Source organism: Callorhinus ursinus, unplaced genomic scaffold (assembly GCF_003265705.2).
Source record: "Callorhinus ursinus isolate GAN/ISIS: 27379988/994484 unplaced genomic scaffold, GSC_fseal_2.0 scaffold29, whole genome shotgun sequence".
In the NCBI taxonomy this organism is placed as follows: domain Eukaryota; kingdom Metazoa; phylum Chordata; class Mammalia; order Carnivora; family Otariidae; genus Callorhinus; species Callorhinus ursinus.
In genome coordinates, this window is record NW_027397091.1 from 7,525,004 (window position 1) to 7,596,686 (window position 71,683).

At 38.9% G+C, this 71,683-nt stretch overlaps 4 protein-coding genes across 14 annotated transcripts in view; 1 reads left to right on the forward strand and 3 right to left on the reverse strand.

The window, feature by feature from the left end:
- Window positions 1-25,554: 25,554 nt before the first annotated feature.
- Window positions 25,555-33,225, reverse strand: MKKS (MKKS centrosomal shuttling protein). Its single transcript, XM_025876450.2, has 4 exons — window positions 32,241-33,225; window positions 29,360-29,535; window positions 28,326-28,436; window positions 25,555-26,327 (listed from the first exon to the last, which is right to left on the reverse strand). The coding sequence occupies exons 1-4, from the start codon at window positions 33,223-33,225 to the stop codon at window positions 25,887-25,889; spliced, it is 1,713 nt and encodes a 570-aa protein (XP_025732235.2). The 3' UTR covers window positions 25,555-25,886.
- An 18-nt stretch (window positions 33,226-33,243) lies between these two features.
- On the reverse strand, window positions 33,244-33,609 carry LOC141370234 (uncharacterized). The gene has a single exon (XM_073878402.1). The coding sequence runs from the start codon at window positions 33,607-33,609 to the stop codon at window positions 33,457-33,459; it is 153 nt and encodes a 50-aa protein (XP_073734503.1). The 3' UTR covers window positions 33,244-33,456.
- A 6,200-nt stretch (window positions 33,610-39,809) lies between these two features.
- LOC141370233 (uncharacterized) lies at window positions 39,810-52,882 on the reverse strand. Of its 4 annotated transcripts, none has more exons than XM_073878401.1 (2): window positions 52,693-52,882; window positions 39,810-40,040 (listed from the first exon to the last, which is right to left on the reverse strand). In XM_073878401.1, the coding sequence occupies exon 2, from the start codon at window positions 40,017-40,019 to the stop codon at window positions 39,828-39,830; it is 192 nt and encodes a 63-aa protein (XP_073734502.1). In that variant the 5' UTR covers window positions 40,020-40,040; window positions 52,693-52,882; the 3' UTR covers window positions 39,810-39,827. The 4 variants fall into 4 exon arrangements, with proteins under 4 accessions (XP_073734502.1, XP_073734499.1, XP_073734500.1 ...); XM_073878398.1 differs by lacking the exon at window positions 52,693-52,882 and adding an exon at window positions 52,197-52,349; XM_073878399.1 differs by lacking the exon at window positions 52,693-52,882 and adding an exon at window positions 50,582-50,706.
- Window positions 52,716-71,683, forward strand: part of SLX4IP (SLX4 interacting protein) — a 189,727-nt gene continuing 170,759 nt past the window's right edge. For 3 of the 8 annotated variants that reach the window (XM_025876003.2, XM_025876006.2, XM_073878395.1), the window contains exons 1-2: window positions 53,121-53,546; window positions 58,602-58,688. The gene's annotated coding sequence lies outside the window, so the exon portion shown is untranslated. Of the gene's footprint in view, window positions 52,834-53,120; window positions 53,547-58,601; window positions 58,689-71,683 lie in introns of those variants that run through there. The other 5 variants (XM_025876005.2, XM_073878397.1, XM_025876004.2 and 2 more) reach the window with 3 other exon arrangements.

Below are 71,683 nucleotides of genomic sequence, written 5' to 3' on the forward strand. Positions count from 1 at the left end.
CCAAACATAATGATTAGTGAAAGGAGACACAGAGAGTCCTTACTGACTATATGATTTCATTTATATAAAGCACAAAAAAACAGGCAAAATGAATCCATGTGATAGCAGTCAGAAGAGTGGTTTGTTTCTTTTGGGAGGAGGTAGTGACTGGAGGGGGACACAACAGAGAAATGTCCTGTTTTTTGATCTGGGTACTGGTTACATGTGTTTGTCCAACTTGTGAGTATTCACCAATTGTATACTGATGTGTGCTTTTCTCAGTGTATGTCATATAGTTAAATAAAGTGTACAACAAAACAAAAATACTGTCCAATCTTTTAGAAGATTGTGGCTCAGAATGTGAATACAGTTATTCTATCTAATGGGTGTGTTCTTAAAACTGGTAGAGTTAATCAAATTTGGGTTATTTATTTTACATGCTCAAGTGGAAGCAGCCGTCTAAAGTAAGGCTGAGGCCAATCTTTCAGTAAAATGAATCATGATTGTTCATAACATTTCAGAGTGCAAATGTTCTCAGAGTGAGCCTTTTCTCAAGTCCCTTTTCATATTTTGATTCTCCAATCAATAGGTGCAAAATCAAGTTAAATTCTCTTCACTTGGGAGCCTAATCGTTTTAAGACCTCTTGAAGATTTCTCAATCATGACTCCACTTTTCAATATTTATTTCTAACTGCATTGGTCCAAGGTGATCATAAATGTTCTTTTCAACTTCATAAATTATAAGAGCAGTTGGAAGCAGAAATTTAAATGTAGGCTGTGTAAATATTGTCATGTCAAAGATATCAGAAATGTGAGAGAATTAACATGACATTCAATAATTTGAGAGAAAAAAAGCATTTCTAATTCTGAATTGTTGGGACTTATATAAACTGTTACTGCTCTATTGTGATAGCAAAGTATTTTAATTTTCAAACATATACAGAAAGAAAGGTTATTGTATAATGGACCCTCATGTACTCATCACACAGTTTCAGCATTTATTAGCATAAGGTCCATATTGTTTCATTCATACTCCACCTGCTGCCTCTTTCCCCTCACTAGATGATTGTAAAGCAAATCCCAGACATCATATTTTAACTGTAAAGGCTTCAGTAGAGACATACACACACATCTTTTAAAGACTTAGATAAAGGCTGTGATATCATTATCATATCTAAAATAAATTGACAAAAATTCTTTAATATCATCAAATAGTGAGTACTATAATTTTTCTTATTGTTTGTGATTATTTATTTTCCAGTTAGTTGTTTTTGATTCAGGATCCAGTCAGGGCTCATATACTGCATTTGATTACTGTATCTCTTAAGTGTCATAATCAGTAGGCTCCCCATCCCCTTTATCTTTTCCCTCTGCCATTATTGGTTGAAGAAACAGGCTGTGACACCACAGTTTAACAGGTTGACTTTGGTATTATAATTCTGTGTGGATTCATATTTTCTGTTATTCAAATGTAGTTTATTTGTAGAAGAAACCAATATTTCTTTTTTTTAATTTTTTTTATTGTTATGTTACTCACCATACATTACATCATTAGTTTTTGATGTAGTGTTCCATGATTGTTTGTGCATAACACCCAGTGCTCCACGCAGAACGTGCCCTCTTTAATACCCATCACCAGGCTAACCCATCCCCCACCCCTCCCCTCTAGAACCCTCAGTTTGTTTTTCAGAGTCCATCATCTCTCATGGTTCATCTCCCCATCCGACTTACTACCCTTCATTCTTCCCCTCCTGCTATCTTCTTCTTTTTCTTTTTTCTTAACATATGTTGCATTATTTCTTTCAGAAGTACAGATCTGTGATTCGACAGTCTTGCACAATTCACAGCGCTCACCATAGCACATACCCTCCCCAATGTCCATCGCCCAGCCACCCAATCCCTCTCACCCCCCACCACTCCAGCAACCCTCAGTTTGTTTCCTGGGATTAAGAATTCCTCATATCAGTGAGGTCATATGATACATGTCTTTCTCTGATTGACTTATTTCACTCAGCATAACACCCTCCAGTTCCATCCACGTCGTTTCAAATGGCAAGATCTCATTTCTTTTGATGGCTGCATAATATTCCATTGTGTATATATACCACCTCTTCTTTATCCATTCATCTGTCCATGGACATCTTGGCTCTTTCCACAGTTTGGCTATTATGGATATTGCTGCTATAAACATTGGGGTGCACGTACCCCTTCGGATCCCTACATTTGTATCTTTGTGGTAAATACCCAGTAGTGCAATTGCTGGATCGTATGGTAGTTCTATTTCCAACTGTTTGAGGAACCTCCATACTGTTTTCCAGAGTGGTTGCACCAGTTTGCATTCCCACCAACAGTGTAGGAGGGTTCCTCTTTCTTTGCATTCCGCCAACATCTGTTGTTTCCTGACTTGTTAATTTTAGCCATTCTGACTGGTGTGAGGTGGTATCTCCTTGAGGTTTTGATTTGGATTTCCCTGATGCCGAGCGATGTTGAGCACTTTTTCATGTGTATGTTGGCCATTTGGATGTCTTTGGAAAAATGTCTGTTCATGTCTTCTGCTCATTTCTTGATTAGATTATTTGTTCCTTGGGTGTTGAGTTTGATAAGTTCTTTATAGATTTTGGATACTAGCCCTTTATGTGGTCTGTCATTTGCAAATATTTTCTCCCATTCTGTCGGTTGTCTTTTGGTTTTGTGGACTGTTTCCTTTGCTGTGCAAAAGCTTTTTATCTTGATGAAATCCCAATAGCTCATTTTTGCCCTTGCTTCCCTTGCCTTTGGTGATGTTTCTAGGAAGAAGTTGCTGCAGATGAGGTCGAAGAGGTTGCTACCTGTGTTCTCCTTTAGGATTTTGATGGACTCCTGTCTCACGTTTAGGTCTTTCAACCTTTTGGAGTCTATTTTTGTGTGTGGTGTAAGGAAATGGTCCAGTTTCATTCTTCTGCATGTGGCTGTCCAATTTTCCCAACACCATTTGTTGAAGAGACTGTCTTTTTTCCATTGGACATTCTTTCCTGCTTTGTCAAAGATTAGTTGACCATAGAGTTGAGGGTCCATTTCTGGGCTCTCTATTCTGTTCCATTGATCTGTGTGTCTGTTTGTGCCAGTACCATACTGTCTTGATGATGACAGCTTTGTAATAGAGCTGGAAGTCCGGAATTGTGATGCTGCCAGCTTTGCTTTTCTTTTTGAATATTCCTCTGGCTATTTGGGGTCTCTTCTGGTTCCATACAAATTTTAGGATTATTTGTTCCATTTCTTTGAAAAAAGTGGATGGTGTTTTGATGGGGATTGCATTGAATGTGTAGATTGCTCTAGGTAGCATTGACATCTTCACAATATTTGTTCTTCCAATCCATGAGCATGGAACGTTTTTCCATTTCTTTGTGTCTTCTTCAATTTCTTTCATGAGTATTTTATAGTTTCTGAGTACAGATCCTTTGCCTCTTTGGTTAGATTTAATCCTAGGTATCTTATGGTTTTGGGTGCAATTGTAAATGGGATCGACTCGTTGATTTGTCTCTCTTCTGTCTTGTTGTTGGTGTGTACGAATGCCACTGATTTCTGTGCATTGGTTTTATATCCTGCTACTTTACTGAATTACTGTATGAGTTCTAGCAGTTTTGGGGTGGAGTCTCTTGGGTTTTCCACATACAGTATCCTATCATCTGTAAAGAGTGAGAGTTTGACTTCCTCTTTGCCGATTTGGATGCCTTTGATGTCTTGTTGTTGTCTGATTGCTGTGGCTAGGACTTCTAATACTATGTTGAATAGCAGTGGTGAGAGTGGACATCCCTGCCGCGTTTCTGACCTTAGGGGGAAAGCTCTCAGCTTTTCCCCATTGACAATGATATTCGCTGTAGGTTTTTCATAGATGGCTTTTAGGATATTGAGGTATGTACCCTCTATCCCTATACTCTGAGAGTTTTGATCAAGAAAGGATGCTGTACTTTGTCAAATGCTTTTCTGCATCTATTGAGAGGATCCTATGATTCTTGTTCTTTCTTTTGTTAATGTATTGTATCACGTTGATTAATTTGCGGATGTTGAACCAACCTTGCAGCCCAGGGATAAATCCCACTTGGTCATGGTGAATAATCCTTTTAATGTACTGTTGGATCCTATTGGCTAGTATTTTGGTGAGAATTTTTGCATCCATGTTCATCAAGGATATTGGTCTGTAATTCTCCTTTTGGATGGGGTTTTTGTCTGGTTTTGGGGTCAAGGTAATGCTGGCCTCATAAAATGAGTTTGGAAGTTTTCCTTCCATTTCGATTTTTTTGAACAGTTTCAGGAGAATAGGTATTAATTCTTCTTTAAATGTCTGATAGAATTCCCCTGGGAAGCCATCTGACCCTGGGCATTTGTTTGTTGGGAGATTTTTGATGACTGCTTCAATTTCCTTAGTGGTTATAGGCCTGTTCAGGTTTTCTATTCCTGGTTCAATTTTGGTAGTTGATACATCTCTAGGAATGCACCCATTTCTTCCAGGTTATCTAATTTGCTGGCATAGAGTTGCTCATAATATGTTCTTATAATTGTTTGTATTTCTTTGGTGTTCGTTGTGATCTCTCCTCTTTCATTCATGATTTTGTTGATTTGGGTCATTTCTCTTTTCTTTTTGATAAGTCTGGCCAGGGGTTTATCAATCTTGTTAATTCTTTCAAAGAACCAGCTCCTAGTTTCGTTGATCTGTTCTACTGTTCTTTTGGTTTCTATTTCATTGATTTCTGCTCTGATCTTGATTATTTCTCTTTTCCTGCTGGGTTTAGACTTTATTTGCTGTTTTTTCTCTAGCTCCTTTTGGTGTAGGGTTAGGTTATATATTTGAGACCTTTCTTGTTTCTTGAGAAAGGCTTGTATTGCTCTATACTTTCCTCTCAGGACTGCCTTTGCTGTATCCCAAAGATTTTGAACAGTTGTGTTTTCATTTTCATTGGTTTCCATGAATTTTTTTAATTCTTCTTTAATTTCCTGGTTGACCCATTCATTCTCTATTAGGATGATCTTTAGCCTCCATGTATTTGAGTTCTTTCCAACTTTCCTCTTGTGATTGAGTTCTAGTTTCAAAGCATTGTGGTCCGAAAATATGCAGGGAATAATCCCAATCTTTTGGTACCGGTTGAGAGCTGATTTGGAACCTAGGATGTGATCAATTCTGGAGAATGTTCCATGGGCACTAGAGAAGAATGTGTATTCCGTTGCTTTGGGGTGGAATGTTCTGAATATGTCTGTAAAGTCCATTTGGTCCAGTGTTTCATTTAAAGTCTTTATTTCCTTTTTGATCTTTTGCTTAGATGATCTGTCCATTTCAGTCAGGGGGGTGTTAACGTCCCCCACTATTATTGTATTGTTGTCAAAGTGTTTCTTTGTTTTTGTTATTAATTGCCTTATATAATTGGCTGCTCCCGTGTTAGGGGCATATTTACAATTGTTAGATCTTCTTGGTGGATATACCCTTTAAGTAGGATATAGTGTCCTTCTTCATCTCTTATTACAGTCTTTGTTTTAAAATCTAATTTGTCTGATATAAGGATTGCCACCCCAGCTTTCTTTTGGTGTCCATTAGCATGGTAAATGGTTTTCCACCCCCTCACTTTCAATGTGGGGGTGTCTTTGGGTCTAAAATGAGTCTCTTGCAGACAGCATATGGATGGGTCTTGTTTTCTAATCCAATCTGATAGCCTGTGTCTTTTGATTGGGGCATTTCGCCCATTTACATTCAGGGTAACTATTGAAAGGTATGAATTTAGTGCCATTGTATTGCCTGTAAGGTGACTGTTACTGTATATTGTCTGTGTCCCTTTCTGATCTCTGCTGCTTTTAGGCTCTGTCTTTGCTTAGAGGACCCCTTTCAATATTTCTTGAAGGGCTGGTTTTGTGTTTGCAAATTCCTTTAGTTTTTGTTTGTCCTCGAAGCTTTTAATCTCTCCTTCTATTTTCAATGACAGCCTAGCTGGATATAGTATTCTTGGCTGCATATTTTTCTCGTTTAATGCTCTGAAGATATCATGCCAGTCCTTTCTGGTCTGCCAGGTCTCTGTGGATAGGTCTGTTGCCAATCTAATGTTTCTACCATTGTAGGTTACATATCTCTTGTCCCGAGCTGCTTTCAGGATTTTCTCTTTGTCTCTGAGACTTGTAAGTTTTACTATTAGATGTCGGGGTGTTGACCTATTTTTAATGATTTTGAGAGGAGTTCTCTGTGCCTCCTGGATTTTGATGCCTGTTTCCTTCCCCACATTAGGGAAGTTCTCTGCTATTATTTGCTCCAATATACCTTCTGCCCCTCTCTCTCTTTCTTCTTCTTCTGGGATCCCAATTATTCTAATGTTGTTTCATCTTATCGTACTGCTTATCTCTCAAATTCTGCCCTCGTGATCCTGTAGTTGTTTATCTCTCTTCTTCTCAGCATCTTTATGTTCCATCATTTGGTCTTCTATATCACTGATTCTCTCTTCTGCCTCATTTATCCTAGAAGTTTGTGCCCCCATTTTTGATTGCACCTCATCAATAGCCTTTTTGATTTCGACTTGGTTAGATTTTAGTTCTTTTATTTCTCTGGAAAGGGTTTCTCTAATAACTTTCATGCTTTTTTCAAGCCCAGCTAGTATCTTTAAAGTTATGATTCTGAACTGTAGGTCTGACATCGTACTAATGTCAGTATTGAGTAGGTCCCTGGCAGAGGATACTACCTCTTGTTCTTTTTGCTGAGGTGATTTTTTTCATCTTGTCATTTTGTCCAGAGGAGAATAGATGAATGAGAGAACAAAATGCTAACAGGTTAACAACGTCCCCAGCAAATATACTCTGTACAAAGCAGAAAAGACCTGAAACTAGGGGACAAGAAAGGGAAAGAAATAAAAAAGAAAGAGAAAAACAAAAAAGAAAAAGATAAAGATAAGAACAAACAAACAAACAAAAACAGAATATGATCAAATATGATCGGGCTAGTGCATAGATCAGTGCCACACAGTAGATTTTGGGCATATTTTGGTCTGTTAGAAGAAAGTGCCTCCTAAAATTTTAAAGGAAGAAAGACGTATATATGTACAAAATAAGGGTTAATACAATGAAGGGATGGTAGATGAGTGTAAAGATGAAAATTATAAAAGATTTTATAAAAGGAATTGATAAGATAAGAAGTTGTTTGAAAAAAGAAAGAAGAAGATTTAAAAAAAAAAGAAAAAAAATGGGAGAGAATGTGATCAGGCAGGAGACTAGAACAAAGCCAATCACTAGTGATTTAGGGTATATTTTGATCTGTTAAAAGAAACTGTATCTCAATATTTTAAAGAGAGAACAACTTATATATATATATATGCCAAAAATAAGGGTAACTACTATGAAGGGATAAAATATGACTCTAAAAATGAAAAATAAAAAATGTTTTTTTAAAAAAGGGATTTATAAGATGTTGGTTGAAAAAGGGAAAAAGAAAAATTAAAAAAAAACAGTTAAAAAAATTAACTTTTAAAGACTAATGAATCATGATAAAAAAGCCATGAATTCTCTGTGCAGTATTCCCCTAGCGCTGGAGTTCTCCCGTTCTCCTTGACCAGTAAACTTGGTCTTGGCTTGCTGGCTGTTCGTGCTGATCTTCTGGGGGAGGGGCCTGTTGCCGTGGCTCCCAAATGTCTTTGCCGGAGGCAGAATTGCCCCGCCCTTGTGAGTCCGGGCTAAGCCAGCTGCTCGGGTTTGCTCTCAGGAGCTTTTGTTCCCTGCAAGCTCTCGGTACAGCTTTGGAGGACCAGGGCGAAAATAGTGGCCTCGCAATCTCCACCTGGAGGAGCTGAGAACTTGGGGCCCCACTCCTCAGTGCGCCCCCAGAGAAAAGCAGTCACTCCCTTCTCCCCGGTCTCCGGCCACACTCCGTGCTCACCCGGCCTGTGACCGAGCGTTTCTATCTCTGGCACCTGACCCCGTGTGGAGTCTCCAAACCCAGCAGATCCCTGTGGTGCACTCCCTCGCCGCTCCTCCCAGGGGAGGAAGGGGAGTCTCCCTGGATCTGCCGCTTGTTGGGTCCCTGCTGGGGGAGCAGTGGCCCGACTGGGCCGCGGATCACAGTTTATGGCAACCCCGAGCTGAGAGCCCTGCCTCGGCTCCGTCTCTGCAACCGGCTTCCCCGCTCCAATACCTGGGAGCTCTGCCGCACTCAGGCACCCCTGGTCTTTCTGTGATCCCGAGGGTCCTGAGACCACACTGTCCCGCGAGGGTTCCACCCCCAGCTTAGCCACTGGAGTGACGTCCCTCCGCGGAGCCGACTTCTAAACGTTCCGATTTTGTGCTCCGGGGCTCTATCACTTGCCAGAAGCGGCCGACGGAGGCCCCCTTCCCTGCCATCTATCCTCCCGAATATCACCTCGGATTCACTTCTCCGCACGTCCTACCTTCCAGTAAGTGGTCGCTTCTCTGTTCAGAGAAGTTGTTGCTACTCTCCTCTTCGATCTCTTGTTGAGTTCGTAGGTGTTCAGAATGGTTTGATCCCTATTCAGCTGAATTCCTGAGACCAGACGAAATCTAGGTCTCCTAATCCTCTGCCATCTTGCTCCGCCCCCCGAAATCAATATTTCTATTAAATTCTATGTCCCACCAGAAGTCCAGTATAAAATGGGATTTTACTGCTGTCCCATTATTCAGTGGCTCTATCAGCAAATATTTATTAAGTGCTTACTATCCTTTATACATTGTGCTAAGCACATTACAAGCATTATTTCACTCAATCCTCCCAGCCCTTCATGAGGTAGCTATGATTATTCCCATTTTACAGGCAAGGAGACTGAGGCACAGAGAGTTAAGTCATTTGTCCAGTGTCTCTTACTATCAGAACTGGGAGAAATGGGATTGCATTCAATTCATTTAACATCAAATCCATGCTCTTAACAACAGCACCATTCTTAAGCTTTTAGAAAATATCCCTCATATTAGGAGGTGTTAGTCTCCAGACTTGACTTCCATATTTTTCCAGTTGTTTCTTTGTACCCTTATTCTCCATTGTGTGGCTCGCATGCCAGCAGGAGAAAGGCAGAATCTCAGACCTTCTGTTTCAGTATCATTGGGGGTGGGGCCCAGAGAACATTTACCAAGTTCTCCAGGTGATTCTTAGACCGGCCAAAGTTTGAGAGCCACTGCTATATGCTGTACCAGGTTGGTGGACAGGATGGCTACTTAATTCTTCTACCTACTCCTTTGGAGCAGTTTAGAGAGACATAAAGAGAGTTGCAACTCTGGATTATGTCTTTGGATTTTATGACCAGAGAAAGTAATAAAAATAAATGCTTCTTTCTCTTTCTGAGAGCTTTTCCCTATTTATCTTTGTTTCTGCTACCATTTCTCCACATATTGTTCCATTTTCTTCCCTTTTCCACCCCCCGCCCCCGAACTCTGTGAAGTTATTGTGTTAGTTTAGAACTCCAGAGTTCTTAGAAATACATACCCAGTGTGATGGATGTAGCATGAGAAACCCCTTCTTCTACATGTTTTGTCTGAAGTTGGCACAGCAATCATCTCCAAGGCTCAGCCCAAATGGCATTTCCTGGGTGACCCTGCCTTGACTGCTTCCTTTTCTCAGACAAAGTACAGTCTCGTTTCCTTTCTCCTGACAGCTGTCATACACGCATACCCCACACCTTCACCAACACTTTTATGACAGGGGACTGTACCAGATGTTTAAGTGCCTGACCCTACCCTGATGGGTGCCTTTTGAGGGATGGCACTATCTTTGTCCCTTTTTCCTCTGTACTTTTTTTCATCTGTCTAGCACACAGTAGGTATAATGATTTCTGCATGAAGGAAATGAATGCAGTGGGTCTGGGCTTCAGCATTCACGTAATGGGCTTACTCTCCATGATATAGGGGTAGGAATGTGTATGTGTGTGCAGAGGCACAGGCAGTGGTAAAGAGAGAGAGAGAAATAAGCCTAGGGAGGCAGCATGATTTGAACATCGCAGCAACCAACCAGTCCAAATGCAGGTGAAGAGGTGGGAGACAGGAGTGGGCATTTCCTGTTGGTCAAGGCACTGTTAACCCTAAAAATAAAACTATGAGTTATTTTACCAGCAGAAGATGGGTTTATTTGGGAGTCAGAGAGAATTGCAATCCACATAAGCAAGCTTCAACAAAACCATAGGCAAGTCCAGCAAACAAAACAGAGGGATGTTATTTTATGAAGAAGGAGGAAGTCGGGAGGGGTTGTTTTGAATAAAAGCCCGTTGGAGAGAAGCCAGTGGAGTTCAGGTTGATGAGTAGCAGGGTTGGTCCATTTCTTGTAGGAGAGGCAATGTACATCTTTCCCTGTTGGGACCTGTAACAGAAGACTCTTTCCTGTTGAGATTTTTCTGTTAGAGGTCTGTAATTGACAATTCCTGTAGTTGACATTGAGTGATAAGGCTCCCCCTACCAGCCTCCCCTTCTAGCACACTGATCCCACTGTAGTCGTTTCCCTCTATTACTTTTCACAGCATAAAGTGTTACAACCACTTTGGAAATACTTGATAAAAATTCTACCAGGAGAGGGGCACATGGGTGACTCAGTTAGATAAGGGTCTGCTTTTGGCTCAGGTCATGATCTCAGGGTCCTGGGATCAAGCCCCATGTCATGTCAGGCTCCAGCGCCTGCCCCTATGTGTGTGTGCATCCTCTTTCTCTCAAATAAATAAATAAATAAAATCTTAAAAAAAAACAATTCTACCAGCAGAGTTATTCTGCCCATTCCCTCCTGTCTCCTGTTTCTGTTTCTGAATGGTCAAGTTTCACCCTGTGGGGGGTTGGGAGCAGAGGGGAAAGGGACCTGAAGAGTTCAAGATTTGACTCACTTCAAGATTTGAGCACAAGATTTCTTCTTCTTTTTTTTAATTTGTGTTTATCCAACACAGAAAGGCTATGTGGGGTTTTTTTGTTTTTATTTTTTGAGAGAGAGAGAGCCGGTGAGGGGGGCACAGGAGGGGCAGAGGGAGAAAGAATCCCAAGCAGGCTCCACTCCCAGCATGGAGCTCAGTGCAGGGCTCGATTCCACGACCCAGAGAACATGACCTGAACCAAAATCAAGAGTTGGATGCTTAACAGACTGAACCACCCAGGCATCCCCAGCACAAGATTGTTTCTAACTCAGCAACTTATGCAAAACTATTAGACTTGGGAAGCTTTACTCTAGCAAACATATTTCCTATTGCCCCAAATCAACTTTTTTTTTTTTAAAGATTTTATTTATTTGTCAGAGAGAGAGAGAGCACAAGTAGGGGGAGTGACAGGCAGAGGGAGAAGCAAGCTCCCCACTGAGCAAGGAGCCCGATGTGGATCAACTTCTAAAAAATACTAGTTTTTTATTATTATTATTACTATTATTATTATTATTATGAAAGTAATATACACTCACGGAAATGATTTTTAAAAAGCAGAAAATTTGATAGGGCCATCCATAATTCCATTACCCAGAGAAAATCATATTTCTTATGTAATTTTTTCCTTTGCAATTAGAAAGAAAATATTACAGAATGATTTAATTGAAATATCATCTAAAATTTCCAATCTTTTATCTATGTTTAAAATGTACAAAGTGCAGGCACCTGGGTGGCTCAGTTGGTTAAACATCTGCTTTCTACTCAGGTCATGATCCCAGGGTCCTGAGATTGAGCCCCGCATTGGACTTCCTGCTCGGAGGGGAACCTGCTTCTCCCTCTCCCTCTGCTCCTCCCCCGGCTTGTACTCTGTCTGTCAAATAAATAAATAAAATCTTTAAAAAATAAAATGTATGAAGTGATATGGGAGTGTGCAGTGTTGCATAGGACTTCTAAATTCTTGATAACAGGAGAGTATGTATAATTCAACAAAATGAAAGCTGCTTGCTCTGTGGTTTAGTTGAAGTCGGAGAGTAGTCTCAGTCATTTCATAATTTGAAAGTCAGTATACATTTTAACTGAAAATATTGGTAAATGACCATTTGGTCTAAATGTTTTCCTCTTTACAAAGTGTATTTTTCTGGAGATGCCCGGGTGGCTCAGTCAGTTAAGCGTCTTACTCTTAATCAATCTTGGCTCAGGTCTTGGTCTTGAGGTTGTGAGTTCAGGCCCCATGATGGGCTCTGTGCTGGGCATGGAGCATACTTAAAAAAAAAAAGTATATTTTTCTAGAAGTAAATAATTTGTTCTTATCTATAGAGTGGCATGTCAAAATCATCATAGTTATATTCATTTTGACATTAAATGTCCCTAAACATTATGCAATTTGGCAGGCAGGTCCTGACAGTCCTAGGTCCATCAAATGTTTTGCAGATTAATAATGATAGCTATGCTCCTCATTGATCAGCCTAGTTGACTATATCCTGAATTCAGAGCTGTACAATGGCTATTTGACATACATTTAGGTAAATTTATTTTTGTAGCAATTGGAAATATATATAAAAAAAGACAAAGTCTGTAGTTTCCACTTCACTGAAAATAAGAGCAATATTTATCTTAAGAGTAGTACTCATTACACTTTACATTATTCTATTTAGATGGCAAGCTATTATTAATAGGAAGCAAAATGCTATTCATAGCACATGTTCCAGGGTCATCATTAACTGTGCAAGACTAGTGCTTTTCAGACATATGCTCCAATTTGGCTTGGTTATCCCTGCTATTTTCTAAAGCTTGCTTGATATATTTTAGGATGTAGATCTCAAACAGGAAAACCAAAAAGATCTTTCTTATTTGGAATTCCCAGGTCCATGTTATATCAGTAGTTTTTGGGAAAATCCATTTAAACAGTAAAACTTCATGTTTTGAAACTTTATAATAATGACAGTAGAGCCTACACATTAAATCATTTTATGTATGACTCATTTTCAATATAAATTCAAGCATTTGGGGACATTACCATAGGACATATATTTCTTGGTTCTATATGTCAAAAGGTATGTTTCTTTCTTTCTTTTTTTTTTTTAGATTATTTATTTATTTATTTGACAAAGAGACACAGCGAGAGGGAACACAAGCTGGGGGAGTGGGAGAGGGAGAAGCAGGCTTCCCGCAGAGCAGGGAACCCAATATGGGGCTTGATCCCAGGACCCTGACCTGAGCTGAAGGCACGTGCTTAACCATCTGAGCCACCCAGGCACCCCTTGAAGGGTATGTTTCATATTGACTAGGAAAGGTTACAGATCTGTAAAACAAAAGAAACTAAAAGAAGTTCTAACTATCCCTCTGACTATTCAAATTGTACTCGTAGTCCTAGCCAATGCAGTGAGGTCAGAAAAGGAAAGAAGGAACAAAACTATTTTTATTTGCTGATAATATAACTGTTTAGCTCCAAAGGCCAAGGGATTCTGACTTATTAACTCTAATAACTGACTTATTAGAACTAGTAAGGGAGTTTAGTAAGGAAATTGAATAAATATTCAACATACAAAAACCAATGCCCTTTCTATAGGTCAGTCATAATCAGTTGAGAAATGTGACATAAAGATTCTGTTCACAGCAACAAAAAAACTTACAAAATATCTAGGAATAGGGGCACCTAGGTGGCTCAGTCAGTTAAACATCTGCCTTCTGCTCATGATCCCCCTGTCCTGGTCCTGGGTTCTAGCCAGGGTAGGGCTCCCTGCTCAGCGGGGAGTCTTCTTCTCCCTCTCCCTCTGCCCCTCCCCCCACCCCATTTGTGCTCTCTCTCTCTCTTTCTCAAATAAATAAATAAAATCTTTAGAAGAAAATCTAGGGATAAATTCAACAAAAGAAACATGCAAGGCACACAATGAAACTAATTATAAAAGTATTAAAGAAGTAAATAAATTCTAAGTATATATATATATATATAATGTTTCAGGTTGAGCTGCCTAAATATTACATAGATGTCAATTATGTATAAATAATGAAATCCCAACTAAAGTCCCAAAGGATTTTCATGGAACTTATTAAGCTGATTTTAAAATTCTCCTGGACTCCAGAACCTAGAACAGTTCCTGACACATAGTAGGGGTGTAATAAATGTGTGGTGAAAGGGGCACCTGGGTAGCTCAGTTGGTTGAACATCCAACTCTTGATTTTGGCTCAGGATGGAATCAAGCCCCGGTCAGGCTCTGTGCTCAGTCACAAGTCTGCTTCTATCCCTCTCCCTCTGCCCCTCCCTGTGCTCGCTCTCTCTCTCTCAAATAAATAAATCTTTAAAAATAAATAATGTGTGGTGTTTGAACAATCAGTGAATGAACAGCTTCAATAACTACTTATATGCAAATGACTCATATATTTGTATTTCTACCCCAAAGTCATCCTCGGAGCTCCAGACCTGTATATCTTATTGTCTCCTTACTCTTTTCACTTGATTAGCAAGAAACCAATTTAAGACTCATTATGTTCAAAACATAATGTCCTATCCGTCTTGCAAATCCTGTCCTCTAACCAGTCATCAAGGTGGGTAAACTAAAAGCAGGGAGGTATCTCTAACCATCCAACTGTCCATTGTGATTATCTAAATCATCACAAATCCCGCTGAGTTTATCTGCTCATCTATAGTGCCACCACCATCTGCCATCATGTCTTCTCCATTCTGGTGAATAACTTCCGAACTAGTTTCTTCTCCTCAAACTCAGTACTTTTCCCTCTGCTGCCCTCCTACCTCAAAACGATGTCATGATTTTCATTGCTTTTAGGATTAATTCCAAGCTCTTCGTCATGACTTACAAAGTTTGGCCTCATCTGGCCTTCCATGATATTTCTCCTGACTCTAAGCTTTGGCCACAGTGACCTTTCAATTTTTGAAATATGTGATGTTCCCTCCTGCCACAGGGCCTTTGTATATGCTATTCTTTCTGCCTGGAATCATCTCATTTCTTCTTTATCCTAATTAACTCTACTTCTTAAGATCTCATCACAGTCATCTTTTTCTTAGATGATTCCTGATTCCCATTACACTCTTATATCACTCTGCTACATAGCTCAAATTAAATTTACCCTTATGTGGATGATTTTCAGACTTCAAGCTTAATCAGAACAGGGACAATGTCTTTTTGTACTTGATATGGTATCCCTAGCTATGGTGCTAGGTCATGAATAAATGAATGGAAGCATGAGGCTAGATAGGCAAATAGGTGCACTATGGCTTGACATGGTCAGCAATCGATAGCTCTTCACTGAATGAATGAGGAGAAACTTTATCTGGTTCTAAGTAAGTAAGAATCATGGGTCAGAAAACCAACTGCAAGTGCTTTATATTTAATTTCACATTTTGAAATTGTTTCCACAGAAGAGTCCCAATATTTACGTCAATGCATTACAATGAAAATAAACCAGAAAGGATTCAAATATGAGAAGAGAGATTCATCCATGCAGATAATCAAGATTTAATTTATAATAAAAAGTGATGAAGATATTTCTTACAATGCTCAATAAAAAGCAAAAAAGAATATTTAAACAAGAACTTGAATTCATCTATATTGTAAAGATTTTGGTTTCATGTGCCATAAATATAAAGATAAAATTTTCCATATACTTCATCATCATGTAAGAGTAGCCTAATTTAATAAGATGTTCATGCATAGTAAATTCCTAAGTAAAATAAATAAGAATGGCTGATAGTTTATCTTGAAAAACTGATAGAGAAACTTGTGTTTTAGTTTTTAAAAGTTCTTTAATTTTGATGAGTAACTTGAGAATTTTCAAGTTGCTTATATAATCATAAAATAGATTCATACTTATTTCACAACATTTATTAATTTCTTACAACCCCAAACAATTTTTAATAAGAGTAAAGAGATGCAAAATAGCAGTTTTGATAATACTTTAAGCACGACTGAGATCAAATATTAGTAATTTGTTGACACAAATTAAATGCTTTTTTCTTAATTTCAGGGAATTTTAATTCCTTTGCAATGAAACCACCCGCTCCATACTCAGATATATCTGATACACTGATACAAAGTAAAATGTAGTACATTTCTCTATGTTTCTAGTGAACCAGGACTGTCAGGGAGGTTTAATAAATATGCCCATTGTGTAGTCCCTGACATAACCTAAGAGAATCATTAAGATTATACCCAGTTAAGTTACTAAGCCTATATGAAGACTTCAAAATAAAGCAAAGGATTGAATATCCTTGTAACCACTCCACCCAACTTTTTAAATTTGTAATTTTGCCTTTTCTCAATTAAAATTTTAAAACATTCTTTTATTGATGGGTTTTGACAAATGTATAATGACATGTATCCACCAGTGCAGTATCGTACCAAGTAGATTCATTGCCCTAAAATCCACTGTGCTTTGCCTATTTAACCCTCCCTCCCCCCAATCTCTAGCAACTATTCATGTAAGTTTCCTCTGTATCTGTTCATGGCTTGAAAGCTCATTTCTTTTCAGCACTGAATAATACTCCATTGTCCTTCATCTACTGAAGGACATCTTGGACCCCTCCAAGATTTTCCCCCCTTAGTTGAGACAGGACAGTTGGAGAGGGCTGGAGGTGTGTATATCCCTTTCTCCACCTGGACGGATAGAGGGGGCTGGAGTTTTTCCCTTCACTCGGGTAGGTTTGGGTCTAATAAAATCCCAGCAGGTTTGATAAAATAGACTGAAAATTAATAGAAGGAAACCTTGCTGGGAATGGAGTTCGGAGGTCAGCAGGGGGAGCTCTCCCACCCTGCTCCAGTTTGTCAGTTGCAGCTCCAACGAGAAGAGATGTGCATTCCAAGTCAATTCTACTTTAGCTGCTTCTTTACTATCCCAGGAGGAGGAAGAAAGGTTCTTTTCCTCCCCTGGCAACAGCCCAGCCAATGAGAGTTGTCACAACTCAGCCAATGAAAAGCCACTGTAGGGGCCCCTGGGTGGCTCAGTTGTTAAGCATCTACCCTTGGCTCAAGTCACGATCCTAGGGTCCTGGGATGGAGCCCTGCTTCGGGCTCCCTGCTCAGCGGGGAGTCTGCTTCTCCCTCTCTCTCTGCCTGCCACTCCCCCTGCTTGTGCTCTCTCTCTCTTTCAAATAAATAGATAAAATCTTAAGAAAAGAAAAGCCACTATATTTCGAACTCCGAGTTTACTCCAATGGACTTTTTGCTCATAACCGCCTTTGCAATTTCCCCCTGCCTATATAAAAGACCATTCCTTTGCTTTGTTCTGCTGTCTTGCCTGTGTTGCCTGGTTTTGGTGTGTAGCTTGCGTGTCCCGGAAGAATGCAATTCTCCACTATTCCCAGATAAGCCCATTTGTTAGTAAAATAACTGGCAGTTTTATTTTTTTTAAAGATTCTATCCATCTGACAGAGAGAGAGACGCACAGCGAGAGAGGGAACACAATCAGGGGGAGTGGGAGAGGGAGAGGCAGGCCCCCCGCCGAGCAGGGAGGCTGATGTGGGGCTCGATCCCAAGACCCTGGGATCATGACCTGAGCCAAAGGCAGACGCTCAACGACTGAGCCACCCAGGTGCCCCGCTGGCAGTTTTATTTTTAAGGTTAACAGGCTTTGGTAAAATAATTTCTCCTGAGGGCAGGCCTTGTTAAGAAGAACCATTAACACATGGTTCCTTTTCCCCTCTCCCGGTTGAAAACACAAGGGGATTTTTCTTCAATGTTCCGTGTAAGTGCCCAGGAGAGCTCTGGAATGGGGTGAGGGTTAAAACTCACAGAAGTATGGCTTTCCCTGACTCGGGCCCCTTGGAGTTTTTAGTATTCAGACTTGTCCATACTGAGTGGACAGCAATTCATTAATTACACTTCTGGTTCTCCCACCTTGGCACTCATTCCCACAATGGTTTCTGATTGTGGGTTTCTCCTCTGATAAATTGTGATTCTCTGTATCTGTTTGTCTCCAGTTTTGGGGTTAGCTGTTTGCCCTGTGACCTCACTTCTCTGAAAGACCGTGATACTGGTGGTTTTTAATAAGTATATTTGTTTTTTGTCCCACGTCTGGCACAGAGCTCCTAGAACCCCTGGAATTTTCTAAGTGATGAGAGCTAAGGTGTCTTTTGTTATGTTAATGAGATGACTTTGGGACTCTACCTCAGATGGGGGGTGGTTGCCAGGGGAACCCACCTAGAATATAGGTGTGGAACTTACAGTCCCACCCTCTGACGTCCAGACTAGAGAAAGGAGCTGGAGGTTGAATCGTTCACCTCCAATCAATGATTTAATCAATCATGCCTATGTAATCCAAAAGGATGGGGTTTAGAGAACTTCTGGGTTAGAGAAGTTCTGGATTTGGGGATAGTAGAACACTCAGAGGGCATTGAAGCTCTGTGCCCTTTCCCCATATCTTGCCCGAAGCATCTCTCCATCTGGCTGTTCCTGAGTTATGTTTTTATAATAAGTTAGTGACCTAATAAATTCTTTGAGTTCTTTTAGCTGTTGTAGCAAATTAAGTCAACCCAAGGAGGGATCACTGGAATTTTTGATCTGTAGCTGTAGGTCAGAAGCAAGGTGCTATCCTGGTTTTACCAATGGCATCTTGAGTGGGTGGTGGTGGTGGGGGGTGTTAATCTAGAACTGAACCCTTTGCCTTTGGAATCTGATGCTATCCAAGTAAATAGTGTCAGAATTGAGTTGAATTGTAGGACATGCTGCTGGTGTCCAGGGAATTGCTTGTTGGTGTGGGAACCTCTCCCCCACCAAAAACACACACATTGGGATTTGGTGAGCAGGACCACCTTTTACAGATCTAAAAATAGTTGTTGATTTGTAGTTTGTTCAGTTTTCTACTTGTTATTAGGATGTAGTGGTGACTTTGAAGCTCCTCACATATGAGATGAAAAATGGAAGTTGTAATATATTTTTAAAATGTTTAAATTCACTAATAATTAGGAACTTTAAGATAAAATAACCACAAGACAACAATTGGGAAAAACAAGAAACATAATACATATTACAGGCAGAGACACTAGGGGGAGAAGAGGTTATGGGAAATCACTCTCATGCATTGCTGGTGGAAAATGTGAGTTGTTATAGCCTTCTGAAAAACAATTAGGCAGTATTTATTAAATGGTACACATTTTTTGTGACCTAATTCATTAGAATTGTTAGAATCTCACACTTATAAATGAAAACATAAGTAGGTTAGAATACGTGTACAAAGTCATTGGCTGAGGGTCCTCCATCCACATACATACACACAGGAAATGGTCAGGCATAATGATCTCCCAGGCGTAATCTCACTGGGAAGGTGGATTTTGTTTGGATTTTCTCCCTGGAGAAAGGGTTAGCTATAAGCCCTCGGTAGCCAATTCACTCACAGCATTTAAGGATGGGTGCAAAAGGGACAGCAACATCATCCACTACAACTTAGAAAATCATATTATGTGACCATGAAAATAATGAATTAGTTTCAGTTGACTTAGAGACATTTCTGAAAAAGCGAAGTTATATAAAATAATCTCTTTCTTTTGACAAAAGCAACCTATTTTTCTCTATATATTTGTATGTAAATTATGTGGGCATAGAGAACATCCAATGGGTACTTTATATGTGATTCTTGGGGAAAGAGAATCAATGCGAAAATGATGCAGATAGTGATGCGGAATAGACAAGAATGTCAGGTGTAGGGCAATTTAAGGGAAAAGAGAATGCACTTTGATTATAATTAACAAAAAATAAATGGAGAAATGGTTTGAAATATTTGGTGGTAAAACCTGGCCCTAGTACTTCTGTCCGTTAGGCATACTTTGCTCTCTGTGCAGCCATAATCTCGGGAAAGAAGATTTACATCTTGGCACATTTTTACCATCTCTAGTGAGTTGAATGGTGTTGCACCCAAAAGATAATGTCTAAGTTCTAGGCCACATACCTGTGAAGGTGATGTTATTTGAAAACAGGGTCTTTGCAGATGTAATTAACTTAGGGATCTTGGGATGAGATCATTCTGGATTGGGGGGTGGGCCCTAAATCCAATGACTGGTTTCCTCATAAGAGAAAGGAGAGGGAGATTTGTGATACTGAGACAGAGAGTGGAAGGCCCTGTTTAGATGAAAGAAGAGATTGCAGGGATGTGTCTACAAACCAGGGAATGCCAAGGATTGCCAACAGGCACCAGAAACTCGAAGAGACAAGGAAAGATTGCTTCATAGAGCCCCTGTGGGCAGTGTAGCCTTGACAACACCTTGATTTCAGACTTCTAAGCCTCCAGAACAGTGAGAAAATGAATTTGTGTTGTTGTAGGCCACTAAGTTTGTGGTAATTTGTTATAGCAGCCCCAGCCAAGTCATACAGAGTCCATGTCACGGATGCTTTGTCACAGTTAGATGGCATTAAAAGACAGAGGCAATAGTTTATCTACTATTTTATATTCTTCACAGTACATAGGTGTTTTGCTGCTGTTTGTGCATTATAAATCAATAGAAATGTGCAAAACTGTGCCATTGAGCTTGGGCCTGTGGAGCTGGTTAGAAAACTGAGACCATGAAGAAAGGCTATGCATTTGCTTTAAAAATGTACCTTTCTGATATGTACATATCTTTAATACTGTGTATGAGAAAATAAATATAAATATATATGTGAAAGATGAACTTACTGATAGAAAACATGGAAGGCCTATTAAGAAAAATTTGACTACAGAAGGAAGACATTGGCCAACAATGTATACAAAGGGTTTGCCTCATTAATAATTTTAAAAATACAAATTACTAAAAGGAGTCCATTTTCAGCTATTAAATTGGCAAAAAATAACTAGTGTTGGCCAAAGTTCAGGAAAATGAGCACTTCCACACACTGTGGTCAGAGTATATTGATGCAACATTTCTGGAAGACTTAAAAATTAAGACAATGTACATTAATGGTCTTTCCATTTCAAATAAATACTTGTGCCCAGAAATCTTAATTCTATTTATTTATCCTGAGGAAATAATCAAGATATGGGAAAAGGATATATATAAGATATTCACTGAGGTTTTGCTTATATTGGTACAAAAATTAAAAACAGCCTAAAAGTATACTAATAAAAGCTTATTGACTAAATTATAGTAGAATCTCTACAATGGAAATTTCCTTAGGAATTAAAAATGCTGCAGTAGAACATGTAGTGGTTGTACATGTTTATGATGTTCATAAAATATTAGGTAAAAGGAACAGATTATAAAACAACATACTATGTGATCACATTTTGGAAAAGTACATACAGAAAACAAACTGAAAAGATGCACATAAAATGTAAACAGTGGTTCTTTCTGGGTAGTAGGACTACACTGGACTTTATTTTCCTTGTGTGTGTGTCTTTCATACTTTCTTAATTTTCTATTACCACATAATGTTTATGAATGATTTGAATGATTATGAAATAATTTTATGCAATTGCTTTTTAAGAAAGAAAAATAATATTTAAAAAAAAGTCTCACTGGCTAGGTGATCAGCTCCTTGAGGTCAGGGACTGTGAACAAATCTTTTTTTTAACCTCTAATACCACTGACTATTGTGTCTGGCAAACAAAAAGATGTCAATTAATACTTCTCAAAATGAAATCGTAATACTTCAAACAAAGCCTGTAGGGCTAAAATAGGATGTTTATTATAAATATTTTCTCAGTGTGATTTCTTTCTTTCTAAGATTTTTATTTATTTATTTGACAGAGAGACAGAGACAGAGAGAGAGCACCAGCAAGGGGAGCAGGAGAGGGAGAAGCAGACTCCCCGCTGAGCAAGGAGCCTGATACGGGGCTCGATCCTAGGACCCTGAGATCACTACCTGAGCCAAAGGCAGATGCTTAACTGATTGAGCCACCCAGGCGCCCTCAGTGTAATTTTTTAAATAGGAAATTGTCAAGTTACTTCATTTCCCTCTAAAGTTACAATTTATTGCAGGTAATGGCATGGCACTGTTTTTAGTGCCACCTAGTCTACTAATTATCTCTCCAACAAAAGGCTTGATCTATATACAGGAGTCATTTTTAGGGGCTGCACCCTGTTTTATGAGTATTACTATATTCTTAATAACAAAGTATGTACATTTTCTTGTAATTTAAAGATACAAACTGACATTGGGTTTAGATACATTTGAATTCAAATTTTGTAGGTGAGGGGCAAAAATTTCCAAGGATTATGCCATAGGTACTAAGTGGAAACATTTAACTACATGATAAAAAAAAGTATAAAGATGTCAGATGTTCAAACTTGCCTTTTCCTTCAGATTAAGAGACAGATTTATTTAGACAGCTGAAATAGGACCCTGTAAGAGATGTTTTGTCTCCTTGACTATTCCCACAAGATTCTCAGAAAGGAATGAATAACCTAACTAATTGGATGTTTGACAGGGCCTGTATTAATTATATAAGTGATTTTTGTACATGAAGTTCTTACATAATAACCTGCATAGTTTATGTGACTGTAAACAATATTGTTTTATTTTAAAGTTATCCAAAGAACTGTTCACCAGTGATGAATACAAGATATGATGGATCTTACAGAGGTACTTAAGTTTACTATCATGTGAATGCCTAACTAGCTTTGATTATACAAACTAAATGAGCTCAAGGATACTATGATAATAAAAGATACTAATAATATGTAATTTAAATATCCTGGGGAAAATACTTCACTGTTATGGTTGATTTAAAATATCTAATATGTAAAGATTTTTAAATATAGTACAAATGGAAGAATTAAGGAGTGGGGTGTTTATAAGACCAAATAAGCATTTTGACTTGAAAGACTCTTCTCATTTGCTTTAGTTTTCCAATGTTTTCCTTGCTGCCAAAATCTTAACCTCTTTTGATTAATAAGATGCTAATCCCGTTGGGACACTTATGGCTCAATAAACTTGAATGCTGCCCATCCTGTAAGTCCCATAAAAGTGAACAGCTGTCACTGACTTCATGCTCTTGTGCATTGTACTCCCTTTCCTTTTCTGTAACTATCAGGGTTTCCTGTTCTGTCTCCTGAGGAACCTCGTAATGCAATATTTAGACCTCAATTTTATTTTAAGTCATGAAACAGTGCCTGAAGCTTAACTTAGTTGCTGTTTTTTCTTGTCATTTATTTCTGTCAAAATGAGTTCCTCTGAAATTATTTTCATCAAGAATTTTCATCTCAGGGTGCCTGGGTGGCCCAGTTGGTTAAGCGCCTGACTCTTGATTTTGGCTCGGTTCATGGTCTCAGGGTCGTGGGATTCAGCCCCGTGTCAGCTCCATGCTCAGTGGGGAGTCTGCTTAAGATTCTCTCCTTCTCCCCTCCCCCCGCTCACTCGTGCTCTCTCTAAATAAATCAAAAATCTTAAAATAATCTTAAAAAAATCTTAAAAAATCTTAAAAACATTTTTTTCATCTCATATTTTACCATCTGAGTTTGAATGATGATTTCCTTGAACTATTAAGGAAGTGGATTTTTTTAAAATTATTTACAGTATTTTCTACTAAGGATTGTACATAACTTCAGGAAATGACTTTATGAGAATATTTCAACAAATTTATGACATATTAAAAAATGAGAGCCCTGATGTTTCACTAAGGTATGTAACTGAATTTTATGGCAAAGCTAAAAATGACAGAACTAAGGCTATCATGGGAAGTAGAAGCTCTTAACCTCTAAGGTCAACTGGAGAGATTCACTGTGGCGTCTCTATGTAGAGTAACTTGGAAATGCAGTAGAAGGCCAAAGAGACCCAGGAGAATTCTCATATTTCCATCTGACTGACTGACTTCCTTCTTTCCTTCCTTCCCTCCCTCCTTCTCTTTTTTTCTTTTCTTTCTTTTCTTCCTTCCTTCGTGCCTTTCTTTTTTCTTTCCGATTTATTTATTGGGGAGGAGAGTGAGGGAGAGGGAGAATCTGAAGCTGACTCAGCACTGAGCACAGAGCCTCTCTCACAACTGTGAGATCATGACCTAGCTGAAACCAAGAGTCAGATACTTGACTGAGCCACCCACGTGACACGCTTCTGTAAATGAACATAAAAACCCCACTGGGAACATGTATGATAAAGAACACTGCCTTCATGTTTGGAGGGGTGGTGGAAATGCAGAGGCATGGCATCCAGAATGCTTTTTTCCATTGTGTGAACAAGTTTTCAGTATGTAATTATAAAGAAGCATTTGCTCCTGCCTTTATTACGTCTATTGCTGTGTAAAAAAATTACACCGAAAACTTGATTTAAGATTTATCATCTCACAGATTCTGTGGGTCAGGAATCAATCTGGGTTCTCTGCTTCAGGGCCTCTTGAGTGGCTGCAATGGCAGGGGCTACTGTTGAGGCTTTCACTGGGGAGGATATGCTTCTACAATCACTCTTGTGGTTATCAGTAGGATTCAGTTCCTTGTGGGCTGTTGGCTGGAAGCCTTTCGCAGTCTCTTGCTATGTGGGCCTCTCAAGAGGTGGTTCCATCAGGGTGAGCAAGTGAGAGATCGAGAGAAGCCCATCTTTTTACAATGTGACGTCCTGTCACTTCTGCTATATACTCACTAAAAGCTAGTCATTATGTCCCATGCACACCGTAAGGGTGTACTACCAGGAAGTGAGATCAGGGAGCCCATCACATGCAAAATACATTCACATATTTCCCAGACTCCCAGAAGTCTCACTGCATTACAATATCAGCTTCAAGTCCAGAATCTTATCACTGATAAGGCCAGGGTGGGTGAGACTCCTCAGGTGTAATTCTTTAAGTACAGCTTCTGGAACTCCTCTCCATCTGTAGACCCAAGAAGCTAATGGACAAGTCCACTCCCAACATACCATAATAAAGCAGGCATAGGAGACCTGCAATAAGACATTCCTGTTCATGAAGGGAAAATGGAGACTCAGAGGAGTCCCTACGTCCAGCCCACATGCAAGGGGAGGGGATTGTGCAAGGGCGTGAAAACCAGGAGTGGGAGGGGTAACTGGTGGTCATCTTAAAGGCTGCTTACCACACTGCCCTTCTATTTGACTCTAATAATAAAAGAAGTAAAATTTAAGAGCAGTATTTTATGAAGCATGAGGTGCAGCTGAGTTTTCAATATATATTGCATTCCTGTGAGTTTATATTGCATTTTTTTCTTTGGCTCAGGGTAAAAATTGTTTTGCATTACAAGAATATTGGAGGAAATTGCTTAAAAATTCTGTCTCCTATCATAGCTATAGATCTGATCACTGACTCTTACATTGTTTAGTTTTCCAAAAATTCTCAAAATGTTTTCCTAAGGTTTAATATAGCATCTGCTATAGCTCCATACTTATTCCTCAAGTTGCATTCTGTATTTCTTCTTCAATTTATCAATACATTGATTGCATTTGCATAACATTCAAATTACATCCCTTGGTGAAACATCAGTCTCTACTTTGAATATGAGAGCTGTTCTGGCTTCTTCTTTACACTACTGAGTGAACTAGAGAAATAACTTTTCCACTTCTTTTCTCTATACTGCTTAGTTACTATATAATTTTTTTTCCCTAATCACATATTTCTTTGAAATAACACAAATGAAGAAATGTGATGCAAACTAGAAATTATAGGTAAGTCAGGTTCCACATCAGTTACTTAAACCCTGAATGATAGTGCCTCAGGTTAAAGAACATCAAAATTTTATTAAATGTGCAGTTTGAGTACTTCTCTTAATTGAGCAATATATGTTGGGTGCTTTGTGATACTTTGGAATCTAATTGTACACTTTAAACATGTATAAATACTACTAAAAAGTATCTATAATAAGCATATCCAAACCAGAGCATAGGTTAGGAAATTTTTTTTATTTCTGTATATTCTTTAATGATGTCAAAATAATAAAAATTTAGAGCAGTATACAGTGGCATCTGTGGAAACCCTAAGATAACTATAATATCTTTAATAATAATGCTTCATATTTTTAGTATTCTATGGTATTTCTATTTAAAAATCAGACTGTTCCCCATTATATAAGTATCTCTATAATTTTATGAATAATCTATCCAAATATGCAGAACAGGCCTTTGGGAGAGAAAAAAAATACACTCAATATTTTTCTTAACTGACACCTGACTAGGTTTTTTGTTTGTTTGTTTGTAATATAAATATGCTATGCTATCAGTTTTTATCTTCAATGATATATGAAAGATCCAAAATCAAATTGGCTGTCTCCACAGCCACCTGCAGGCCACTGAGCTTAGCAGTAAAACAGTCCAAGGTCAGGTTGTTGGCTGAGCCCGTAGCTTCATGTGGAAGGCAAGTTTGTGGTGCAAAGGGATGCCGAGTAGTCTTCAAGAAAGACCAGTGGAGTTCTTCCTGGCTATTGTATAGTCCACAGCCACATCTTGAAAGCAAATCTGGCCAGTTAACAACAGAGGGAGACTCTGCCTGAGTGGACCAAAAGTGTCCATACTTCATGTCAGTAAGAACTTCACCTCCATCATGTTCCAAAGAGCCAGCGACAGATTCTAATGCACTGCAGAATGCTTCAGTGATTAGTTGAAGTTCTGTTTGAGTACATCCATCATCTTTTAGAATGCTTTCTGGCTCATTACAAATCTAAAGAGTAATAAAACCATTGAAAACACATACAGAGCAATATTATAAAAATGTTTCTTAAAGATAAAATACTTGATCAGACCCTTATCATAATGTTACTATTTATGTTCAATTTCCTTAGGGGTTCAGCACGATGCTAATGGGCAAATATGGGTCAGCTGGCCAGGCTATTATCCCTTAGTTGGGTTGGTTATAGTATAAATATATGCTAGTCATGTTATCAGAATGAATGAATCAGAATAAACCCCATCATCAGCTTACTCTGAATGACTGCCCAGTTGTGCCTCCTCAATATTTGATGGACAAGGCATAATGCATATATCACAGGTTTTTATACACACAGGAGGAGGTTCCTGAAGGCTAATGTCCAAATACTGTACTTATTTATAGTTGGCAAAGTGTTTGAGATTTGTTTAAAATGAGAACACACATAATTATTAAGACAAAAGCCATTTTGGGACATGTGTAATTTTCACAGCAATGTTTTAAAAATAAGTAATCTCTTTAAATTAATGAAAAAGTAATATAATTTTAAACTTTTTTTTTTGGTTTCACCGTTCTAAAAAAGTTTCTCCTAGGGGCGCCTGGGTGGCTCAGTTGGTTAAGCGTCTGCTTTCGGCTCAGGTCATGATCTCAGGGTCCTGGGATCGAGCCCCACGTAGGGCTCTTTGCTCAGCAGGAAGTCTCCTTCTCCCTCTGTGTTCTCTCTCTCTCTCTCAAATAAATAAATGGAATATTTATAAATAAAAATAAAAAAGTTTCTCCTAGCAATTTCACTATAGAAAAATAATATATTAGCAAGTTAATAACTGAATGATAGTTAAAACCCATATCCAAACTATTCCAAAGCAGTGGCTGCTTTTTTTTTCTGTCCAGGAGGTGTGAACCAGATGAGACCATCTATGCTGCCTGTTCTTTCCCCATATTTTCAATGCTATATTGTTTCTTCAAAATCCTCTCATAAAACCTTCCTCCTCCAAAAAACTTTTCCAGTTTACTTAATTCCATTTGCAGACTATATTATTGTGTATTCAGCATCAATACATGGGCACTGATTTTGTTTTTCATAATGTATATTCTGATAACTTTTCATGAATGAGCTTTATCATCCAATAGATTTTAAATCATTTTGGGAAAAAGGGGGGGGCATATCTATAAAAAAAAGTTCACTCTTTCTCTAAATCTAGTCAGCCACTGGAAGCTCTGCAGTCTCTCTCTCTTTTTCATTTTTAAAGTTCAATGCAGGGCTTGAACTCACAACTCTGAGATCAAGACCTGCGCTGAGGTCAAGAGTCAGATGCCCAACTGACTGAGCCACTCAGGCGCTCTCGGCAGTCTTGATAACACTCCTGACTAACCAAAGAGTCAGTTGCAAATATCTGGAAAACACATACCTTTTTGTACCCATTTTCAAAGAAAATAGGTCAGTATTTATGAAATAATCAGAACTAAAATGCACTAAATTTATCTATTATCAGGAATATAGTTTCCTAAATGAATAAAAAACCATTCTATTTGATAGAACTCATAACATAAATAGATACCAATTTAAAAATTATAATAGAATCTAATACTTGGAATGCATTATTAAATGAAACTAAGTCTTTTCTTGATAGACCAGAAGGTACTGAAGTATTCTGTAGAATCTTAACACTTTCATTATGACTATCAATTATGATCATACCACAGCAGTTGAAATCTCTAATACAACTTCCATTAACAGAATGCTCATTTCAATATGCAATATTTCAACAATACTCAAAGAATGTGATCATTTGGTGAAAGGATGGATTAATAATAATCATGGTGATAAAGCTATTACCTTATATTTGCAACTGTTATTTTCCTCAAGTGTTTTCAAATACAAAATTTGAGTTAGACTACTGAGAAATTAAGCATTAAAGGCTCCAAGGTCATGTTACCCTGGTTTGGTTTATTATCTCATAAAACAAATGTCGCTGAGAATTCAGATAATCTGAGCAGGTCCATCTAACTTACCTTGTGTCTGATATATGCTGCCAAATGAGTTTCAGTACAGCCACCTCCCAACAAAACACTGGGTTCCTTGATTGTCAACTGCAAAGCATGCAGTGCGGTTTGACATGTGAGCTAAAAAAGAGGCGAATCATCAGAATTAGACACTGACATCAGATTACAAAGAAATATAACCATGTTTTCAAGGGAACTTAGATAGCAGACTCAAAGAGCTGGATTTTAATTGCAAAAGAACAAAGCTTGTGTTGCCAAGGTTGTAATGTAATGAATACATTTTGGAATAATAAAGATTAGAGATTAAAGAAAAGTATTTTAGCCAGATGTTTGTTTCCATGGACCAGATTAATATCAACTTTCATATGCACTTAGCTCTTCAAACTGAGATTCACAAATGGATGGCCTCAAAATAACTGGGTCACCAAGGTTTGCTAGTATTTCTACTAAAAAAAATTATTTGTCTAAATAAATTAGCTGTATACATGCTATAGAATTTCTTGCAAGTTGCTATGGAAGTAATAACAGCTACAACCCAGTAGCAATAAAAAGAAAAACATAGAGACCTTTCATATTTATCAAGGATATATCCTTGAGTATATATAATCTTTAAGTTCGTGACCAATACCATAGGTTATCACTTCCCTTATATAAGTTGCATGTGTTATTGCTGGTAGAAGACAACAAACTCTATCAAGAGGTGGATGATGGGTATGGCTGGGGAATTCATTTTTCTCAGTGAATTATTCATACACATTAGCATCAAAGAGTACACAGTTCAAGTGAATTGCTAAGAAAAGTTCACATGTCAAGGACCTTTAGATTGTGTGTAAATACCAGAAATAACTGGTAGTGCTCGCCAAGTCTACTGTAATATCACAGGCAAGTAAATCTGCTTACTTGTGACTTTAATTCTGTCATTTTTGTTTTTGCTTTCTAAATCATCTGGGAAAGTTATGAAAAACAAAATACATAGCTCACCTGTATGAAAAATTCTATTGTGTCTGACTATCTAATCCCGGCATTCGGAGTCTGTAACCTACCTTCAGCTCGTCCCAAGCAGTGTCGTTTCTGCTGCAGAGCAGCAAGCTGCAGATAGTTGCTTCATTAGGAATAAGATGAAGAAAATGTTTGAAGCCAAATTTTGCAGGGCACAAATCTTTCACACTTCCATAACTACTAGGAGAGATTGAGCCTAGGGAACCAATAGGCGGTGTTCCTGTTTTTTTAGTTTAGAAAACACAAAACATATGAGTAAAGATGGAACATTCAGTCATTAAAACTGATTCCTAGCCAATATAAAAGTCCCACACGCATACACTTTAAAACATGAAATATAGAATAAGAAAGATGCTTCTAAAACCTATAAAATAAGTAGTATTCTGCTATTAAGATGATATAGAAATAAAGCAAAGCAGAGGTTCTTTTGGTTTACAGACTTCTTTGAACATCTGTTAGGAGCTATTTTATACTCTCTAGAAAAAGGCTCACAAAAAATGTGCATACATTTTCTGGGAGCTTAAAAAATTTGCAAGAACCCAGAAAATAATCACTGAACAATTAGACTGCTTTGAATATTCTTTCTTCTGAAGCCTCAGAGTAAGGAATACTTGAGTAATCTGAAATATAAGGATTAAAAAAACAAAACAAAACACCTACAGGATGTGTTACTTCACTTGGTGAACTCAACAGAGAGGGTCTGTCTCTACTGCTTATGAGCCACTGGACATGAAGCAAGTCACTCATATCATTTAACTTTTCTGGGTGGGCCTCCCCATAGGAGAGTAAAATGGGGATAATAATGTCTGCTTCACAAATAAAGCAAATCAAATGTTCAATGCTCTGTATGCCATGACGAACTTCAAACACACCAGTGGCCCATGCACAATAACCCCACTACTTAATCCAGACCAATAAAGAGGAATTTTGTCTGAAAGGAGGAGAAAGAAGGTAACATTAACCTAGATACACTAGGGAGGGTGGAGAACATAGTTTACCTAAGCCTACCTAATGGCTTAGGTAATTGGTATAATTATTTTTTTCCCTTCCTTTTTATCTCAAAAGGTCACTGCTCCCAAGATCCAGGACTAAAGTTCTGGCTATTTATACCATGTTCTAGTTATATGCAGGATAAGGAAGAATTGTGGGGGTATAGAAACCCAGTGCCCACTTACACTATTGTTTCTATGGCAAAATGTTTCACACTTTAATTTTTTTAGAGAGGGAGAGAGTGAATCTTAAGCAGGCTCCATGCCCAGCACGGAGCCTGATGTGGGGCTTGATCCCACAACCTTGAGATCATGACCTGAGCTGAAACCAAGAATTGGATGTGGATGCTTAACCAACTGAGCCACCCAGGCACCTGTTTCACATTTTTTTTAAAATTTTTATTTACTTATTTAATTATGTTATGTTAATCACTATACATGGTGGCATCACAATTCCGAACTTCAAGCTCTATTACAAAGCTGTCATCATCAAGACAGTATGGTACTGGCACAAAAACAGACACATAGATCAATGGAACAGAATAGAGAGCCCAGAAATGGACTCTCAACTCTATGGTCAACTAATCTTCGACAAAGCAGGAAAGAAGGTCCAGTGGAAAAAAGACAGTCTCTTCAACAAATGGTGTTGAGAAAATTGGACAGCCACATGCAGAAGAATGAAACTGGACCATTTCCTTACACCACACACAAAAATAGACTCAAAATGGTTGAAAGACGTAAATGTGAGACAGGAGTCCATCAAAATCCTAAAGGAGAACACAGGCAGCAGCCTCCTGTTTTGTCACATTTTAAAAACTAAATAATCTGTAATACCCAAATATTCACAACTGGAGAAGTCATGAAAAACCAGTAAATATTTAAAACTATGGGTCTGATCCAGAACATCAACAGGAGTTCCATGGAACTATTTCATTATTTCATAATAATTTCCACTTTGACAATCATGGGACAGCCTTAGAGAGACAGGGCAATAACCCAGATATTAGGTATTCAATACTGGCATATGTACTACTACTTTTTGATGATTTATAACAACACTAAAAATAGTGAACTTTAACAATGGCTTAAGTCTGATAAATGTTGCAATCAATCAGAATAGAATGACCGGTATGTTGTCAATGCAATTAAAAGGATATTGAAAGTGGCTCAAATCATGAACTCTTTACATTGTCATGTTTCTTTGGCTGTAATAGGTGAATATCAGCCTTATGTCTGATTTTAGTTTGTAAAATACAGTGAATTTCTTGCCTGTTACAATTCTGTATCTTACCAAATATTAGTCAGTTCAACAAACATTTTAGAACACATACTGTGGACCAGGCCTGTTGTCAGTGCTAAATATAAAAGATAATCCTGATTCTTAAGGAGCTCAGCTGGAAATATCTGGGATATTTAAAGGTAGCGCGCATGTGTGCATGCACACATTCACCCACCTACCCACCCCTAATTAGGAATTACTATTTAGGCAGTACGGTAGTGAAGAAGTAGAGAAGTGAAGAAAAGAATATTTTAGCTGCAAAACTACCTTCTGAATATAATGTGATTTCTACTTGTAAAATTGAAGTAGAAGAATTTTGTGTAAAGCATGAAAGACCTTAGGATTATGAGGCTGTTAAACTTCTCAGTACTCTAAGATGTTTGGGGGGTTAATGGTTTTAGATTATAATAGACGCTAGTCTTTTCTGGGGCTGGAAAATACATAGAAATTGCCATAATCACTCAAGTTTTAGTAAATGAACAGTACAGGGTGTTTCTGAGAAGCCACCTTGTCTGGCAGAAATGATACACATGCTGCAAGGTTGGCAGCTTCTAAAATTTTTCAAGATGTTAACAGTGACACACACCAAGAATGTCTCCGCTCAAAAAGAGTGTGATTTATTAACTGTAAGGGGCAAAAGCTGAAGGCGCTTTTTACCTGTTACTTTACTCAGGGGTTCCATCACAGCCACTCCAATTCTGTCTACAGCAATTACACGGTGCATATGGAGAAACTGTTTTAAGGATGGGTGTATAACTTTTTGGCACATGACAAGATCTACGTGATCACTAACTAGCTGCCTTCCTAGGTTAAGCAACTGCTCCAGGGCTGCATTTTCAAGAGAGACCCTGGAACTGACCACCACAGTTCCTTCTCCAGTATCAGAGAGATCTCCAGATAAAGAAGCACAAAAGAGTGCCACCTTGAAGGCATCTGATTTTTTGATAGGTAAGATCTTCATCAATTGAACTTCTGACATTTCAAGAAGTATTCCAGGGAATACAGAAGAATCTAGAACTCTTTGCCCTTTTAAAGGCACAATTATACTCTTTCCTAAAATGAGGCGGTCTTTGGAGTTGTCTGGAATTGTAAGCAAAAAGGCTCTCAGAACCAAAGCACTGATATGGTCTGTTTCCTCTCTGGTGAGCATGCTGGCGGGTTTACTTGTTACTATACTGCGCACCAAACAAAGGAGGGTCTGAGGCCTGCTAAAGTCAACTAGAATTCGACAACCACAGGACTCGGACTTGAGGTAACTGGTGCAGAGGCATAAAAGTTGCTGGTTTAATTTAATAACAGTGGTGGGTGTCAAGCCTGTTCTCTGAAGGTTTTCAATCAGATTGCAACAAAGAATGGCTGTGAATAAGCCACAGTCACTGAAACACGACACATGATTCTGCATGGATGTTGTCAGGATCTTTAAAATGGGATGGGTGACAGGAAGGTTGGAGAGCAGGGCCGACGAATGTGAGGTGGTGCACACACAGCCTCCAAGGCCATTGTGCACCTGCTTCAGCCTCCCCGAAGGGCCATAGCTGGATGTCAGGATTCCTTTCAAGACACAAAGTGTGGCCCTGACTCTCTCACTTGTCAGTGGTTCACTTTTACACGACGATGGCTTTTTAGCTTCTAAACGAGACATCTTACTTCCAGTCGCAAGTGGTGAAGACAGTTTTTATTTTGTTAGACATATTTTTCTATTTATTTCATTGTCATGGGTCTTGACATTTAGAAAAAAAAATTATCCTTCAAGAATGAAAGTATTGAATATGCAGCACTGTGACTTTAAAATTAAATAGCTCCAGGCTTATGAAGATAACTAGCATGTAATGACTTAGTGACATATTAGTAATTCCAAATATTTATTTTTATTTCATTCTTCAGTACTCTGTTGTTTGCCTCTAGGTTGAGATTTTATAGATTGTTTTGCAGCCCTCTGTATAAAGTATGTTCCAAGATGGACACCTATGAAAGACACCCCAGCTACAAGAAGCCAGTTCTTTCCAATCCAGCTGGTGTTTTTCATCTCTTTCAGTATCAAGCTCAGATTCAAAGATGCTTCTTTCTATAAGAAATAAAGGAAAAACATTTTAGAGAAATAAGCCCAAAACATTTAAAAGAATGCAGCTTAATATTTTGATGCTCTGCTCCCTCTTTAGGAAAAGGAATTACCAACTGGCACAAGCCTCCACAAAATGAGAAATGTAAATCCACTCAGACTAAACAGTCATTCCTTTATTCTTCAATGAATCCCTCCAAGAAAAAGTACTGATATTTGAATGATTTTGGAATGCAGAACAATATAGCTAGAAAGCTTACAGTACAGTTATTTGAATATGATATGCTTCTAGAAAAGAAATGCTACATTATAAAACTCATTATAAAATGCTAAGTCTTAAAAAAAAAATTCCCAAATGTTTTTATTCTCTTACATCAAGATTTAATGTTATGTTTTCTTCTGTAACTTTGGTTTACTTGGAAAGCGTAGGTCTGAAAAAGATACATGTACATCAAATCCTGCTTAAAAATAATTATGAAATAAGAGAACTGTTAGTCTCCCTACTATAGACACACTCTGTATTGTATAGGCCATCTCTAGCTGTATAAATCTGCGTAGCACATTGTCCCAAAGAATAAACCATGTTTTCAATGTCTGGCTAACTTCAATGTAATTTTCTATAGTTTTATTCTATCAATCAACGATTGTCAGTTTTAATGTCCTACAACTGAATCCTCTCCAAGACTTTGGTTAATGACAGTAAATATAAAAACCAGGGGATATGCTATTTGACAAAGAGAAAAATAGGATCTGATTTGCAATTCGATCTTAAAAGGTCTAAATACCATAAAATGTAACAAGTGCGCTCATACTAGCTTTCTTAACAAGGTTGTAAATAAATAGTGTGCCTTGGGGCATAAAATCCTGACACTTTAATAATGTGTAGAAAAAATAAAAAATCTCAGGTCATGGACCTTATCTGTTAAGGTTAGGTGCTTTGAAGGTGAAGGTTCAGCCAATTATTATTTTTAGGAATATGGTAATTATACTAATTACTTGGACAGTATTCAGCATAAATAAAACTAAGTGGACTACCAGACCATAGTACTACCTGAAGTAGACTACGGCATAGTGTGATACAGACCAAAAAGGTGATGGAAGAAGTGCAAAGAAGAGGTGAAGAGAGGGAGGGAATGTTATTCGAAGTGTTATTTTGGTTACCACTCCTCCCCATTTAAAGGACTGTAACCATGGCAACTTGGCCCAAATAAAGGGAAGGCAATGATGGCTAGTTTTCTCTCTGCAATAAAGCTATAGTCATCTTTGTTTTATAATATGAGGAAAAAAATCTTTCATCTTATGCTAGGAAGAGCCAAGGTACTTAAATATTATTTCAATGGTTATTTTAGATTCAGGAAAATCTGTGACATACATTCAAATGAAATCTTAGTGAAGTGACTTCCGTACATTATTTTACATGTTACAGCGCACAACCACACAAACCACAAATCATAACAGAAACTGTGATCAAGAAGATGATTTCTCCAGTTAAAAAAAAAAAAAAAGCATTTTCTTTTTTTTTTTTATTTTTTTTAAAGATTTTTATTTATTTATTTGACAGAGAGAGAGATAGCAAGAGCAGGAACACAAGCAGCGGGTGTGGGAGAGGGAGAAGCAGGCTTCCTGCCGAGCAGGGAGCCCGATGTGGGACTCGATCCCAGGACCCTGGGATCATGACCTGAGCCGAAGGCAGACGCTTAACGACTGAGCCACCCAGGCGCCCAAAAAACATTTTCAATACCTAACGGTGACATGCAACTTTTCAAAAGTGGAATGTTAAGTCGGCACCTCTAACAGTCTTGTGGTAGTGAGACCAGTAACCACATCTTTTGGCTAGTATCTCTATAAAATGAGAAAGGAGGAAATCCTTGAAAGTGTTGGTGACTCCCAAATCATTTTTAGGATGTCAAAACTTGCCGACTTGTGGGTCTAGATCGAGACAAAACAAGGTACAGTTGAAAGAAAAGAAATGAACCAAACACTGGGCTGGCTTACAGAATATGTTTGGAAGTGTCAGATCTGTTAAGACTCTTTTTTCCTAACACTGTGACCCACAGTTCCAAAGGCTACCATCACACGAACGACTCTGACTTCCTGGATGCATAGGCCTGGCAGACGGGCTTTTGCAGTAATGGATAACCTAATTAAAATAATAGTAACACTTACATGACTGTATTCTAAATTTAGACACACACTATAAATTATGATTTACAAAACTATAAATCATAATTTTCTCCTAAAAGGAACCAGGTTTCTTTGGAGAAATGGCTGATTCTAGGTCTGAGGCAAGAAATACACAAGATGAGCTGAGGACTTTTTTCACCAAAAAATGTACTTGGGTCATATCAAAGAGCACAGGAAAAAAACAGACACAGGAGTCAACTTCGAGGGCATCCAAGATGGTACAATTTGAGTCTTAAAAAGAATACGGGATAGTAATACCTTGAGATAACTCAAATAATTTGCAAACTCATGAATTCATATTGTCATCAAACCCAAAAACCCTCATTGCTATTAGGGCACTAACTCACTTTTATAAAAACTGATAGAAGAAATAAAGCAGTTTTCTTGCTTTTCCTGATAAATGCATTTTGAGGGGTAACTGAATAGCTGATGCGGGGAAGTTGTTCTAGCTCATAAATGGAGAAGGAATGACAGAATTTGAACAGCATCATTTTGCAACCCCTAAGGAAATAATGGATTAGACCTTCATGGTGGTTGGCAAATTACAGCCCATGGGCCACATCTTGCCCACTGCCTATTTTTGTTAATAAAGTCTTATTGACTCATGCTCATGTATCATGTATGAATGCTTCTGTGCTACAACAGAAAGTTGAGTAGTTGAAATAAGAGACTGCATGGTCTGCAAAGGCTAAAATATTTACTATCTGGTCATTTATAGAAAAAAAGTTTGCCAATGCCTAGATTAGAACAATGATCATAAATAATTTTTTTAGGGAGTGTGTAGGGGTGAAGGGAGAGGGAGAGAGGGAGAGAGAGAGAATCCCAAGCAGGCTCCATGCCCATCACGGAACCTGTCACAAGGCTCAATCCCACAACCCTGAGATCATGACCTGAGCAGAAATCAAGAGTCAGACGCTTAACTGACTGAACCACCCAGGTGCCCAATCATAAATAAATTTCATAACAGATTTTATAATGGAGAGATCAGACTGATAATGCACTTAAATCTTAGCAACACTGAAAGTGAATCAGACATTAAATGTGAAACAATGTGGATTCACTAGGATGTATACCATAGCACATACATGAAGTATTCTTTTTCAAGAAGAAAAAAAACAAAGTAAATCAAAGCAGGCCTTCTGATCTAACTACCAGATTATAGGAGATACGGGAGAGCAAGAAACTTGTTAAATGACAAAATAAGGACTCAATCAACCAAATTCAGAATGTGGGATATTCAAAAAGAAGCAGACTGGGAGGGGAAACGTAGTGGTTGAAAAGATCTATCTTTAAAATGCAACGTGTGGACCTTGTTTGGATTCCAATTCCAACAAACCACCTCTAAAGGAGATTTTTTTAAAGATAAATTTGGAAATATGAACATGGCCCTGGGTATCCAATGATAGGAGTTAGCATTAGTTTTTTCAGTGTGATAATGCACTTGTGGTTGTGTGTGTATTTATCCTTAATGTTAAAAATACACACTGAAGCCTGGGATTTGCTTTAAAATATTGTAGTAATCAAAAAGGGGTGGAGACAGAAGGATAGATAATAGAAGATGGGCAAAATGTTGTTAAGTGTTAAAGCTGGGTGATGGATACTAGAGAGTTGAATATACTATCCTCTCTTTATTTTGGGGTATGTTTGCAATTTTCCATAATAAAAAGTAAAAATTATGGGGTGGCTCAGTTGGTTAAGCATCTGACTTGATTTCAGCTCAGGTCATGATCTCAGGGTCCTGGGATTGAGCCCCGTGTTGGGCTCCATGGTCAGCAGGGAGTCTGCTTGTCTCCCTCTCCCCCTGCTTGCACCCTCTCTCTCTCTCTCTCTCTAAAATAAATAAATAAAGCTTTAAAAAAAGTAAAACTTAAAAAAATAGTAAGGGACAAATAACAGTACATTCTTTTGATAGAATCAGTGTTTAACTCACTCTAAATCTGGTTTTAACATTTGCTCACCCCAGAGTTGTTCTAATATCTGTTTCTGCTTGATTGGCAGCGTTGGTCACTTAAGACTTCTTAATACTGCAGCACTGACATCCAAAATCTCTATTTTTACCTTAGTGTTTTAGAAAGATGCTTTCTTTTCTCAATTTTACTTTTTCTCTAGGAATACCTCAATAATATTCCTTGTATTTCTTTTCACAGGAGGAGAAACTACTTCCCTTTTTTTTCAAAGTTTGGCTATAGCAGAGCCCCAAACTCTTACGAGAAGAATTAAAGGAAAAAAATGATGTCATAAGTAATATACCCACACACTATATATATATATATATATATATATATATTGCACTATATATGTATTCTCTCTCCCTCTCTCTACAGAGACACACACACACACACACACACACGCATTCTAACGATCTCATTAGTCTAGAAAAGCTAAAATCAAGCATCTAATAAACTCCTTAACTCTCTGCTCATGTGCACTAAAACTCCCTTTATAAACACAAATCTTACACAGAATGTCTTAAGGTTACTCTTTTATGTTATTAAGCTTCTGATATTTTACTGTCTGGCTTTTTATTATTAAATAATTGTCTAATACTTTAAGCCATGCTCTTCCCTTTCTCTTTAAGAGCTTTTAAAAATAAAATCTTGATTTTAAATAATGTAATCAGAAATTATAATTTTATCATAAATCAAAATCATAGACCTCTTAAGAATGAGGAAAATCTTACTGAGGTCTTCCTTCTGTAAGAAGCAGGCCCTAAACTGACCGCCTTATGCCAAAATTTAAAGCATATTATTACTCACCACAAGGTCAAAATGGTATATTAAGGTAGAAAATGCTCCACAATTATAGGGTCACAGTTTTCTGTCTGGGGGCAGATGAGTTTCATAATTCAGAATTTCTGGGATTTTAGAAAAATAATATAGTGTCTAGCACCCATTAGCCAAACACAACAGTATTTGTGCAGTGAAACTAAATATTCATATTGAGTGGAATAGGCTGCAAACTGCCTCATGTATTAAGGTCAAGTTCTGCTACCAAAGGAGTTATGACAAAATCTTTTGGATTTTAGAACTTTTGGATTTTGGAATTATAGTTAAGGGATTATAATCCTGAAGGATGTAACTATATTCTCTTATTTCAGTGACTCTCAAAAGTAAGATTATTTTGAAGGTAAAATATTAAATACTAGGGGCGCCTGGGTGGCTCAGTTGGTTGCGTCTGCCTTCGGCTCAAGTCATGATCCCGGGGTCCTGGGACTGCACTCAGCACTGGGCTCCTCGCTCAGTGGGGAGTCTGCTGGAATATTCTCTGCCCCTCCCCCTGCTTATGCTCGCTCGCTCTCTCGCAAATAAATAAAATTTAAAAAAATTAGATACTTAAAAAAAGATACTAAAGATGGAATACAATTAGTTTTATTTGCCTTGGAAAGAAACAGAACAATAATAACAAAGGAGAGAACTTTTGCAAGTTATAGATTTGTATGCTCTGAGACGGATTTATGGCAGGTAGACAACTGCTCTTTTGGACACACTCATGATCCTGGTGACATTGTTAATGAAAAGGACAGGACAAGTAATGGACTGTCCTCCTTTCATCCAAATGACTCTGCGAGGCAGCTGTCAAAGGTCTCTAAGGAACAAACTTTTTTAGAAGCAACTGCAGAATAATATTATGTCAGTGGGTCAGAATAAAAACAACAGGTAACTTACCAACTTCAGCTTTTTCTTGCCAGGGTTCTAATTTTTAATTTTTTTAAAAAAGAGATTTATTTATTTATTTGTCAGAGGGAGAGAGAGCCTGCAAGCACAAGCAGGGGGAGCAACAGGCTGAGTAAGAAGCAGGCTCCCTGCTGAGCAAGGAGCCTGATGCGGGACTCAGTCCCAGGATGCTGGGATCATGACCTGAGCTGAAGGCAGATGCTTAATCGACTTGAGCCACCCAGGTGCCCCTATACTTTTTTAAAGATTATATTTCCCATTGTTGTAACATACAATACCATTTGGTTAACCAGATTAAACTGAACTTACCTGAAGATTCCAAGCCTGCTATTTCCCTTCGATGTGATTCTTCTCAGGACATTCAAGTGCTGGACTATCTGGTGCAGAAACATTGTCCTTATTAGGCATTTGGAAAACAGGGCTGCTCTTGATTCTGTGCCATCCCAAATGTATGAACCCAACTAAAGGTACCATAACAATCAGAACTTTGTAGTTTCTCCAGAAGTTCTGAAAGCTCATAGTACTTCAGCATCAGTGCACCTAGGAAAAGGCCAACAGGTAAAGATGATAAGAACAAAACAACTCCCTCAAGTTACATCTATGAACTGCCACAAGTAAAATATTGCACTCTAATAAAAGTGGACTATTAAACATTTTTGGGTGCAATATAGTGTGATATTCATTATCAAAAAGGGATATGTTGTAGGCTCAAAGGGAGAGCAAAAAGTCAGGCTTCAGAAACTTATAAAACAATACAAACCTTTAAAGATTGTTAAAGGGGCCACATCACCCGCTAGAAAGCTATATAAATCTTTGGAAATGCTCATGCATAGATATTATTTTCTTTATATAATTAATTATATATTCTCTGAGCCACAGTAAAATTAGATTTAAAAAATATATTTAGTCAGAATTTTAACAGAAGAATCAAATGGTAATCCTTAAATATGCAATAAGAATTGAGATTCTGCATTCTGACATGTTAAGTGATGGTGTTTCAACTGAGATTGGGACAGGCATGCATGGATTCCAATTTTAACAGGTGAATACTGGCATGGACTCTGAGTTAGGATGAATTAATGCCATTTCTATTTATGTCCTGATGCACAGGATTTTAGTGTTTACACTTACTTTTTTTTTCCCTAAAAATTTTATTTATTTATTTGACAGAGAGAGACACAGCGAGAGAGGGAACACAAGCAGGGGGAGTGGAAGAGGGAGAAGCAGGCTTCCCGCAGACTCTACCCTACAGGGTTTACTCTCTACCCAGTTTACATAGAGAAATTGGGGCTAGTAACCTGCCTGTAGTTACAAAGCTAGGTTGTATTAAAAAAGATTCCTTTCCTCTGTCTTTGGTCTGGAATGCATGGGATGTGGTCCAAGAAGTCTGTTTTTGATGATCTGTTGGGTTTGGGAACTCAAGTCTGGACAACCTCTAAAGACTAATTATATACTTTTTAATTTAAGGGACGCTTATTAGGCTTTAGTGATTAGCTTATAGACTTGTGATGGTATGAATGGGCCCACTTTCAAAGTTCCTTTCTGAGCACAGAAAGACAATAAATACTGCTCCATCATCTATGGAATATACTAAGAATTAGGTTCAATAGCATATATATGAGTTTCAGTATCATGCAATCCATTATGTTACAATAATTTTGTATGAATGCCACTAGCAAAATGTCTGAACAGAACTTTTACTTATTCTTTCCCTTTTTTTTAAAGATTTTATTTATTTATTTGAGAGAATAAGAGAGAGAGAGAGAGCACATGAGAGGGGGGAGGGTCAGAGGGAGAAGCAGACTCCCCGCTGAGCGGGGAGCCCGATGTGGGACTCGATCCCGGGACTCCAGGATCATGACCCGAGCCAAAGGCAGTCGCCCAACCAACTGAGCCACCCAGGCGCCATTCTTTCCCTTTTAAGTCAAGATTAAAATCCACTGCTAATGAGTTAAACTTAACACCTTAACCATCTCAGTGTTCCATGTGTATGAGAAACTGAGGGTTCTAGAGGGGACGGGGGTGGGGGGATGGGTTAGCCTGGTGATGGGTATTAAAGAGGGCACGTATTTAATGGAGCACTGAGTGTTGTAGGCAAACAATGAATCATGGAACACTATGTCAAAATCAATCAATCAATCAAAATATCATATGGCTTTGTGTATGTACATGATTAAAATTTACCCAAATGTTAAAAAAAAATAAAAGGGGGCACATGGGTGGTTCAGTCAGCTGAGCACCTGTCTCTTGATTTCCGCTCAGGTCATGATCTCAGGGTTGTGAGATCAGCCCTGTATAGGGCTCCCTGCTCAGTGGGGAGTCTGCTTGGGATTCTCTCTCTCCCTCCTTCTAACCACCCCCGCTCTCACGTGTTCTTTTTAAAATAAGTAAATCTTTAAAAAAAAAATAAACAGGAAGCTTAGAGTTACGCCTATGTACATATATCATTTCCAACATTAGAAACCATTTCTCCCACTGTCCAAATTCACGTTTTGTAAGGACTTTGTTGTAAAACTTGAACTACTAGATGGAAAAAAACAATGGCCTACTTTGTAACTGAAAGTATTTTTGCCTTTTTCCTGTTCTATTTTTTTTTTTTTTTTTAAGATTTTATTTGTCAGAGCTCACATAAGCAGAAGGAGTGGGAGAGGGAGAAGCGGACTCCCCGCTGAGCAGGGAGCCCGAGGCAGGACTCAATCCCGGTGAATGCAGACACCTAACTGAGTGAGACACTCAGGTGTCCCGCCTTTTTCCTATTCTAAAGTGCTCTTGTATCCTATGACTTTTTGCAACCTTTAGGGACTGTACCTTTTATGGACATACTTATGTTTTATCTTTGGAGAAAGTCGATCACAATTAACTGTATCATTAACTTTCATTGTGAAGCCCACCGTACAAAATGCCTTTGAGATTTGAGTATACGATAAAACCCTGGGTGATTTGGGAGTAATGAAGGAAGAATTATAGTAAGGATTACTTCATAGAGAGAAAGGACAGAGGCTATACCAGTTAACTGGCTTGTGTTGACTGATGTGACATTTTTGTCCACAAATACCTTCAATTAAAGGTTTTGAAGATACTGTCGTTCATATCTAGTCTCATCAATACCTAAGGTGACTCCAACACCTTTGACACTCTCAACATGAGGTTATCAAGTCACATTACTTTTAATGGATGGCATCTCTCTCTTTTTTTTTTAAAGATTTTATTTATTTGATAGAGAGAGACACAGCGAGAGAGGGAACACAAGCAGGGGGAGAGGGAGAGGGAGAGGGAGAAGCAGGCTTCCTGCAGAGCAGAGAGCCCGACGTGGGGCTCGATCCCAGGACCCTGGGCTCATGACCTGAGCCGAAGGCAGATGCCCAACGACTGAACCACCCAGGCGCCCCCTGGATGGCATCTCTTCTATTCACAGTTTACTTCTCCATGATCACTAACACAATTCAGTATTTGTCAGCTTTTTCCTGAATTATAAACTTCCGGGAAACAGCTTATAGAAAAGAGAATTGTTTGTATAAAAGAATAAAATAATAAAGCTGGGATGAAGAACTCAATAACTAAAACGCAGAACAAATTAAACTATATAACAGCAATGTTTGGGAAAGTGTTGTACAGAATATTCTCTCCATGTAGAACATAGTATGTGATGTGATGTACCGTGAACCTACTTTGGGAAGAGTTATGGATTAGCATCAAGTTAGCTTACACTTAATGACTCTTTGGGTCATCCAAGGGTTAAGGACAAAGGAGGCATTCCATTTTATTTACATTGTGTTTAACAGTCTGTTATTCATTTCCATTAGGATTACTTAAGGAACTATGCATCTTTTTCTACATTTAGGCTTAGACAAATCTGGGAATTATTATCTGTTTTGGTTGAAAACTCATTTTTGGCCATTATCACTGAGGTCCAGTAACAGACTTCCTGGTTAGTAAATGATGTAGACTGATCTAATGATTAATTGCTTTAATATTTATGCGACACCTACATGTCCCCATTTCCTCAAATTCTCCATACCTCATATACTGATTTGGCTAATGGGAGTGAGAGGCAGGTAACTATTTTCCAACGATTATTCTGTTGTACTCTGAGATGCTTGGAAAATGATCAGGATCAGGATGATTAGGGCTTTTTACTATATAAGATACTTTCAGAGTTCTCACATTTAATCCAAATAAAAACATTACCACACTGTATATATAACAGTCCATCACCACCAAGCCGGATGGAACTAGCAATCTTTTAAAATGGTACAGTAACTTTAACCTCCTTCATTTCTTTCATTTAATAGCTTTCCAGCACATCACATGTATCCAATTGCCTGAACAACCAACTTCCCAAGACAAGACACATTAAACTTTACTAAATAAGTCTCATTAGTTTTAAGAAAAAGACAACATAGTTTTGAAATTTGACATTCCATGTGGTAGTGAGGTAATGTGTTCCTTATTTTGTTCATATCTTCTTGTGGAGCTTTAAAATACAATCAAACATGTTTTGGGGATACAATTTTAACACCTTTTCCCTTCTCAATTCTTTTGAGGGATTTTTTTTTTTCAAAATGAAAATTATCATCCTGCCATTTCTAATATAATATAGACTTGTTTTTCAAAGTTAGAAAATATAGAAATAAGGAAAAGAAAGCTAAAAACGTCTGTCATCTTTTTGGTTTTAACAAAAATGTGATGACAATTTATATGCTGTTTTATAATCTTTTCTTCCCCCAAGAATATAAATCTTATCATTTCTGATAGCTGCATAGTTTTTGATTATATGGAGATAAGCTAATTTGATAGATCTCTGATAGACATTTGAGATTTATTCAATGTTAAATTTATTGCTAAATATGTTATGGCAACAAATATTCTTGTAAATATTCCAGAGTCCTTGTTTACAGTCCCTATATGCTGCTTCTCAGGATAATATAAAGAATTACCAGATTTCTTAATTTATTTTCCAAATGAACTTATGAGGTTTTTAAAACCTTGACTTTTACAAAGGTTCATGGTGCTGAGCAGAAGGGATACGGAGATTCAATTTGGGAAATGGGAAATTAGGCTAAATACAACTTATCTTGAGATGGTCCTTCCCTTAAAACACTTAGCAAATCAGTCCAAGTGCGATGGAACTATTTTACTGACACCAGAAATTTCTGAGTCTGAAACAAAACAAGAAGGCACTCAAAATGATCAGATTTGATGAGCAGTAACAGGTTGATCGCTAAAAAGAAGTTAGTCCTTGCTGTTTATTTATTGAGCTTTTCAATTTTGCTTGGAGTAAAGCCGCAACAGAAACAAGAGCAGAATGATTTTTCCTTCTCCTTACCCATACCCTTTGGTACCTGCAACTGCCTTTTTCTTATCTTTTCTGAATCTTCTTTAAACGCACTCCTAAACAAACAAAGAAGGTATGGGACTCTTGGAAAGATGAGAGAAAGGAAGAGAAATAAAATTACTAAGTTTAGGTCAAGTAAAACAGCATTTATAGTTTTATTCATTGAAATGCCTTCTTATGTTAAGTTTAAAATATGTTTAGAGGCAATCTTTTTTTTTTTTTTTAAAGATTTTATTTATTTGTCAGAGAGAGAGTGTGCACAAGAAGGGGGAGTGACAGGCAGAGGGAGAAGCAGGCTCCCTGCTAAGCAAGGAGCCTGATATGGGACTTGATCCCAGGACCCTGGGATTATGACCCCAGCTGAAGGCAGATGCTCAACCAACTGAGCCACCCAGGCATCCCTGTTTAGAGGCAATCTTAACACAGATTATGCTTTCATATACTCTCCTTTCAAAAATAGGTATCTTGAATTATTCCAAAGGTTCCATATTTTTTATCTCATTTTGTTTTCATAGCAGTTTTATGAGGCCACTTTATAAATGAGGAAACACTAATAGATTGATTCCAAGATTATCGTCAGTTAATTGTGGTACTCAGCTTGGATTTTTGGAGTCCTACAAGTCTTGGCTGGTACTCTTTTAGGCTATTTTCGAAAGTCAAGAATTAGTGACCCAGTTTTGGCAGCAGAGTTAATCAGAATTTCCAGTGCATGATGATGGATGAGAAGAACATTCTGAGTGCATCATGCACACCTGTAAGAGTCACTGAGGTCAACTATCCTAATGCATTAAGCCTGGCATGTTCTTCTGATTCTCATGTCAGGTATGTAAGAGGTTAACAGTGGTCTTGTGTCAACTTGTCCAAAATTAGAGTCTGTATCCTCCAAATACACATCTGTGACCTACTAATAGTTGAGATTAGCTGCACTAATTTTAGTTTAGTTTTCTTCAGCTCAGTTCTTAGTACAGAATGAAGAGCAAGAGTTAATGAACAGAATGGGGAGAAACTTGCTATATCTCCACCTTAATAAAATACTGTAATCTTCTGAGTACCTATAAAGGCCAAGAAAGGAAAACACTGAGATATATTACTTCAGACCACAAATATTGTTTAAAGTCAAGGCATTACTGTATCTAAAGTAGCAACTTTCCCTCCCCCTTATTTGTATTACAGAAATTATTATCTCTTCAATTTCTACCACTAAAGCCTCTCACAGGCTTGTTGTAGCTTGTTACATTCCAAGCTAAATGAAGGTTTCTAGGTGACAGAACTGGACAGTAAGGCAAAGGACAGAAGGCAATTAAGCTTCCTACAAAATCCTAAACAGCCTAGCTCTAGCTATCAGTTTACTCTTTCTGTGTAGCATCATGTCAATTAAAATCATCAAGTTTTGTTACTGGCCATTACTAAATTAGGCCTACAACAACCTGGATACAGGAAATATTCTGTAAAAGGTTATCATTTTGCCTACTGGGCTTGCTGGGCGCCATCTGCTGGTCTTTTGGACACAGTGTAAGGTAGATTCTTCTCTCAGGTTTTCAGTACTGCTCTGCTAAAAGTATTTGAAAAATAGTAATTTTTATAGACTTCCACTGAATGTAATTTAAATGTGAAGAGGACAGGGCGCCTGGGTGGCTCAGATGGTTAAGCGTCTGCCTTCGGCTCAGGTCACGATCCCAGGGTCCTGGGATCGAGTCCCACATCGGGTTCCCTGCTCCTTGGGAGCCTGCTTCTCCCTCTGCTTCTCCTTCTCTCTCTCCCTCTGTCTCTCATGAATAAATAAATAAAATCTTAAAAAAATAAATAAATAAATAAATGTGAAGAGGACATTAGACAGAATATTACACAATTAGCCCAGATCTTGTGACTGTGATTACGTGATGAAGTTTACTGAAGCTGTATAATGCCTTTTCTTTTATGACAATGTTGGCTTAGATATTCGAGAATTCTTCATTTCTGAACTCCAATCTCTGACGCTAAAAATATCCTCAGTTTTTAATACGGCAGTTCAAATGTTGGCATTTTTTGTGTACACATTAGAAGGACTGTGTACTGTCTTCATGCTTATTCAACTGACTGGTAAAGACTAGAAAGACCATCAGTTTCCTTTTTTCCCCTTTTCTATCTGTATCACCTAAAATAACAGTTTTGCTGAACTTACATCTTGTAAAAACACACACATCAAATACAGTACTGTCGGCTCTTGATTAACTGCATGGATCATACCTGAGTTCTAAAGTTTCCATCTGCAAAATCCTACCACAGTTCCCTCCCCTCCCTCAAGGTCGCCTTGACCTACACCCAGTAGCTATAGTGCTGACAGCACAGCTGGTCAGGAGTAGTCAAGAACACAGTGAAGGTCAACATAGTTATGTATAAGTATTTTATGGTCTCTGCTACCTCTCCCATTACCGTGAATTCAACGTCTTTATGAATAAATAATATACTGAAAGCATCACAAGTTTTGTATGGGAACTTTACTAATTGTCGACAGTCCAAAATGTGAACAGTGCATGAGTGATTAGGGGCTAATGAGGAAGAGAAAATCAGCTTACTGCAGGCTGTGCTTATCAGAAAGGTTGTAGTGTTGTTTTACAGAGTTTATACTTAAATGCATTCATGCATTCTCTTTTAAGTATACTTAATTTAAGTATAAACTCTGTAAAACAACACTACAACCTTTCCATTCCCTTTCTGTTTTTACACCTGGCTGCCATTTGATGCTCAGGTTTATGGGGGAAGGGGAGTGGGTATCATGCTGAAAGCCAGCTTGTTCCAGATTAAATGTACAGTTAATTGGCCTCTTAGTGCTATAGCAGTGACTATGTAGCCCTAGTTAGCTCTGAATCCCTAAAAAGGTGATTTCTATCTTCATCATTTTCAAGAGCTCTATTTTACTCTTCACCTCTGTTTCTGTAGCTAACCAAATGTCCAGAAGAAATTGTGGCTATTGGGTAGTAGCACCCGTAACTTCCTGTCTCACATGTGAAAACTGCTCCATCTCAGCTCTCATCTTAACCTCCTTCCCTGCTGTCTCTGCAGGGTTCTAACTCCACTCTCCTTCTCTTACATCTCCCACCTCCCACTTATAATGGGTCTTCTTCCTCCACAAAACCTGACCATTTTTCCCCATTGAAAAGAACCAAAACAAGTTTCCTAAAGCAACTGCCCTTTCCCAGTCTCCCTTCCAGCTACTATACAATCAGATTCCTTTCAAATAATGAATCTTTTCCTAGAGTCACTTCCCACTTCCATTTTCAAACTCAACTAATCTGCTTTTGTTCTACTCTCCATGGAAACTGCTCTGACTGTGAAGATCACCAATCTCTCCCCTTACTTGCTCTCTCAAGCATTTTGATGTGTTCCTGAAACTCCCTTAAGTATTTGGGACTCTCTGGTCTGTTCCTTGTCAGTCTCCTTTAATGGCCCCTCAGTTTCCATCCACCTACTCACCCTTATCAAAGATCTGTCCTTGGTCGTCTCTTCCTGTGTTCGTTCCCTGGGTGGTCTCATTCACATCCAAAGCTTCTGCTACAGCACATCCATTAATGACGGCTGCACCTTCAACCCACATATCCAACTGCCACTGTTCACCTCTACCTGTACCCACAAACAGTCTAAACTCATTTCATATACATATGAATCCTCTTTTATTCCCAAACTGCTGTTCTACCTCCATTAACTGTTTCAGTTAAAAAAAAAAAAAAAAAAAAAGCATTACCTACCAAGCCTTTCAAGTCTGGATATAGTGGTCTCTGCCCTTTTCCTTGTATTCCTCATCAAATCAGTACCCCAGCCCTGCCATTTGACATGACAATCTCAAATAACCTCTCCCCACAGTCACAGTCCAGACCCTCATCACTTCACATGACATCCTTGCTTATAATCCAGTGGCTCTCAAAGTGTGGTCCCCTTACCAGTAGCATTAGCATCATCAACTTATGAGAAATACAAATTCTTGGGCTGCCTCTGACCTACCAAGTCAGAAACTCTAAGGTGGGGTCCAGTAATCTGTGTTTTTCAAGTTAGAGAACCACTGCTCTAGTTTGCTCTTCACTAAATATACTCTACCCACTTAACAGCCATCTTGCAAAAAACCAAATCTGATTGTTTACGCTCTGCTTAGAAGCTGTTCGTGATATTTTTGATTAGAAGGTGAAATCTAAATTTCTTAGTACAGCACAAGAGGCCCACCAGGATCTAGTTCCCGGTTACCAGTTTTCAGAAGGTAAAGCAGAGCAAATCATCTTAGTAAGAATGCACTGTTGTGTAGTGTGATTAAGGGGATGAACTGTGGAATCCTACTGCCTGAGCTTTCAATCTCCACCTCAGCACTTCACAACTAGCTGTGACTTTGGATGAGTCCCTTAACCTCATGCACTATACCTCAGTTTCATCATCTGTAAAATGAGCGTAATAATGACTTCCATATCACAAGGTTGTTGTGAAGTTAGCACAGTACCTGGTTGTCTGGACTCAGTGATTATTAGCTATTACTCTTGTTTTGGTTATTTCAAAAGGAATAGAGCCAATCTAAAGTATAGCAAGAAGAGGAGAGGACTGGAATACCTGCCCAGACTAAGGGAAGTGGTCCCCATAAAGGAGGCCCGTTTCTCTGGGCAGTTTCAGTTAGTCTAGAAGTGAACAAAAATAACCCGATTCTCATGTAAGAGCTTGAGATCTCTAGGGTTATTTTGATTGTGGGGAGGGGGTGGATCTGTAATGATTCCAGGATGTTATAGGAGAGGTAAACTCCTACCAGTGAGAGCCAGGAAAGCTAATTGTGAAGGAAACAGGAAAACTCAGAGCAAAGCAGCAAAAACAGGGTGAGTGATTTATTTCTTTGATAACAGTTAATAGAGTCCTAGTGGGCTCTATTTTCAGAAATGTTGGTTACTTTTTTTTTAAAGATTTATTTATTTTGAGAGAGGGAGAGAGAGATAGCGAGCGTGGGGGGAGGGGTAGAGGGAGACAGAGTCTTAAGCAGACTCTGTGCTGGGCGCAGAGCCCGATGGGAAGCTCGATTTCATGACCCTGAGATCACAACCTGAGCCGAAACCACGAGCCAGGCACTTAACCCACTGAGCCACCCAGGAGCCCCAGATACGTTTGTTACTTAACAGCAGAGGCATTAAGTAATGATGGGAATCCAATTCTAACCACCAAAAATTAATTATAATTTTGGGCAAATCTCTTCTCTTCTGTCTCCAATTTAATAATTTGTAATATCAGCTATGTTATGAAGCTCACCACATATATACTTATGTATTTATTGCTTAGGACAGTGTCTAGTATGGGGGAAGCACTCAATATATGGCAACTATTACTATTGGAAGTATATTATCTTTAATACAAATTAACAGAAATAGGCACCTCTGGAGATTCCTGTCTGACCAAAGCAATTGTGTATTATCATCTAATATTGGGTTATATAAAACTGAGGGATATCGTAAAGACAGATCCCAAAACAGTGTTTCTATCACTTACGGTTTATCAATTTTCACTTCAAATATGTTCGTTCTATCCAAATGTTTACACTTAGTGTCTATTAGCTGCTAGCGGGACATTAGGCTGGGTGGGGGCTGGGGTGGGTGTGGTGGGACAACTAAGATGAATAAGGCATGGTTCCTGTCCTCAAAGAGAATATAAGCTTAGAAGAAAAAGGCAAAATCCAAATAAAACATGATTAAATGCTGTATGCGACCAAAAAAACCCAAAAAACACTGTAGAGATTAAAAGTCTTTACCAAGTTGACTAATTTTTCAAAACTTCTGGACTTCTCAGTTTCTCCTCTATCTTCCTGTTAGTCTCCATCTATTTTTATGTATCCATCTTTAGTTATAGTAGGGAGTCAGTATGTATAAAAACCAGTAACAGCCACCCACTGTAACAGAAGGTAGCAGCCATTTGTTTTGTTTCTCCCTTATATTCTCAGTGCATAGCAAAAAGTGGAGCATCTTCCTCCCCTTGTCTTACACAGGGTGGCTCATTCTTGTGCTTCAGCTCTTAGTTCAGATGTCACCTACCCAGAGAGCCTTTCTCTGAGCACCCAGTCTAAAGTTTGTTCCCTCTCCCACACCCATTATTCCCTAACACATCCTACCATTACCTTCAAAGCCCTACTGTTGTGGTGAATGCTGTGATGTGCCACCTTGATCCCCTTTAAGAATGAAAGGCTTATTCCCCCAGCTCTTGGGACTGCTGAGACAGCCCTCAGTTGTCAGTCCCCTTCCAGGACTGACCTGGCTGAAAACAGCAGAGGTCTCACCGTCTTTTCAGGACAACAGCCATCCAACGACTGCCCATGTATAAAGGCCTGGCTCTTCCCTCCAACTTGGGACACCTCTGAGGGGACAAACCAACACCAGAGTTCCCTTGGGACTGCACTGCAGCTTAATTTTTTCTATCTGCCAATTCCTGCTTCCTTTATTCCTTGGTAAGATCCAAAAGAGTCCTTGCTAATAAATGTCCTGCCCACAAATCTCCTCCTTAAGAGTCCCCAACCTAGGATAATCTGGAAACATCTTGTTCATTATCAGTGTACTTGTTTATTGTGTCTTCTCCCATCACTAGAATATAAGCTTCATGTGGTCAGGGACTGTATCTGTCTTGGTCACTGCTGTATCTGCTAACTCTGCACAGTGTCACAAAATATATATATGAATATAAATATAAATTGACAAGGTTAGTGAATGACTGAAACTGCCAGAATTGAGTGCCTCTGTAACAGCAACAGTATTTGGGCATGCTCCTATTCGGGGAAAAGATGAGTATGACCCAGGAGGTTTTCATCTCAAAAGGATTTCCATCCCCATAATGTCAAAAGTCCTGTGAGTCCTGCTTCTGCTTTCACACGGTGGGCACCAGCCATGCTGTACAATAGTTCTGACGTCCAGTTCCACGTCAGAAAGTGGCCCTCACCCCCCAGACAGACACAGGCATACAGTGCCCTCTCCCTGCGAAAGAGTAACTGACGAATCACAGGTTCCAGCTAGCAGGTGGCAGCGCAGGTGAAATCGGTGCTTTCACTGGAACACCTTTTCCATCTCCTCCACGGTGTGGCCGCGCAGATGGGAGAGGGGGGAGGGTCTACACCGGGAACTGTACCCACACTACTGGAAAACCTCCTAGCCATCCACATTCCTTCCCTCAGCAAGCATCTACTGCCTAGGGCTACGTTAAGGGTAGGTCTTTAGTTTTCTAAGGAGCCAGCCTCCTCCTTGTCCCCGCCCCCAAATATCCTTCAACGAAGACACCAGTGACCTTTCTGAGAGGGGGCAGGGGGCACCAACAAGCCCGCCTCCCTTCTCTTCGGCCAGGCAGAAAGCAGGTTTTTCTACCTGAGGTTCTAGCGCTCTCACCTGCCCACCAGCCGCTGAGTCTCCCTAGGCCGCCGCCACCAGCTAGCCCCATAGGCCGAGCCGCACGCAGCCGCCGCAGCCGGTCCTGCCAACCTGCGCTCGAAGCTTGGAGACAGAGCATGCGCAGCGCTATGGTTGGCGCCGGCGCTGCTGAGAATCCGCTTTTCCGGGTTTTAGTGAGGTTCTCAGTCCGGAAAGGCTTTGCCGGAGACCCGTAAGAGCCGGGGGCGGAGCTTATTCAGCCTCAGTCTCAGCAAATGAGTTGAAACTGAAGAATTTAAATAACATCAAACGGACGTGTTAGGGCACAGTATCTGCCTTATGGCCCGCGCTTAAGAGCTATTATTGAATGAATGACAAGGTAGTCAACGGTTCCCCACAACACGCGGGCCTCCCAGATTTGACCAATCACAAGGCGCCTGATTTGTTGTTTGGCGCCAGTTCCCCGCCCTCTTTTACGTCTGCCTCCAAAACCAGGAAAAAAGGAATGGCTCACCCCAACGTCCCTGGATCGGGTTGGAAAGTGGACATGCTCAGTGAGAGCTGGTCCTGGTCGCTTTCAGAGGTTTTACCCACAGTCTTTCCGATGGGGGCATTTGGGAAGGTCGGGAGTCCTCCAACTCTTTAGCTTCACAAAGTGGGTAATTTTGGCACTATCTCTCCATCCTGCTTCTTAGTTCGAGGACAAAATTTTTATTTTTCTGTAGCATTCAGAAGAATTATAAAGGAAGTTATATGTATCGCTATTTCAAAGTTTATCCAGCATTGTGAGAGCCACCTTTGCTTTCCGACTTTTTTATAACCTGATTCTTGCGCTAGTAATTTTCCGGTATCAAGGTGCTCTGCACCACAGAAACGTTGGGTTTTAGTTTTCTTTTCTCTCGATCGCCTCCGTCGTCTAGCACTATGGGTAACCGTGATTCGTTACCTGCCAATCATATTCGCGGCGTTCCTAGCGTCTGAATGGCCGCCTTGTCGCCATTTTTGTTTTGGGCCCTCCTTGAAAAATGGGCGGAGGTCATTTTTCTTTGGGGTAGATTTCTTGCGCTGTGCCGGCCCTTCACTCAGTGTTTCCCCGCCATCTTAAGTTCTGGTTTTGGCTTCAAGCCGACGGTGAGGCCGCTCAGATCATTTTGTGTTTGGGCGGCGGCAGCGTTTTCCCAACGCACGGGGAGACCCTGGGAAAGGGGAAGTAAGGTCGAAGCTTGAATCCCCAAAGCATCTGAAGGTGGGCTTGAGAGCCTGCTGTCTGTTTAGTCTGAGTCTCCTCAGCCAAGTACTACTCCACCAGTGACCGTGGACAGTAAAAAACTAATAAAAGCCCGAACCCAAACCCTGCCACCATCATAGGTAAGAACGTGGAACTCCTGACAGCCTAAGATGTTCCTTCACTTGAACTGAACTATTTGCCCATCTCTTTCCCAACCCCCCTTGGGTTTTTTTCTTTTTTTTTTTTTTTTTAGCCTTTTCTGAATTCTTTTCCCCGTGCTTCCACCTTTTTTCATTGTTTTCAAAGTGCTAAAGAGTTGTTAACATAAGCCTGTGGGAAACGGCGTAAAAGTGGAAAGTATTGGTCTGGAGAATTTTTTGTTTTGGGGGAAAATGGAGTACAATGAATGGGCCAGGTATTTGCATCAAACTGTGGCTGCCCACAACCACTAATACACAGTCTCCTCTCAGACATTTTTAGGTTATGAGGTAGTATGGATTGTGTTGGTATATACTGCCTGGTCACTCATTTATTCATTGCATTTATTTTTAAAGATTTTATTTATTTATTTGACAGAAAGAGACACAGCGAGAGAGGGAACACAAGCAGGGGGAGTGGGAGAGAGAAAAGCAGGCTTCCTGCTGAGCAGGGAGCAAGATGAGGGGCTCAATCCCAGCCCCCCCCCCCGCCCCCCATCATGGCCTGAGCCAAGGCAGAGGCTTCACCGATTGGGCTGCCCAGTCGCCCCTATTCATTGCATTTATTGAGTACCTAATGTATGCTAACCCGTAAGGATTCTGCAGTAAACCAAACCAAAACAAACAAACAAAAAAACAACCCCTTACTTTCTTGGAGTTTACATTCTGTCTGACCTCAACAGCTACTAGTTTGGGGCAGGTAACAGTATTCTGTGGTTCTTAGCACTGTTGGATTATGACAAGTATCTCCTTGCTTCTTCCTTGATCTCCTCACCTTCCTTTTTTTTTTTTTCCCCTGTACTAGGAAGAAGTTGTATTGAGACTTATTTCTTGGGTCCTAGATGCCACCATATTTGTAGGCCAGGTGGCTAATTTTATGACCAATATTCAAGTTACTTAGGTCGCTCAGAGTGCCGTCTACTGACCAGCATCACCTGGAAGCTTCTTAGAAACTTTAGTCTCAGATCCCATCTCAAGATCCACTGAATCAGGATCTTTTCTAGGGAGTACACCTTAAAATTCAAGGAGCATTAATTCAGGACCTGAACTAAAGATACAGAATGCCTATTTTCAACCTGTGTTTCTTAAACAGTTCACAATATATTGTCAGTTTATTCCCTGTTTTACATGCGGTGGGCATATGACATGTTTTCCTGGGCTTTTTTTTTTTTTTTCTTTTGTTTATTTATTTTTTTAAGAGACAGTGGGAGGGAGGGGCAGACGGAGAGATTGATCCCCAAGTCGGGCTCCACTGCTATGGAGCCTGAGATCATGACCTGAGCTGAAACCGAGAGTCTGTCACTTAACTGAGTGAGCCACCCAGGTGCCCCTTTCTTGTGCTTTTTATCCATCAACTTGATGTCAAGATAACAATTTAGTGTTCTAAAAAATTGAGAATTTGTCAGTCTGGTATATTATTATATAACTGTTGTCACAGCAACACCTGTGTGCATATTTTCCCTCTGTGCAAATTTTTACTTTTAATTTATTACAAGTTGAATTCAAAAGCCTACATGTGTTCAGCAGTTCAATATTGACTTGGAAAACCTTGGGCCGTGCTTTACCAAAGTTTTTTCTGACATCTTGCTCTCCTCTGTCTTCCTCTAGTGAGAAATCTAATCATTTAAAAAAAAATATTCCAGGCCAGTATCTGCTGAGTTTTAGACCCTGTGGATGGAATTTAGGAACCAGTAAGGTGTTTGAGAGAACAGCAAATTACTTTTCTGTTTTTCACATGCTGTGTTTAGATTTTTTAAATCCCAGACAGATTTACTTAAAATAATTAGGAATTTGAAAGCATTGGAGAGAACTGGACTGGAAATGTAGTGAACCAGCTTCCCAGGAACCAGTCAGCTTGCCATTTATTTATTCTATGTGCTCAGTAAGTTGTCCAGCTTTTCTTGTTGTCCTTTTTCCACCTAATAATTTGGAAAAGAATGAAGGTTGTGTTGTTTTTTTGTTTAGCCTCATGTGAGTTTTTCAAAATGCAGCAAATACTGAAGTTTTGTGTAAGTATAATATGTATTGCTTTTGATTTTCACATACTGTATCTTGTATTGTGTGTGCCAGTAGAACACAGTGGGTAAGGAAGGAAACTTCAGAGCCATATTCCCTGGGTTCAAATCCTAGCTCCTCCACATACTAGCTGTGTGACCTTGAACAGATTACTTAACTCTCTGCTTCCATCTTTTCATCTGTAAAATAGGGTTGATATGAGGGTTAAATAAGTTAATAAAAGAAAAGTGCTTAAAACAATGCCTGGCGCTTGATCACAGCTATGTACATATTAATCGTTTTTTGTTATAATTAAATCTTTGGGTTATTAGTTTTGTTCCTGAAAATCAGTAAGGGAAAAGGTATTACAGTTCCATGACTTTGGGACATGTACCTGTTGGGAAGAGAGGCAGGTGGTCTAAATGTACTAGGAAGACAGATTTTTTTTAAATGGTCTTTTTCTTTTTAAATAGCCTTATTGAGGAATATAGACATATCTTGCTTTATTGTGCTTTGCAGATTTTTTTTTTTTTTTTTTTACATATTGAAGGTTCAGGGCAATCCTGTGCTGAGCAAGTCTTTTGTTGCCATTTTCTAACAGCATTTGCTTGCTTCATGTCTCTGTGTTACATTTTGGTAATTCTCACAGTATTTCAAACTTTTTCATTGTATTTGTTATGGTGCTCTGTGATCAGTGATTACAGCTTGCTGAAAGCTCAGGGGAAGGTTAACACTTTTTAGCAATAAGGTTTTTTTTTTTTTTAAACTTTTTTTTTTTTTTAAAGATTTTATTTATTTATTTGACAGAGAGAGAGAGACAACGAGAGCAGGAACACAAGCAAAGGGAGTGGGAGAGGGAGAAGCAGGCTTCCCGCGGAGCAGGGAGCCCGATGCGGGGCTCGATCCCAGAACTCTGGGATGATGACCTGAGCCGAAGGCAGACGCTTTAACGACTGAGCCACCCAGGCGCCCCAGCAATAAGGTTTTTTTAATTAAGGTATATACATTTTTTTTTTTTAATACATCATGCCGGGCCACATTTAATAGACTATATAGTAAAACTTAAACATAATTTTTTTTAAGGAAGTAAAACTTTATTGACCACAGTTTACTAGTATTTACAATAAAGTAAACAATATACAGTTGGATAACATTCTGACTGCAACGTTACTGTTTTTCCTGGTTTCTGCTGAACCAGTAACTCAAATACTGAGGAGATTGGGACTACATGTCAGGAATAAGCTGGGGTAGGGACACCTGGGTAGCTCAGTGGTTAAGCATCTGCCCTGGGCTCAGGTCATGATCCTTCAGTCCCTCAGATCGGGCCCCACATCAGGCTCCCTGCTCAGCAGAGGAGTCTGCTTCTCCCTCTCCCTCTGCCCCTTCCCCAGCTGTGTGCGCTCTCTCTCTCACTCTCTCTTTCAAATAAATAAATAAAATCTAAAAAAAAAAAAAAAAAAAGAATAAGTTGGGATAAAAAAAAAACATGCAGGCCAAGAATTCAGATTATAGAAGTCTGTCCACCCATTTATTCTAGCAGGTGCTAAATTGCCAGTATCTCTACCCATTTGATTATGATTAGGTTTCCATGAACAAAGTCTTAGCTATTCCATGAATCATGACCTTTTAGGCAGTATAGCACAGGGATTTCAACTTCTTGAAAAGGAATGGTTCACTAGAAGGAAGCTTAAAATGTCCATTTAAGTTTGTCCATTTAAGTTTTGCTTACCTAATGTCTAGTTTTGTCATTTGAGTGGGGAGGTTGTTGGTGGCGATAAAATTTTCCTTTCAGGGATCTTGCAAATAAACTTGCATTTATATGATTATAGATATGGGTATGTATTCTGATGTGGCTTATTTTAAATTGCCCAATTTAAATTGTTTACATAATATTTTAATTGTCCAATTAATTACAAAACTTGAAAAATTAGGGCTTCAGGAAAAATTTCAATTTAATTTTAAATTATTTCTTTTTTCAAAATTGTTTTATTTTTAAAGATTTTATTTATTTACTTAGCACAGAGGGAGAGGGAGAAGCAGATCTCCCACTGATCAGGGAGCCGGACGCAGGGCTCAATCCCAGGATCATGACCTGAGCCCAAGGCAAACGCTTACCTGACTGAGCCACCCAGGCACCCCTTAAGTATTTTATTTCTTAAGTTACTGAAAATGATAGCATCCCAGAAACACGGGTTTACCCATTGTTATAAAATGCTTCCCATTCACTACACGTCGGTCCAGTACTTTTTCCACCACAAATTCTTCAGACTCTGCCTCTTTTACCTTTTTACTTTTTTCATTCTGTTTCTTTCCCATTTTTTGCAATGTAGTAGTCTTATTTGAGGCCTTTTTTTTTTTATTGCAGACTTGCATAGCTATTATTCACCGCCTCTGAGCTGCTCCAGGTCCCTGGTCTTAAACATCGCTTTTATATGCACTGGAGAAGCAAAAATTCATGTGATTCACGTCATTGTGATAGTCACTTTATTGTGGTGGTGTGGAGCTGAACCAGGAATATCACCATGTTATTTCAGTAACTGTCGTATAGTAAACTGCACATATTTAAAGTTTGTAGTTTGTTGTGCTTGACATATATACAGGTAAAACCATCACCACAATCAAGGTACATTCCCCCAAATGAACATATCCGTATCGCCTAAATTTCCTTTTGCTGTTTTATAATCCCTCTTCCCTCTCTCTTCCAGGCAACCACTCATTTGCTCTCTGTCATGATAGATGTCACTGTAGATAAGTTTGCATTTCCCAGCTTATCTAAAAAGAATGTTACAGTACATGCTGTTTTTTGGTCGGAGTCCTGAGAGTCTGGTTTCTTTTCATGATTGAGAGCCTTCTTTGTTGGAAATATCAGTAGTCATTTTTTTTAATCGCTAGGTAGTATTCTCTTGCTAGATGCCCTGTAATTTGTTTATACATTCACTGGTTGAAGGACTTTGAGGTTGTTCTTATTTTCACAGTACTCCTTTTCACTGCTTTGTTCTTCAGCTTATTTGCATTGGGAAAAAAGTCCAATTATTTGGTGTCCATGCCTTCTATGTACACTGAAACCAGGAGTTGACAGTGGTAAAATGGGTATGTATTGGGATTTTTTTTACCTTTGCCTTTGTTAGTTTATGGATTAATGTTTTCTGAGTGAAACATGTCAAGGCTTTTTAAAAATGCAAAATGCATTCATTGACTTTTTAGTGGGCTGTAGCTCTTGATGTATACATGCCTAGTTATTTTGAGCTGTGTTAAATCTTTAAAGCCTACTATTTGTATATTACTTTTTGGAGGTTGAAAACAATAATGGATGCACACTAAGAAATCTACCCATCAGGCAACAAAGTAGAGGTCTAAATGGAGAGTACTGCTCATTTAATGTTGGTGTAGGTACATTTCTAAAGTCTTGGCTTCTCTTATAGAAAAGCAGTGCCTCCTGGTTATTATGGTATTGACATTTTGTGCTTGAATATGTCAGAACTGGTAACTAAAATTGGATTTCACTTATGTTAGTTATAGGATAATATATAGAATATTGCTGTTATAATATCTTAGACATTTAAGTTTATGTGTGTCACTGTGTTGATTCTCTAGTTAGAAAAGTTTGGATTTTTTGTTTTGCAATTAAAAAATTATTTTAAAATTTGCATATGCTAAAATTCATTCTTTTTGGTATAGGCTTTCATGAATTTTGGCCAGTGCACTGAGTTTTGTAACCATGGTGTCAGTCAGAATGCAGGACAAGTTCATTATCTCCCCACTCCCCCCACCCCCTGCCAAAATTCCCTCCTGCTGCTCCCTTAGTACTAACACTCTCCCATCTCCAGCTTAGCAACCAAAGATCTGCACTCCATCTCTGTAGTTTTCATGAAAGTTGAGAGGATTAGATTTCAAGACAATTATGTTAATAATTATCAGAAGGTTTTTTTGTACTGTGAAGGTGACTGGAAGACAGTTATCAGAGTGGGGCTTGAGGCTTGCAGTAGGAAGTGAGTTGATTAGGTGCTGTTTGTGCCCTGCAATGTTGATAATGATTATGGTTAACAGAGACCAAGGAACTGATGTAGGAAAGATGTTAGAGATCGAAGCCAATGGCCAAGGTAGAATTCTTGAGACGTCTTTAGTGCAAAAAGGTGACTATTACAGCATGGGGACAGGACCTGTGGGCAGGAAGAGCTGCACTGGGGTCATGAGGAGTGGCATCATTATATACTTTTAAGTTGGGAGGGGGTTAGGGATAGTGTAAGCCTCTCAGGTATTTTGGAAGCAGGGTTTTCAGGATTCTGAGGGGGCTAGCTATTGTTAGGTAAAGGTCATTTATTACTGTTTAGTAAAAACTCAGTCATGAGACCCTTCACATGTATATCAGTGGGTCATATGCTTGGGACTGCCAACGTGCATCTTGGGGCGTAGAGATAAAGGAAATTTCCAAAGGATTTTTTATATGTTAAAGGAGACTTATAGGGTCCTGGGACCTTATAAGTTCCCCCAATTAAGATTGCCAAAGTGGCAACATCAAGGCAGTTGAGTCTCTAGAGGAATGTCACTCTGCCTGTTTCAAGGACTTGTCAATGGCTGTAAGTATAAGGAAATTTAATAATTGTTCTTCTGCCTTTGTTTCCCACATCACCACCACTGATGTCTCAGTAAATATACCAAGTATTACCTATCAGATCTTATCTAGTTTTCACAGGACCTCTAGATAGACACTCATTATTATCCCACTTCATAGATAAGAAAATGGGAAACTTAGAGGAATTGAATAGCTTGTATGAGATCACTTGAAGAGGCAGGATTTGAACACATGTCTGTTTTACTAGAACCTGAAGGCTGTGACTGCCCCTGGGCAGGTACCTGTATCTGTTTCTGACAAAGTATTAAATAAAAATTAGACTTTGCCTATTAGTGAAGCATCCCATGCCAGGATCAGTGAGGATTTTCTGTGTGCACAGCAGGAAGTGAGGGGGCCCAGATCTTGGGCCAATTGGCTGGATTAAGGACGAAGAGTGACTGAAAGGTGGGACCATTCCATGAAATTATTTTTGGTAGAGGATTTCAGAATTTGACCTACATTTGAAGACAAAAGGAAAAAAAGCCCTAATGTTTTTGTCACTTGCGTTATCCTCCTTCCACTGTTGGAGCTTCCCTGTTTGTTTTTTGTCTTGTTTTGTTTTCCTTTTTTTCAAGCTTATTTTGGCATTCAAAATTACCATAGGAAGAATAGGAAAAACTGATTCTTTCTTACAATGACGGTGCCTTCTTAAGCTTTATCTAAGTTGTCAACAGCAAGATCTTTGCTCATTTGTTAGTTTTCCTTGGTATTTTTGTTAAAGTTTGTGATTCCTTCCTTGATATTGATTTCTGTTTTTTGTGGGGTTTTTTTTGTTAGATTGGGGCAGGGAATGAAATGATTTCTCATTCTTGAATTATGGTTGTTCCTTTAGGAGTCTTAGGGTCTTTATTGTTTTCTGTTTCTGCTCCCATAGTTAGCATAAGTTTTTTTTTTTTTAAGATGAAAAAAGGAAGTATAATAATTTTCTTGATAAAATTTGAAATCCAGCGATTAGAAACCTAAAGTTAATTTCTAGCCTTCGTAATCTGGAGTAGTTGCTTTGGCTTATGACACAGGCCAGCAAATCTAAAAGGAAGACAAATGTGAACTTCAGAATGCCTTGGATTTTCCCACAGAATAATCTAGAAGGTCACTGACTTTTTTTATTAGCATTTATCACTGCTTTCTATTTAAATGACAGGACAATCATGTGATAATGTTTAATCTACTTCCATTCCCTCCCAAAATTAATTTTCTTAAGGATCTCAGGATCTTTCCATCTCTATGAAAGACATTAATGCACACATATTCTTGGTGGGGTCATACTCTATCAAAGTCTCCTCTTTGTGAAAAGAATGACTGTTTTCAGGCCAGTGAAAGTGCACTCAAGAATGCAGAATAGAGGATGAGATATTATTTGTTAAGATTTATAATACACTTTAACTTCCCAGGCTACTTATGTAAATTATATGTTTCAGATATTTGGAAAATTGATCTTTTTGGAGATTGTCCTGAACTTCTTAAAATCAGGCAGTAAACTAAAAATTCTGCTGAACTTAGACTTCAACTGGGAGCTCTGACAGCAAGACTTTTTTTTCCCCAAAGATTTAATTAATTTGTTTTTTTGAGAGAGAGAGCGAGCAAGAGAAAACAAGGTGGGGGGGCAGAGAGGGAGAAGCAGGCTCCCCACTGAGCAGGGAGCCTGATGTGGGGCTCCATACTAGGACCCTGGGATCATGACCTCTGAGCCAAAGGCAGACGTTTAACCAACTGAGCCACCCAGGTACCTCTGATAGCAAGACTTTTTAACATTACACTTTAAACCCTGGGCACTGAGCTTATTGCTCCCTCTTGAAAGCAACTTTAGGCCTAGGAAAATAGTTTTTTATAAGATGCATATTTGCTTTGTGTGTGTGTGCGTGCATGTTCATGATGATCAGTAAAGCAAGTCTAGAAAAACTTCAGGATGTTCCCAGATTTAAAATTGAACGAATACAGAGGCTAATATCTTTTCCATTCAAATGAATGTTAGAATGTCTGTATTTAAAAAAAAAAAAAAATTACGCAGTGAAAAACTCACATTTATGGCCTACACTTCAGCAGTACCTCTGATCTGTTGCCCATTATTTTCAAGAGGAAACACTTTGATCTTCTGTTTACAAGTTTATGTGTATTACAACTCATTTAACTTAGGCTGCATGATACATTTAACTTAAGTGTTATTTATGTATTGAAATAGGTCCAGAGTGCTTTGACCTCTTTTTAAGAAAGCTTAATGTGGAATTTGAAATTTGGGGACAGTAAGGATTTATTAGATAAATAGGTATAAATTTAAAAAAACAGAAGTCTGTAGCCCCTTATTTAGTACCATCAACAGGCTCAAGTCAGCAAACTTTTTTTTTTTTTTAAGATTTTATTTATTTATCTGACAGAGAGAAGAGAGTACAAGCAGGGGGAGTGGGAGGGAGAGGGAGAAGCAGGCTCCCGCTGAGCAGAGAGCCTGACGTGGGGCTTGATCCCAGGATGCTGGGATCATGAGCCTAAGGCAGATGCTTAACCGACTAAACCACCCAAGTCAGCAAACCTGTGCCATGCTCCAGGTGTCAAAGAAGACAGGGATGGACCTTGTCCTCAAGACACATATAGTCAGAGGAGAGAGACTGAGGGCCGGAGTTACCTGTAATTCGTTGAGCATGGTGTGAGGTGCCCATGTGGCCCAGAGAAGAGAGTGATTCAGTCTGGAGATTTATAGAGGCCTCCAAACAGCAGGTGGTGCCTGAGATGGGTTTCGGAGGATAGCTCCCCTTAAGAAGGAGAGGACATTCTCTAGGACTGCCTGTATGGGTGATGGTGGGGAGAGCTGGAGCTGCATGTTCAAGGACAGATGGTGGAGGTGGCTGTGTGGGGGGCACCGAAGCTGCCAAGTTGCCTGAGCTGGGAGATGGAGGTGTGGGTGGAGGGCCTGTGAAGTGTGGGAGATCCCAGCCAACAGTTCTGATTGGAGGACTCCTGCTCAGTTACCTCCAATTATGGCTTTGGGGATAGAGAAGTGCAAAGATGGAAACAGGAGGTACTTTAAAAGGCTCTGGTTGTGGGGAGCTTCAGGATAACCAGCTCTTTGGGGTCTGGGACTTTTGGCATCTCTAAGTAATGATTTTTCCTTCTCGTGGGAGGCAGATGGGTCTGTCTTTGACTTTCATCTGTTCAGTCCCAGATGATGGGCTGTGTGCCTGAAGTAAGACAAGAGAGCAGAGTGTGTGCTTTCCCCAGATTCCCTGGTAAATGGTCTTTCTGTATTTAGACTTATGCTTCTCAGCTTTTAAGAAAGAATGGTGAGAGACATACCCCTCACCTCCCCAAAGGAGGTAAGAGTTATGATTGGTTGTTGTGCAGTGGTTGTAAAGGCTTAAATAATAGAAGGGATCAGGAAATTCTTCCAACTCCACTCCCTACCACCTTACCAGATCTGCAGACTTGGCTAGGAGACAGGGGCATCTTGCTCTGGGTACTGCCTCTGCCTAGTTTTCTATTGGATTGTTTAATTTTGGACTGTTGTCCTTTGCTGGTTATGTCTTATAAATTTCTTCTCTGAATTTGTCAACCCCCCCATTTCTGAACAGAAGTTTTAATTTTTGTAAGCCTTTTATTTTGAAATAGAGATTCACCAGAAGTTGGCAAAAAAGGAGGGGGTGGTCCTGTGTACCTTTCACTCAGTTCCCCCCCCATTAGTAGTATCTTGCATGCTTATAGAGCAATTGTTAAAGCCAGAGAATTGACATTGGTACAATACATAGAGTTTATTACATTTAAGCAGTTTTACATGTATTTATTTAGTCCTGTGCCATTTTATCACATGTGTTTGTTCATGTAACCAACACCAACCACAATCAGGGTATGGAACTCCACTGCCATAGGCTCCTTCCTGCTGTCTGTTTACATAAAGCCACATACCCCTCCCCCATTCTTAATCTGTGGCAACCTTAATCTGTTATGCACTTCTATCATTTTCTTATTTCAAGAATGTTGTATAAGTGGAATCGTGCATCGTATAACCTTTTAAGATTGGCTTTTTTTCATTCAACATAATTCCCTTGAGATCCCTCCAAGCAACCTGTATCAACAGTTCATTACTTTTTTTTGCTGAGTAATACCCTATGGTATAGATATACCACCGTTTGTTTAACCATTCACCCATTGAAGGACATCTGGGTTGTTTCCAGTTTTGGGCTATTATGAATAAAGTTGCTGTGAACATTTGTATACAGATTTTTATGTGAGCCTAGGTTTTCATTTCTCTGGTATAAACTCCCAAGAGTGAAATTTTTGAGTCATATGTTAAGTGCATACTTAGTTTTATAAGAAATCTACCTCTCCTCCATTGTGGCTGTACCACTTTTACAGTGCTACCGGCAAAGAGAAATCCATTTTCCCTGTATCCTCATCAACATTTGGTGTTACCACTATTTTTTATTTGCCATTCTGGTAGATATGTAGTGATATCTCACTGGAGTTTTATTCACATTTCTCTGATGGCTCATGATATTGAGCATATCATCTTTGGCGAGATGTCTGTTCATGTCTTTCACCCATTTTCTGACTGGATTGTATTTTTTTTATTGGTGAGTTTTGAGAGTTCTTTCTATGTTCTAGTTATAACTTTTGTTGGATATGTGAATTGCAGATATTTTCATCCAGTCTGAGGGAAGTTTTAATTTTAATATGGCCAAATCTACCATTCTTTTTCTTTATGGTTTGCACTTTTTGTGTCCAGTTAAAAAAACTCCTCCTTTACCCTGAGTTCTTGAAAACATTCTCTAAGAGGTTCTGTTTTTTTACATTTTAGTTTTTAGCCCATCTGTAATTGACTTTTGTGTGTTGTGTGAGATAGTGCTCCAATTTCATCTTTTTCCAAATGGATAAACAGTTGTTCAACCACAATTTATTGAATGCATAATCTCTTCATTTCCCACTGATGGGCAGTGCTGCTTCTGTCATCCATGTCCGTAAGTGTGGAGGTTTGTTTTCTAGTCTATGTGGTCTGTTCCTTTAGACTGTTTACCCCTTTGCCAGTACATATTATTTTATTTACTGTAGCATTATAGTTTTGCTATATCTGGTAAGACAACCCCTGTCCTTTGTTTTTCTTCTCTTCTCCTTTACAAGTATCTTAGACCTCTTTGCTCTCAGATTCCCTGTTCAGGATTGTGCTTAGAATTGCATTAAGTTACGGGGTGTTATACGCAAACAATGAATCATGGAACACTACATCAAAAACCAATGATGTAATGTATGGTGATTAGCATAACAAAATAAAAAAAAGAATTGCATTAAGTTAGAAGAGCAATTTGAGGAGGTCTTCCACATTTCCTATTAAATTTGTTCTTAGGGACACCTGGGTGGTTCAGTTGGTTAAGTGTCTGCCTTCATTCAGCTCAGTTCATGATCCCAGAGTCCTGGGAGGGAGTTCTGCATCCTGCTCTTTGACCAGCAGGGAGCCTGCTTTCTTCCTCTGTCTGCCGCTCCCCCTGCTTGTGCTCTCTCTCTCTCTCTCTCTGACAAATAAATAAGTAAAATTTTTTAAAAAGATAAACTTATTCCTAGATATTTTATATTTGTCAATGCTAGTTTAAAAAATATTTTAAAATCGACATTTTCTACCTGTTTCAGAGAAATTGCTTTTAATGGTTTGTCATGAAGCATGTTTGCTGCATTTTTTGTAGATGCTTTTTTATGATTAAGAAATTTCTTTTTTTAAGTTTGTTTATATACTTATTTATTTTTAATACTATAGTAATCTCTACACCCATTGTGGGGCTTGAACTCATGACCCCAAGATCAAGAGTTGGATGCTCTTCTGACTAAACCAGCCAGGTGCTCCACGATTAAGAAATTTCTTTTCTCAGATTTCTAATGTTCTTTATTTTTTTCCTACCTCTATTAAATGACCTTGTCTTTTTTTTCCTACTTTAATTTTTTAGTATGGTGATTTTTCTAGTGTTAAATCAACCTTGCACTCCTCTGATAAACCTCACTTGGTTCTGGTGTATTTTTTAAATGTTGTTAGATTCAGATTGCTTCTATTTGTTTAGGTTTCTTGCCTCTATGTTCATGTATAGAATTGGCTGTGATTTTCCTTTCCTGTACTGCCCTTGTCTGGTTTTGCTATTAGGGCTTCATATAATCAGTTGTTGGGGGCTGGGCAGGGTTCTCTCTTTTCTGGGGGGATTTGTAAACTGGTATTATTTGTTCCTTGAACTGCCGTTGGATTTTGGATAACAAATATTTTAAAATAGAAGAGACTTGAGAGTCCACCTTTGTAACATCCTCGTCCTACTGAGGCAGAAAGAATTAAATGCTGAGGCTCAAATCCAGAGGGCATGGTTCTCTGTACCATGACTCAGCTATTTCATCATTTCAGAAACCCTAAAGTTAAGGTAACAGCCATTTTATTACCTTCACACTGAAGTCCATGCAAATCCATGGAAGAGAGGCTTGGAAAATACCCCATTAACCCGACACACTTGGTCTCTAAGGTTGCTAGCCTTATCTGATTAGGTTGCAGAACCTAGCAGGGAAAGGGAGCCTTGGAAGACAGGCACCCTGACAGCTCAAAGAAAGTCCAGGAGAGCTGGTAGGAACCACACTGGTTCCACTGTTGAGTAGCGGCTCCCAAGGGCATTAATCTGTATATTGCCCAGTGGGATGATGGGTGATCACTTTCTTCTGAATATCAAAGAAATATTCACCATGTGGTATTTTTTATGAAAGTCATAAAGATTCAATATGCTTTCTGGAAAATTTCCCTAAAAACAGCAAAAATAAAATGGTTGGGCGCTCCCCTGCTCCTATTATCTGGAATATTTCTTAATCCAGCAGACATTTCTTGAGCAGCCTCTAGGGTCAAGCAGTGCTCTGAGGGCTGTTCACCTTTGAGAACCTGTTCCCACCAGGATGGATAAGAGTGCTTTTACCATATTTGGGAATTAGCAAACTGCTTCAGTTCACCAGTCAGTTCATTTCTAGCACTTGTCCCTAATGATGTAAGGAAGCAAAAGAAATGTATCTGCCTTATCTAGAATGACTTCAGCAGATTTGCAGGCTCAAGGTCTATCCAGTTGGCTATCCAGATGTGTTTTGGGCTTTATGTTGGTGGGCTTTATTTTTTGTTTATGAAGATGTGTGCCATGTCACATAGCACAATGGTATATTAAATTCATTCAGACTACATTTCCTCAGCTGTGGACTTCCTTCCTCTTCCATTAGCAGGAGAGAACCATCCACCACTCATGTAGCTCTATTTGAAATCTAACTCTGTTGGGATCTTGTGCCTTCGTGGTGGGAATGTGTGTGTTGTGGGGGAGGCGGGATGTGGAGGGAGGGAGGGTACACATACCTTGACAGTCCAGTTAACAATAGACCTTGGCAGTTCTGCAGTTGACAGATGGTCTTAGTTTGCCCTCAGCTGAGTTGAGAAGACTCTTCTCTCGCCCTTGACTCTCAGCTGTGAGACCCTGACCTGGTCTGACAAGTATACTCTTTAGGGGAATAGAGGGCAGGGTTGGGAGTAGATAGTTTGTGAGTTCTCTCTTAGCCCTAAATGTGATTTTTTGAGCCTCCAAACATTGTGGAAACAAATGAAAAAATGATATACAATGAGAGGCAGAATGCCACATGATATTAAAAAATGGATTAAAAATAAGCAAAATGTAAAAATATCAAATAGGCGAAGTGAATTAAGAAAAAATACATGTGCAGAATGTATAATATAGTTCCTTTTCCCATGTGGCCTATTTTTACATTAGGGGACCATATTATGTAAAAATACATAGTATTTGGTCCTAGATTCCTACAGATCATATTTTTGAGATTGGGCTTTGATGATACTTTTTGAAGAATCCAGTCCTTAAAAAATGCTGCTACTCTTGCTTTACTGATAGAAGTAAAAAGAAAAAAAAGTGAGTACTTGAAGAAAGAATATTGAAACCTTATTGTGAGTTGAAAAATGTAACCTTCACTGTAATATGGCCCATAATCTAATGCAGATATGGTCTGAAAGCCTTGCTGCAGCCTCCAGTGTGGTCCACCTGTCCTTCGGGAAAGGAAGGACATATGGGAAAACCAGTGTACAATTAAAAAATAATTTGATCACATGCTTCAGCTTGGTTGGGTACTTGCTGACAAAACTCTCTCCTTTTCTCTATCAGCTGAAGCACTTAAGCACCCTCCAGTGAGGGATTCCCTAAATTCTTGGCAGAAGTTATTCAAAACTAATTTAGTATATTTAAGGGGACCAATTTTGTGTTTATCAGGCTCAAATAACATAAAGATCTACCTAAAGTTTTCAGGGCAACCTTTATAAATGTTGTTTTCAAACACATGTTCCTGATTCTCTAGGAACTTATTTTTTCCATTTACACCTATTTCTAAATGGAGTTACTAGATGAATGACCTTCATAATTTTTCTAAATCATATGCACTACATCATTCAGAGAATAGAAATGAATAATTAAAGTGATTTGGGGTTTGGATAAAGATGTTTTTGTCCATTAAAAAAAAAATAGAATCTGGTGCCTGGGTGGCTCAGTTGGTTAAGTGTCTGACTTTGGCTTGGGTCAGGATCCCAGCATTGTGAGACCAAGCCCCTTGTAGGGCTCCGCACTCAGCAGGGAGTCTGCTTCTCCCTCTCTCTGTGCCCCTCCCCCCGCTCATGCTCTCTGTCTCTTTCTCAAATAAAATCTTTAAAAAAAATAGAATCAAAGTTTATCACATTTTGAAAAAAAATCATCCGATTTTAAATCATCACCGTTGACTAAGTAGTTGTTAACACTCCTCAAGGGCCTACTGTTTTATAAAGGTTGCATCAGGGGTTTTCATATATCATTTTATTTAATCCTTTTGATAATTTTGAGTTAGGTATTACTATCCCTATTGTTTAAATTAGTAATCTGGGACACAGAAATAAGTGTTTTTCTTGTAATGAAACCAAGTATGCTCAAACCGCACTGTCCATTATGGTAGCCACTGACCACAGGTGTCTAACACTTGACATGTGGCCAGTCCAAATTAAGATGTGCTGGAAACAGAAAATACACACCTGATACACCTGACTTCAAAGACTAAGGTAAAACACTAAGAATGTAAATACTTTTTAGTGATTACATGCTGAAATGATAATATGTTGGATTTATTAGGTTAAATAAAAATATTATTAAAATGAATTTCCTCTGTTTCGGTTTACATTTTTATTAACTGCAACTGTTAGGAAATTGAAAAGTACATCTCTGGCTTGCATTCTGTTTCTGTTGTACCGTGCTGCTGTAACATCTGTGCACACGTTGGAACGAGCAAATAGTTCCATGTACAAGACTTGTGAGTTATGGCCTCCTTTTCACCTCATTCCTTCCTCCAGAGCAGCTCTCTTCACCTTGCTCTTCATGTTGGAGCCAAGTTTAGCATTTAACAATTGGTTCCATATCACTAAATTACTTGCTGTATTTCTGCTTAACCATTACTGTTGCGGTGGCGGTTGTAACTGTTTTATACTGATTTTAGGCTTTGCTTCTGAAACATCCCCTCAGCATTCAAGGGAGCTCTCGCTCAGTTTAACCTCTGTGCCCCTGCCGTATAATATGCACATACACACATATTCCCATCCTTGTAATTTTGCTGTAAACGTAACATTGTTTAGGTCAAGATTCAGTGTTTGTTATCATAACTACACATGCTAGCCGTAACTGAGCTGTGTATGAAGTACTCTCTTTATTTTCGGCACAATTTTTATTTATCGTAGGATCAGTAATTGCCTAGCTTTCCATGTTCCTGTCCTAATTCAATCTCAGATTCTCCACCAGTTGTCTAAAGTGAGTTTTGCATGCTCACAGACGCTTTTGAGGATGCATCTCCTGGAGACGTTGAAACTGCTATAGCCCCCACTCATGGTTCTCTCCTGGTCTAGCCCATGATCTCATTCAGGGATCTGCTTTGACCAGATCCTAGGATTTCCTCTGCCTTTTGCCTGTCTTCGCCTTCCTCTTTCCTGTATCTTCCTCTTTCTTGGTTAATTTCCTCATTTTGGTGAAGCACATCTTCAGTTAAGCTTCCTGAGAAAGGATGCATGGGACTTAAATTTTTTAAGACCTTGCATGTCTAAAAATGTCCCCTCCCCCTCATGTTTAAATGCAATTGGAGGTTGGAAACAATTTTCTTTAGAATTTTGAAGATATTTCTCTATTGTCTTTTAGTCTCCAGAGTTGCTTTGAGCCATTTGGAGCCAAACATTCACTGACCACTCCTTCCACCCACCTCTCACCCTCTTTTTAAAGATTTTTTTTTTTAATCTCCAATGCCTGATGTTTTACAGTGATATATGCCCTAATATGAGATGTTTCCATCTAACTTTCATGTATGGGTCCTCCTGTACTGGTCCTTTAATTTTTAATTTATTCTCTCTTATTTTTCATCTTTTTTATTTTTGCTGAAGTTTCTGAATGACTTCCTGAACTTGGTCCTCCAGCACTTCTGGTACTTTTTTTTTTTTTATTTCAGCTATCACTTTAATTTGTTTTCTGAAAGTTTCTTATTTTTTGTTATTGTATTTATTGCTTTATGGTTGCAATATCTCCTATCTCCCTGATAATAATGATAGTTTCTTAAAAAATGGTTTCCTTCTCCCTGCATAGTCTCAGTTTTGGCCAAGTAGTTTCTTTCCTGTTTGTTTTGTTTTCTTTCATGACAGAGTCTTTCCTTAGATAGCAGGTGATTCCTGGTTGTTTACTTGTATTCGAGAGTGGGGTATTAAAAAGATGGAAGGCAGTTCTCCATGCAGATACGGGGCTTGTGGGTGTTTGCTTCACTTTAGAACCATCCATCTAGGCTGTTTCCTTGGGGAATCCCTGATGTCAGTACTTCTAGATCCTACCTTTTAGGTTAGTCCAGTCCCTGAATGGTTTCAGTCTCCTATTTGGAGAGGCTAGGCAGTGTAGAGGGGTGTATTAGACAAGGTTCTCCAGAGACCCAGAACCAAAAGAAGGTATATATAATTATTGTAGGAATAGGCTCATGCAATTACAGAGACAGAAGTTCCATGATCTGCTGTCTGCCAGCTGGAGAACAAGGAAAGCCTGTGTATAATTCATTCTCAGTCCAAAACCTGCGAACCAGGAGTGCTGAAGTCTGGGGGCAGGAGAATATGGGTGTCCTAACTCAGAGATTGCAAATTCACCCTTCCTGCACCTTTTATTCTGTTTGGGCCCTCAGCAGATTGAATGATAACCACCTACACTGGGGAGGGCCATTGGCCTTACTGAGTGCACCAATTCAAATCATGATTTCTTCCAGAAATACCCTCACAGATATGCCCAGAAATAATATCTTATTAGTTGTCTGGGCATCTCTTAGATAAGTTGACATAAAATTAACCATCATAAGGGACATGCGGGTTGGGGAAGATGCCAATCAGTTTGTAAATGTTCCTTTAATTTTCTCTTTTTTCAGTAGGGTACCCCCTACTTTATGCTGTGCCTGGTGTTTTCCA

What these genes read in the sequence shown, in the direction of transcription:
- MKKS (XM_025876450.2), bottom strand. Translation starts at nt 33,225, where the DNA reads ATGTCTCGTTTAGAAGCTAAAAAGCCATCGTCGTGTAAAAGTGAACCA. An exon ending in CTGCTTGGGACGAGCTGAAG is followed by an intron (nt 28,437 to 29,359) that starts GTAGGTTACAGA and finishes CCTCTTTTTTAG; the next exon opens with CTCACATGTCAAACCGCACT. An exon ending in CAGCATATATCAGACACAAG is followed by an intron (nt 26,328 to 28,325) that starts GTAAGTTAGATG and finishes ATTACTCTTTAG; the next exon opens with ATTTGTAATGAGCCAGAAAG.
- LOC141370233 (XM_073878401.1), bottom strand. Translation starts at nt 40,019, where the DNA reads ATGAGCTTTCAGAACTTCTGGAGAAACTACAAAGTTCTGATTGTTATG.
- LOC141370234 (XM_073878402.1), bottom strand. Translation starts at nt 33,609, where the DNA reads ATGAAAAACACCAGCTGGATTGGAAAGAACTGGCTTCTTGTAGCTGGG.